This window comes from Rhododendron vialii, chromosome 11a, assembly GCF_030253575.1.
Source record: "Rhododendron vialii isolate Sample 1 chromosome 11a, ASM3025357v1".
Classification (NCBI taxonomy): domain Eukaryota; kingdom Viridiplantae; phylum Streptophyta; class Magnoliopsida; order Ericales; family Ericaceae; genus Rhododendron; species Rhododendron vialii.
The window spans coordinates 2,061,851-2,133,939 of NC_080567.1; the positions used below are offsets into that span (position 1 = coordinate 2,061,851).

The 72,089-nt window shown below is 43.4% G+C and overlaps 2 protein-coding genes and 1 long non-coding RNA gene across 3 annotated transcripts; all 3 read right to left on the bottom strand.

Annotated features, from left to right (window-relative positions):
• Nucleotides 1-14,316: 14,316 nt before the first annotated feature.
• Nucleotides 14,317-42,449, bottom strand: LOC131308115 (uncharacterized). The gene is made up of 9 exons (XR_009194315.1): nt 41,970-42,449; nt 18,903-18,981; nt 18,555-18,656; nt 18,220-18,344; nt 16,541-16,614; nt 16,365-16,465; nt 15,182-15,264; nt 14,703-14,932; nt 14,317-14,580 (listed from the first exon to the last, which is right to left on the bottom strand). It is a non-coding gene; the product is annotated as an uncharacterized LOC131308115 (long non-coding RNA).
• A 664-nt stretch (nt 42,450-43,113) lies between these two features.
• LOC131308533 (uncharacterized) lies at nt 43,114-43,923 on the bottom strand. The gene has a single exon (XM_058335470.1). The coding sequence runs from the start codon at nt 43,921-43,923 to the stop codon at nt 43,114-43,116; it is 810 nt and encodes a 269-aa protein (XP_058191453.1).
• Nucleotides 43,924-46,818: 2,895 nt separating this feature from the next.
• Nucleotides 46,819-47,713, bottom strand: LOC131308534 (uncharacterized). The gene is made up of 2 exons (XM_058335471.1): nt 46,887-47,713; nt 46,819-46,834 (listed from the first exon to the last, which is right to left on the bottom strand). Exons 1-2 carry the CDS (start codon nt 47,711-47,713, stop codon nt 46,819-46,821), a joined length of 843 nt encoding a protein of 280 aa, XP_058191454.1.
• Between the last annotated feature and the right edge of the window lie 24,376 nt (nt 47,714-72,089).

A 72,089-nucleotide genomic window follows, 5' to 3' on the forward strand; every position in this document is an offset into this window, starting at 1 on the left:
CCTGAAAGGAGTCTTGGCCGGCAAGAAGGTGACTGTCCGCGCGTCAGAGAACCCGTTCGACACTCACAAGGCCCATCTCCCAGATGCAGTGTACTTCTCGGAAATGGGTGAGGCAGCCTAAGCGATCACCATTAGGCCACGCGGAGTAAAGATACCAAAGTGGGAGGACATCAAGGAAGAGAAGCAGGAACCATTAGAAAGAAATCCTTCCGCGGTAGAGGCTGCCACCCCCAGAAAGATTACCAAGATGAAGGAAGGGGGCAAGACAGTATACTATTTATGACGGTCCACCGGGGCAGTGGGTGATCATGAAATTGCTGGCCCCGGCGGAACATGTGCCGCGTTGTCAGAGGAAGAGGAATTTATCAACAAACCTGAGCCCGCGCCGGAGTGTATGCATGACGAACCCAGGCCACAAAAGGAGGCGCTAGAAGAAATTGATTTAGGTGATGGCGCAGGTCCCCGCAGGCCGGTATTCATAAGCAAGGCGCTGAAAGGAGAATTTCGTGAGAAGTTGATTTCATTGCTGTGTGACAATTCAGATGTTTTTGCATGGCATTATGAGGAAGTGCCAGGCCTAGACCCAGTGCTGGTAGCACATCATCTGGGTGTTTTCCCCAATTCAAAGCCAGCCAAGCAGTAAAGGACGAAGTCGAAAAGTTGAGAAAAGTGGGCTTCATCTGCCCAATATAGTACCCTGAGTGGTTGTCAAACATTGTCCCGGTAAAGAAGAAGAATGGCCAAATCAGACTATGCATCGATTTCTGCGACCTTAAGAAAGCGTGCCCGGGAGACGAATTCCCATTGCCACATATTGATACATTGGTCGAAGCCACATCAGGCCACCAGATGTTCTCTTTTATGGACGGGTTCAGCAGATACAATTAGATAGAGATGGCACCAAAAGATGCAGAGAAGACAACATTTTGGACCCCGTTAGGTAATTTTTACTACATAGCGATGCCTTTTGGGCTAAAGAACGTGGGAGCAACTTACCAGCGGGTCATGACAGCAATTTTCCATGACTTGATGCACAAGATAATTGAAGATTACGTGGATGATCTGGTGGTAAAGTTAAAAGAGCAGAGGGACCATCTCGCGGACTTAGCCACCGTGTTCACCAGATGCAGGAAGTGCAATCTCAAGATGAACCCTCTCAAGTGCGCGTTCGGTGTGATAGCGAGAAAGTTTCTGGGGTTTCTTGTACATTGGAACGGGATTGACGCAGATGGGGCCAAGATCAAGTCGATCACAGAGATGCCTTTGTCCCACTCACAGAAGATGCTCAAACGCTTTTTGGGGAAAGTTTCCTATCTGCAATGCTTTATTCCCGCAATGGCAGAAATCATGGCACCTTTTGCAGACTTGCTAAAGGGCAACATGAAATTCAAATGGAAGAGCGAGCACCAAAAAGCTTTTGAAAGGATCAAGGTGGCTTTGAGCTCCCCTCAAACAATGATGGCTCCAGTCGCGGGAAAACCACTGATTCTTTATCTAACCTCCACCATGAGATCCATTGCGGCCCTACTGGTGCAAGAAATAGATGAGACGGAGCGCCCAGTCTATTACACTAGTAGGAAGGTCCAGGGAGCGGAAGAGAGATACATGGCCATCGAGCGGCACTGCTTAGCCCTCGTTTTCACCGCACCGAAGCTCAGACACTACTTTCTATCATTCCCCATACAGATAGTCACCAAATGTGATCCGGTGAGGTATGTTTTATCCCGCCCCGCCCTCATGGGTGGGGTCGCGCGATGGTTGCTAGCATTGGCAGAGTTCGAGATTTCTTGTGTCACCCCGAAAGCTATCAAGCGTTAAGCGCTCACGGACCTTTTAGCCCAATTTCCAAGTGGATAGTGCGAACCACTTGAAGAATCATTGCCTGGGGATGGTTTTGAAGCTCTCGCGGCCAGCATGAATGATACGCACTGGACGCTTAGCTTCGATGGGCCGCAGGAAGTGGATCAGGTGGCGCGGGAATAGTGTTACAGAATGATGAAGGAGAAAAGTGTCATCTAGCCTACAAGCTAAGCTTCCCCTCTTCTAATAATGAGGCGAAATATGAAGCGTTGATCCTGGGTTTGCTAGCGGCAAAAGAAAGAGGAATCAATCACTTAAGGATAGGAGGAGACTTAAAACTAATGGTTTTACATACAGAGGGAGTCTAAGCGCTGAAGGAGCCTACATTAACACCGTATCGAACGATGGATCAGAAGTTGATGAAATTCTTCAAGAACTTCAGCATTATTCATAGCAGAGGTCGAAAAATCGATTTTCAGATGCCCTCGCAGCGCTGGGGGCAAGGACAGAGTTTGAAGAAGACAAGACATACATTGAAATTGTAAAAATGTTTGAACCATTCGTGATAGAAGACTTCTCCGAGCCAATCGAAGACTGGCGCGAGACTCATGTCCACAACGGAACTTTCTTGTTTCATAATTTTGTGCAGAGAGCTATAGCACTGCATCCTTCAAGGATGGTTAGTGCGGTGTGTCGTTCCGAAGGAAGCAAGGGAAAGGCTGAACCAGATCCACGATGACAACTGCATAGAGAATGACAGAGCCCTGTATAGAAGGATCCAGAGGCAGGGGTACTATTGGCCTAACATGAAGAAGGATGCCGATTTGATTGCAAAGAACTTTACATGGTGCTCCCTTTACGCGGTCAGGCCGGAATGCTTGATGGTGTGTGCTGGTGATCAGGAGGTAAATTGGAGGCAGGTATACATTGACTACCAACGCGAAGGATCTTTACCTATGGAACGGACGGAGACCGCAAGGGTCATCCGGGGAGCACGGTGTTTCATTATTGAGAAAGGTTATTGATGAAGCAGTTTTTGGTCACCTCCGGAAGAGGGGTACCTCAACCGTCCATCTAGTCCTTCAGTGGATGAAACGGCTTCCTGCATGCTCGATTAACGACCTGCAATACAAAACAGAAAAGCTATGGGCACCGGCGTGGCTATCGCCATCATCCCTCCGATGCCTAAGTCAGTCGATCTACTTTAGAAGAGAGTATGGACTGAGTATGAGTTCTGTAGTTTTTGCATTGTGTACCTTTGTGAGGTGGAGATGTGATCTTTATATAGGCATTTTGGGAGGAATCCCTTGGGAGCGGGACTCTTAAGTCTCATCCGCTCGTGGCGGGTATAGATAGGTGTTGGAATGTCCTCCTTACCTTAGGAATCCCCTGATTCTTATCAGGTTTGAAGAGTCCCTTCACCTTTGGACTCTTATGCCTGCTTATCAGGTTAAGAGTCCTTACGGTGCTGGGACCTCTTGGGCTTATCCGCACATGACAGAAATAGGTTGGAGTGTCCTCCTTACCTAGGACTTCTTAGGTCTTTATCAGGATTGAGGAGTCCCTTCACCTTTGGACTCTTGTACCTGCTTATCAGGTTAAGAGTCCTTACGGTGTTGGGACCTCTTGGGCTTATCCGCACATGACGGAAATAGGTTGGAATGTCCTCCTTACCTAGGACTTCTTAGGTCCTTATCAGGTTTGAGGAGTCCCTTCACCTTTGGACTTTTGTACCTGCTTATCAGGTTAAGAGTCCTTACGGTGCTGGGACCTCTTGGGCTTATCCGCACATGACGGAAATAGGTTGGAGTGTCCTCCTTACCTAGGACTTCTTAGGTCCTTATCAGGTTTGAGAAGTCCCTTCACCTTTGGACTCTTGTACCTGCTTATCAGGTTAAGAGTCCTTACGGTGTTGGGACCTCTTGGGCTTATCCGCACATGACAGAAATAGGTTGGAGTGTCCTCCTTACCAAGGACTTCTTAGGTCCTTATCAGGTTTGAGGAGTCCCTTCACCTTTGGACTCTTGTGCCTGCTTATCAGGTTAGGAGTCCAATTGGTGGACGGATCTCTGTAGTTATCCTTTATGGACCGTGGCTTGACCTCTTCCGAGTCTTTTCGACTGTACGAACCTCTTGCATGGAGTGTCTCATAAGTCTGACTGCAGGTTTGTCATATTTTTCGAGCTCACCTGGTGAGCTGAGCTCGGTATCTTTCTATGAGCTGTGTTCGTGAGCTGGCCTCCGTCCTTGGACTGGTTTAATAGAGGCTAGCTATTATAGGCTAGATTCCATGTTCTTGGGACTCTAGCTCGAGCCCTTAAGGCTGTGCTCACGAGCTCTTTGGTTTGGGCTGACCTTGGGACGACCTTTGCCCTTAGGCTGGTCCACTGAGCTCAGTTCTTCAAGCTAAGCTCCATGTCACTAGGTCCCCTACATGGCTCTTCATGTTGTGCTAGGCTTTTTGGTCTGGGCTGACCTTGGGAGGTTATTTCCTACTTATCAGTTATTTATTCAGAAGGACCCTTGACGAGTCGCCACAGAGATGTGTAGACAAAGAAGCAGAGGAGGTACTAAGGAGAACGCACAGAACTGAACACCAAAGATGGCGAAAGCTCTACGAATAGTTAGTTAATCTGAGGTACTTTTGGCCCACCATGGAAGGTGACTCCAAGCGACATGTGCAGAGGTGCCAAGCATGCTAGAAGTTTGGAAACTTGGTTCACGCTCCTTCCGTAGAGCTATATTCAATCCGTGCCCCATACCCTTTTCATACATGGGCCATGGACTTGGTTGAACCAATCACCCTAGCCTCACGAAAGAACAGATGGATTCTAGTGGCCACGAAAATTTGTACCAAGTGGGTTGAAGCGGCTCCATTGAATAGGGCTACTATGGATGCGGTGTCACAATTCGTCAAAGAAAGTATCATTTGCAGATTCGGCGTGCCGAAGATGATTTTGTCAGACAACGGGACCCCGTTCATCAATCGTCATGTGGGAAGCCTCCTCGATGAATACGTGATTGACCACCGTACTTCTAGTACCTACTAACCATAGGGCAATGGGCAAGTAGAAGCAATAAACAAAACCCTCATACGAATCCTGAGCAAGCTATTGGACGAGCGCGGCGGCACCCAATTTGGGCCTATCGATCCTCAAAAAGAAAATCCACCTGTGCAAGTGCTTTCGGTTTGGTTTATGGAGCGGAGACAGTCCTGCTCGTGGAGCTAAGCGTACCTTCCACCACGAGTGGTCCTTGCAAAGGAAAGTTCTGCGGAGGGCAGAAGGGCAGATTTGGAGGCATTGAAAGAAAGAAGAGCCGCCGCGGTCCTTGCTTAGGAGAAGTACTAGGAGTCCGTGGCACGTTACTATAACAAGGGTGTGGTTCCCTGGAATTTCAGAGTTGGAGATTTGGTCTAGAAAGCGACCATGGAAGTTATGAGAGACCTGAAGACTTTGAAGTTCACGCTCAGATGGGAGGGGCCTTATGAAGTTATTAGTGCCTCCGAGAGAGGGTACTATCATCTAGCCCGCATGGAGGATGGGTTCAGGACAGGAGCGGTCAATTCTAAGTACATCAAGAAATTTTACCCATAGGAAGAGCAGTGGCAGTTTGTCCATTTTGAGATGTTTTTTGCTTATTTACTATCAATATTGTTTTCAAATTCAATGAAAAGAGGTTTATTCCGCTGTAAGACATTTTGAAATGATGTAGTACGAATCAGCGGGTTTGTTACCCAGAGGTGTTAATGACATGTCAAAACACTTTGTCTTTTACCTTGTCTATTTGATTACGCATTACTTCAAGAAACGGGTCGCGTGGAGAGAACATCTCGGCCATCCCCCTCATTTATTTTGCAAATTATTTAGTCTTGCTAAGAATACGAACTCTCGTGGAGAGTTGCCAAGCTCGCGATCAAAAATCGTAAATCTTCAAGTCAAGTCCTGACAGCTCTATACTCACATCAGAATAGTACTACTATATACACATAAGAACTGATCACCAAAAAGACTTCGGCTTGAGAGCAAAGCCAAGTCCAGCTATTGCTGCTAACCTGAAAGGTATGATTTTTGAAAAACTCCATAAGCTAAAGCTCGTGTGAAACATGGCATAACCAGTAGACACATTAAATCATGGACACAACTAACATCTCTATAAAAAGTGTAATCATACTCTTTAGTATCGAACATGTAAAATGTACTTCCTTCCAAAGATAATCAAATCTCAAGTCCGTAATAAAATGAATTCAAGTCTTTCAATAGACTTATGTTAAAAGCAATAATTCTCAATCATCAGTTCATCAGTTCATTCATAGAATGAAATCCAACTTTTCAGGATAAAGCAGAAAACCATCATGATATTAAAAATATCACATTTCATAATACTCATCAATTTCGCACATCTTTCATGAACAAGTTCCAACCAGAATCTAGAGGAGCGACCTCTAAAGTATAAAGGGAATGACGTCAAACCAACAGGATACTTGGTCAATATCCCTCAACCTTATAACTCCAAATTCACTCTGTCTGTTTAAAGTCCTCAAGCACGGACACTTGTTCAGATGCATCGACAGAAAATATACATTTCATCAAGTCATTTAGCAAGTTAATACATATCCATGATTCTACTTAGAAAAGATTTCCAAGATATTTCAACAGCAATGAAACATTTAAATAAAACAAGTAAACAAGATATGCATGTTTCATCTTGATCCTGAAGACGCAGCTAATCTCTACTCAAGTCTTCACGTATTTCATACTAACGATCACACAAACCTAGTTGATCTCGAAGTTTCTGGCAAGATTTGTGATTCTCCAGTGAAATTGCCGATCAACTTGGGTACTTAGGGCTGGACCAGAGCAAGAAAATGACTCTCTCATTCTCTCTCCCTCTCTCCTCTCTAATTGCTGACCTCTTCTCTTCTTTCCTTTCTCTTTTTTTCTTCTTCTTTTAATTACTCTATGTAGGCATGGAAGTTGAACTATTATGAGTATAATTACAAAAATAAAAATCTATTAGATTCCCCTAGAGTGCCACATGCCCACTTACTTGGCACATGATCAATTTAAAAGCATGCCAAGTGTTGGCTTGATCTCAATGACAAGCCATGCATGCATGGCTAGTTCCGGAGTGCAACTCGCGCGCGACTCAAAAAGCTGTACGGGTTCTGGACTCAGAAAAATATGAAACTCGCACAATACCCTAAATATATTATTCTAAGAATAACTCCATTCTTGAAATTTCAACGAAAAATCCAAAACACGGAGATTTGAAATGCCTGGCCGATTGACTTGTAAAATGTTTGTGACCCCGTCTGTGACCAATAATTACAGTTAGTGACAAATTATCATCTTACTAATATTATTTTTAACGTGAGGGCTCTCACATCCTTCCCCTCTCAAGAAATTTAGTCCTCCAAATTAACTTAACACGTACATACACAGAGAATGTAATCGGTAGCACACAAAGTACCTACAACGAACAACCTTGGGTAAAGTTTGTGCATGTCAACTTCCGAGGCTTCAAAATAGACTGGTTTCCCACCAAACTCACACAAGCGGAACTACATTTTTTTTTTCTTAACCGTTTCTCTTGCCGATTCAAGGCACAAGCAAGCCTCTCCTTGTAACTCAAATCCTCCTATAACTCTACTGGAGGTCGTCCCAACACGTGGGAGGGATCACTAATGCAACATCTTATCATGGAGAAGTGAAATACAACATGAACTTTTGCGAGTTCTAAGGTCAATGCTAAACGATAAGCAACTAGCCCAATTCTCTCTAGGATCTCAAAACGACCAACACAACATGGACTGAACTTTCTTGTCTTTCCAGATTTTAAAACTCCTTTTATAGGTGAAACCTTTAAGAAAAACACGTTCTATCTTATAAACATCCAAACATGGAATAAAAACAAATAATGATTAACTCAAGAATTCTGTACAAAACGATGTGCTACTTTCCAACCCATCTAAGAATTTTCCAATATCTGCCCATCATGATGAAATTCTTCACCATCCGCCATAGTGTGCATCAAAATGTGGTAACTGATGAATCGGCTTTGTCTCTAGCTCCGACCTGATCCTGCAAAACAAAGCAAGAGCTCAAGTCACCGGTGTGGTGGCGTGCCAACCACCCTCCAATGCCTAAGTCAGTAAAGAACTTGCTGTATGGTGAGCGAATTGAGATTCTTGGTTATAAGTTGCGTATGTGTGTGTACCTTTATGAGAGTTCTACCGTTATATTTATAGGCATCTTGATAGGAGGTTGAGTCCTCATAGGACTATATTCCGGAGATTTAGGATCGCTTTAATGGACTGCGTGGAGTCCTGCCTTAGTTGGAACTCCACGTCCACCTTGCTTTAGCATGGAATCCTTATCCATCATTAATTGTGTTTATCACTGGCATTTTATGCTTATCTTATCGACATCTTTCCTTTATCCCGTAGGATTTATGGTTTCTCAAAGTGGTATCTTTGATTGGAATAAGTATGTTCTGTGAATATTACTTATCCAGCCTTAGCTTTGTGTCAGAGCTGGTTTCTAGACCTTATGATAGCTCTGTCTGGTGGGCAGGGCTAGCATACCCTAACTTTGTTGCAAGTGATACTTTCCAGGGGTGCATAGGCGAAGCTGACTTTTACTGTCCAGGTCCGTATTTCTTGCAGTGCTGAGCTCTTTAGGTCTATCCTACTTATCAGGTACTCCCCTGTTTCCAAGCTACGGTTTTTCCCTGGAGGTAGGGAACATTGGTCAGACCTAAGTGGCGGTTACCGCTCTTTTTCCTTTTGCAGAGGGTTTTAAATATATGGGTCACTTCGTGGGACAGGTGTCGAGATCCTCACTATTCTGGTGTTTAGAGGTGGATGGTGAAGATCAAGGAGTATTCCTCGGGATTAATGCTTATCGTTTAAGCTTCTCCTTGCTTTGATTAAACCCTGTCAGAGGAGTATTTTGAATCGAATCCACTCAGGCAATTTTCTTCTTCGTCGTTCTCTTTTGTCGTCAAGTTTTAGAGCCCGTCCCCGTAGGTACGCTTCCTCTTTCTTTGCTGGTTTTTCCTCTCTTTTACGCTGGATTCTCCCTCTAGTGTAGAGATCACAGGCCCAACATGGGTCGCTCCGGGGGAGTTTATTTGCGCTAGGTTGGTTGGTTTTTCTTGTATCAATCTGCATTCCCCTATTATAGAGGATTTTGCACCTTACTCCCTTGTTCTTCAGAACAGGATTTTTCACGACCTATTTTATCTATCGGCTTCTTTGTACCCACGATTTTCTGTTGGAACCCTGATGTCGAAAGTTTTATTAACTTTTCCTCGATTCTCAACACTGAAAAGTCGACTGTGGAAGAGGAGGTCCCAATGCGTCGTAGCAGAGGTTTTAGGGCTTAGTCTGACTTGGGTCAGTTGAGTAGCTTTAGAGCATCCTCACCTCCGGTCAATCCCTCAAGGGGGTCCCATGGGCGCCCATCTTTTACAGCTTCAAATATTCCGTCGACAATTACGAACGAGGAACTAGCTGTCCTTCGAGTTTGGTATTCGATTCCCTCTTCTGTTACCCTTAGGAAGCCTTCTGAATCCGAGCGAGCCTGCTCTTTTGTTGAGAATGAAACGTGTCTCTACGTTGGGGCTCTAGAAGGAGGTCTTCGTCTGCCCTTCCCCGTCGTGGCTAGGGAAGTGTTAAGTTTTTTGGGTTTGGCACCAGGTCAGATTGTTCCCAATTCTTGGCATTTGTTGATTGGCTATGCAGCTCTTTAGGGAGCTATGTCAGATGGTCTTATTCCCCTATCCAAAGGTCCATTTCTCAATCAATTCTCCATAAAAGAAGCCCCTCGGGGAACCGGATGGTATTATTTTGCCAAGAGGCCTGGTGGAGAAGAGTGGATTACTGATCTCCCTAACGTCCATAAGAACTGGAAGGATAAATTCTTTTTTGTTAGGGGAGATGGATGGGAGCTCCCAAGCTGGGAGGTTGGATCCTATACGTAGTGTATTCCCGGTAGATGGGGGGCACCTATTGCCAGTTGTAAGCCGTAGCTTTTCTTTATCTTTTGAATATCATGGAATGTTCTTTATTCTCAAAGGTTTTATTTTTATTTTTCTGCAGCTCGTGCTCCATTCCCTTTAACCTCTACTACAGAGGCGAAGCTTAGATTGGCCCAGAGCTATGAGATTCATAGCTGGGGGTTGCTTGTAACACCAGAGTCTTTAGCTATTTATCTGTTGGGTCCAAAAATATCTCGTGAGGCCTTAGCCCTTCCAGAGGTATTTTATGCTTTTATTTTGGCGCCTTATTGTCTACTGACTTTCTCATTGTTTTCATTTCTTTTCTTTTCAGAAGAAGAAGGTGAAGGTAAAGAGATGGAACTAAAAATGGACAAAGCCTTGCTGGCCCAATTGAAAGCTGAGAGGACAAAGCAATCGTCTGGGGTTGTAGCTCCAAAAAGGAAGAGCTCTTGTCTCCTAAAAGAGCTAAATGTCGATAGCTTCCTGGACACTGATTTGTCTAATGTCCCTGCTCTTGACTTAGTGGTTGAGCAAATTGTTGAGAGAGATGCTGTGAAATCGAAGAGAACGGTGAAAGGTGCAGCCATGGAGTATACCCCTCTTGGAAAGAAGTTGAAAACTTCTGTCGGTCCTTCTGTTTTGGGCAATTGTCAGGAGGCTCTCGAGCATGCTTCTGGGCTGCTCTGCGCAGCTGATAAAGACTTGATGGCTGAGATGTCTCTTCAGGATGTAGGGGAGCAAATGTTGGTTGAGTTGGCCATGGTATGCTCCTCTTTTCTGTTTTGACAATTTATCATTTGTTATTTTCTTTGTTAGCTTCCTTCTCTCTTCTTGCAGGCTGCGGCTTGTGGTCGCCATCTCACCTCCCAAAGCCATAGCATGGGGAAGCAAGTGGTTACCCTTACTGAGGCCAACATGAGGCTCACAAGGCAAGGTGCCACCATAGTGGCAGAGCTCCAAAAAGTGACAAATGAGAGAGATGATGCCCTCAAATCGAAGAGAGGTTTGGAAGAGGAGAGAGACGTTGCCGTGGCTACTGCTCGAAGTTTAGAGCAAAAGATTTCTGAATGGGATGTGGAGATGGAGGAATATAAGACTATGAGCTTGGGGATGTTGGAGAAGGTGAAAAAGGCTCGCAGGGATGCCATTGCACTCTTCTTGCAGTCCCCTGAGTACCGTCAGGACATAACCCAGCAATATTTTGATGGGTTTGAAGCTATGAGGAGCCGGGCGGCCTTGGCTTTCCAAAATTTGGATTTTTCCAAGTTTGAGGTTGATGATGATGAGGGGCCCTCATGTCTTGATGGGGGACAAAAAGAGGAGGAAGAACGTGATGACGCAGTATCCAAAGACACAACCATCCCTAGCTCTTCGATTGCATCCCTTCTCCAAACTCCAGAAAAGGTCTCTCTTTCCCTTGTAACTCAAACTCCAGCGGCAACACCTACTGGCCCATCATCAGGTGATGGGCAGGTAACTGAAGTCCCAACCTCTGTGTCACACCTTCGATTTTAAACATAATGATAAAGGATTTTCATAAATAAAACCTCACAATTATCCATACGATACCCCAAAAGGATTTAACAAGTCCATTTCCATAAATTACACTTCAATGTCCAAATGTTTACAAAAGGTACATCATTGGCTCAATGACCCCAAAATCAACAAAAGTATCAAATGGAGTTACAAATACATCTTCCGAAAAGTGATTTACAAAGATGGCTACGTAACTTCTTCAATGTTAGCTTTCAAAAGAGTGTCCATGCTCAAGCACTCCAAGCACGCAACTACTGTCCAAGGTTAGTACCTGAAATATAATGTAAGGTTTGAGCTACACTAGCCCAATAGAAAGCTCTAATCTAACAATGTATGCAGATGAAATGCAGGAACGGTCACAGGATGAAAGATGGCTACCAAAACCAACAGAAAGGGCAACAACAGTAATCTGATTCCAACCTTTCATTTTCAAAACCAATCATGTGTCTTACAGAACAAACTTTGAAAACACCACATGTCAAACGTGTCTCGTACATGTGTCATGAGCCGAAGCTCTTACTAGGCCAATTAAAGGACCCCAACGTCCTCTGCCAGGCTCTTTACCCATTCCAGATGTCCTGAAGTATCAAATAGGAGCATAAAGCTCATACCGGGCCAATTAAAGGACCCCAATGTCCTCTGCCAGGCTCTTTACCCGTTCGGGATGTCCTGAAAGGTTCTCGCCGTGTCCGTAATGTTCAAAAATCATCTTTCCGTCACGTTTATACCATTCAATCCAACTTTGATTCCTAAAGCAATTTCGTGGAGTCATGTCCAAACGAGGATTAGAGTCATGGGAACGTACAATGAGTTCTTCGATTACAAGTAATCATGTTAAGGGATCATTCGAGAAGTGTTTGGGTAGGTTGGAAGTGACTAGAAACCAAAATGGTGAAAAATGAAGCAAAACAATGAAAACTGGAGATAAGCAACAGGTATCGATACCTAACACAAAGGTATTGATACCATTTGGTCAAAAATGGTTCCAGATGCAAGGGTATCGATAACAATGGCAAATGGTATTGATAACAAGTGATTTTCTGGGTTTTGGGACACAAAGGTATCGATAACAAAGGCTAAGGTATCGATAACAAAGGTTGTTCGAGCAGATTTTCTGCAGATTTTGATGGGTTTCTCAACAACGACAACATCAACAACAATAACCACAATCGATGGCACAAATCAAGCAATAGAAACAAGTCATAAACATATATTGAAAGTTAGAACTCCCTACCTCAAGATTGAAGAACGAATTTGAATGATTTTCCAAGCCCTAACTCCAAACTTTGAAAACGGAAGGATTACGCCTCCACCGAGCTCAAATCGGCGATATACGGACTGAAATACACGAAGGGGTGAAGGATTTGAGGTTGCTTTTGGGGGGGGGGGGGGTTTGGGTGATTTTGGTGGAGTTTGAGTGGGAGTGTGAGTGAGAGAGAGAGAGCTGAGAGGGAGGAGAGGGACGGGAGAGAGGGAGTGAGGAAAGGGAAATAAAATTCCCTGCCTCCCAACCCACACACATATATACACACATCACACATTCATCCCACCAATATAACACTTTAACATGTTAGCCCCAAATCTCAATATTCCAAACCAATTTCCTCCTTGTATTAATCTTATAAAACATTTAAATCAATTTTATAAATTTACGGGTCTTTACACTTTGGCCTTTGAATGGCAGAAGAAACATTCAATTTAATGGGTCTGTAACTAAACATGTTTTAATACTTTCGTACTATAACTGTGTTTGTTTGTTAGTGGCTTGTTTGTTGGTCTTGACTCCTTCCTGGCCGGGTGACTTTAAAACTTTTGTTGGATGAATGTTGAGGTCGATCTCAGTGACATTTTTTGGGCCTTTTGCAAGGCTTTGGTAAGGCTGTTTTGCTTTTGAAATCATAACAGGTGCAGGTTCGATGATGGCATGCTCTTTATTTTGAGTTGAGTTATGAAGCTAGAAATTCTTTTCTGAGCTCTTTTTGATTGTATAGCTGTGCTACGTCTTACTTCCCTAAGTGTGTAAATTGCTTTCGTCCAAATCAATTTTGAAACACTTATTTGATTTTCCCGTGGGATATATATTAGGTATAGATTGCATAGCTGTGCTACATCTGTGAGCTCGGAAATTTTTCCTAAGCTTCATTCTTAATGCATAGCTGTGCTACGTTTGTGAGAGAGTGGTAGTATTCCTACTCCCCTAAGTATATAAATTATTTGCGTCCAAACAATTAATATACTTATTGTAGTTTCCCGTAGGATATGCCTCAGGTCTGACAATTTATTTCCGTAGAATATTATTTTTGTTCAAAACATGAGAGGTTGGCCCTTGGGGTCCAATTCTTGTGCATTAAGTAAAAGTAGTCGTTTCAACTACCCAAGGTAATCGAATGTGCAACTTCCCATTACTCTAAGCAGTTGAGGTGGTGGTTTTAATTGCAATTTTGATTATGATCATGCTGACACTACAACAAATAAGACCTTTCATAGCGTGCCAAAAACGCTATAGAATGATAAACATAGCGTTCCGAAGAACGCCTTATTAGCCGATGCAATTAAAAGTCCTTTCTTTCAATAGCGTTCATTGTCCGCTATTGTTAACATATTCCACAGCGAGCAAAGCACACTATGGAATCATATAGACAACATTCGGAGGAACGCTATATTTGCCCATGCTATTAAAAAGTCCAAACTTTCCATAGCATTTTTTCGACTGCTGTTGTTGACATACCTTCCATAGCAGTCTTAGCACGCTATATTTGGCTTACTTTCCATAGCATTTTCGACATGATGTGTTCGATATATACTTTTAATAGTATTTTTTGCACGCTTTGTTTGAGACCATATCACCTGCTGCAATATATCCCGAATACTCTCAATAATAATGAATCATTGATATGATTCCAACTAAGCTCAAAGAAAAAGAACTGGATAATCTAATTAATACCCATTCAGTAGCAATACAGTCACAACATTCCATACAAAATCAAAAAGAAAATTGTACTTCATCAACATCAGGTACTATACATGTTAACTTAAAAATGAAGGAAATTCAGTTGACTTCAAGCCCACCCTTAAACATATATACCCCAAAAGTGGACTACAAGGCTTGACGGTGAGAAGCCAGTAAATGTGTCAAGGAAAAGGCTTGAGCAATGCCCGGCTGACACTGGCACATGATCATATCTCCATCTTGAGCGAAAGTCACAAAACACCAATCTTGTCTTTCAACCCAGAGTCGACCTACACGTACAAGATGAAAACGTTTCAATTTGAATGAACAAATTTCAAACTAATCAATTTTATAAACAGAGAAACCGAATGCATTCCTTCTCAATATGTGGATGTAATAAAAAATGAATTACCCTCATGTCGAGTCCATAATAACTTTGTCAGCCAAGCAACAATAGTTCCAACAGATTCTTCAACATAAACCATGTCATGTCACTCACTACTCCACAAAAATACTTCCGGTTTCTTTACAACATCCACCCAAACTACCATTGCGCTAGGATAGATAAGTACATGACCACGGGTATGTGCATCACTAAAAGACCAACGTCCACTTGTTGCATTTAGGGTTATTGTTAACGCTCTTTATCAACAAGGCACCACATACACACGCACATTATACCGGAAAAAAAAACAAGGCAACACACACACACACAAAAACAACGTAAGTGAAGTTGCATACTTTTTGGATCAGTGAAGAAAAATAGCATATCACATGGAGGCACACTTGGAACAAGAAATAACATATCAGGACAAGGCACACTTCGAACCAAAACCATTAAGAAAAAAAAAAAAAAAGGCAGATAAGTTACTTACACCAAAATGCACTTACCTTGAATTTTTCACTTGTCTTTTCCATCCCAAAATCTTCCTATCATGCAGTGATTTGATGGATTAAGGCTGTACTAAGTGTGCCTATACAGCAAACAACATCAGAAAGAGAAAAAAAACAGTAGAAACCAGCAGGACACAGCAGCATATACAACAAACAACAACAACAACAACAACAACAACAAGGACAGCTACAAAAATATCCGCAAAAACACCAAACCAAGCTGAACATAACATTCTTTAATCTTTGAAGAGAATGAAAGAATTTTCAGGAATAAAGAGGAGTGGGATGAACATGGTGCACATACTGAGTCTAAAGCACGAATATTATATATAGTATTCACAAACATAGAATACCAATTGCAGAAACCATCACTAAACCATTCTGAAGCATCACATAATGAGTCTAAAGCACCCTTTCAATCAGTAATGATCAGTAATGAGTAGTTAGGGAAGAGGACGAATTCCAAGGAAATAGATAAAGCTCTATATTAATGAAAAACAAGAGGTTAAAAAAAGTGTATGTTGTATCTTTAGCACCGTCATCCCTAGACAGATTTTGAAATTTTTTATCATTAAATCTTTCAGGAAATTTGAAATGATCAACTCACTTTTGCTTTTCAAGGGAATACCGGAATACAAAATCAGGTTACAGCCAACAAGCTTAATTGTTATGTCCGCATTGTTGTCTCACCTTGATAATAATTTTTTTACACAAAGTATAAATCCCGGTTACTCAGTATCAGGAGAACATGTCTTGAGCATTAGTAGTGGAAGCCACAATATTATGCAGCTTAAACTAATGAAAACCAAGAATAAACCTATTTAACTCCTGTACAATAATTACTATAGTGCTTACGCAATACAATTTCATATCATATTAGTATGTCACTGTTTTTCTCTTCCGAAATTTCAACTTTTCTTCTAACTCATGCAGGTGTCAAAACCATTTTAGTTTTATAGAGCAGATAGTTAAATACCTAGATAAGAAACGCATGAGTACCCAGCATACGAGTCTCAGTGAGCAAAATACAACTTTTGGAAGGCTATAAAACCAAAGATACAACATAGAGGTCAAAGAAAAATAAGAAAACAGCTCTGATAAATGACATTTGGTCAGCTTAGACGTTTGATGGAAATCTGTCATGATGGAATTGAAAGGTGTGTTCAAAAGTAGAACATACCTCTATAGGGGAGAGTAAAATTCAAGTTAAGCCTGCCATCCTTTGCAAGCTGTCACTGCACCCTCAAGCACATTCCAATCAAGCCCGCCATCCTCTGCAAGCTGAATCATAAGATGTGAGAAAAAGATTGGAAACAAAAATTCAGAAAAATAAAAACTGCTACAAAGAAAACTTACCAGGTGACATGATCTCCCGAGGAGATATTCAAAGCTGAAACAACAGCACCAGATGTCACATTGATCCCATATATCTGATTGACAAAAGCAAAGGAAATTGAAGGACAACTATTCAAAGTTGAAATTGATAATTCAACATATCTAAAAACTGCTGCTGGGATTTACAAGAAGAAAATAAGTAACATTACATGTAAATATCCATCGGTGAATTTTTGGATGTATTAATGTGCTTAGTACTGAAAGTTGAAATGAAAGCTATAGACAACCAGATGACCCTTTCACTTTCAAACATGTTTCCTTACACCTTTCGTACAGATAAATCAAGCACTCTGCAATAGAGTGAACCATTAAATTGTGTTGCATGCCATCTTATTGAAAACCATATATTTTGAAAGGAAAGTGAAAGTGGTGGATAATTGTTTGCTCTCACGACATCCATAAAAAGCTAGTTGCTAATGAAATATAAGGAGAAAGGACTATATTTTGAAGCTCATCAACTGATCAAAGAGACAAAGTCCCTTTTTTTCACCTAATCAAAGTGAACTGAAGTATAATCATACTAAATCCTTCCAAAATTGGGAATAGTGTGGAATTTAGGATAATCACTTATGATTCTAATGTTCAAGATTGGTAAAGGACGAAATAATAGGACTGAGGCAAAAGATATATTCCTTATTGTAAGGTTTTTTAGGACTGAAATTCGTTAGTATCTTAATCAATACAACTCAAAAAGATAGACATCAACAAGATAAGACTAATGGGCTAACATTGTTCAGGTTTGTTTTTTGCAAGTACAAGTTTGCATCTCACCATGAGTCCATGAGAAGGTGGAAAATGAGATGGAAATTATGCTATGAAGGGTCCTCAATCCAACAGGAAAACCTTCAAGCTTTGCAATATTTTTGTTTCAAAAGTATGCCTAATTAACCAAGAAATACAACAACGATTAACCACTACAAGACATTTATGAGCAATCATACTAATCTTTTCCTTCATCAGTTCATCACTAGATAGTTAAACAAGTACTCTAGAGCTTGATATTAAATAACACAGTACATACCTATCTCAAATTTGAAAACACAGTACATACACATACAAAAAAAAAATCCATCAAACACATATATCTATTACTACATAGCCAAATAGAAAATTTGATCAAACAAAAGAAACATAAGAAGCCAAGTCTCTACAACTAAGAGTACCACACTTTCAACATATTAACTAGGCAACAAATTCTTATAGCAATCAGTTCTTTCCGAACTATCATCCACCTCTTTAACTTCAAACTGCGATATCACAGTTTCATAGTTTACTAAAATGTCTATTTGGGCAGCCAATTCTAGCTTCAAAACAGGACCCACATCGTCAACAACACAATTGGGGTTGGCTACATAAATATGTTTCCTCTTCTGAGCTCTTTCAAGAAAATCGTGCCCTGTAACAGCCAACAAACCTAAATCCTTTTGAACTACCACCTTTACATTCAATTTTGGTCTACCTTTCCCCTTGATCCTACCCTCTACCATCACCACATCACCCCTCTTAAGACATGTCCGAACCACCTCTGTTGTCTCTCATCTTATCTTCTATTGGTGCTATTCCTACCATCCCGTGAAGGTTTACATGGGCATAACATATTTGCACAAATAAACAATTGATCTAGAGTTTGGCGTACATACACATCAGACTTAAGACGAAGTTGTTTCTGGGGCAGAATAACCTGGACTGAGTGAGCATCATGGGTGTGAGGGATGGGATGACTCATAATGCATATAGCACGAGCTACTTCCCCAACCTTCTTTACCTGTCACAGTAAACAGTAGGTCCCTTGAAGATTAATTGAAACCATTCAAATTCAACATTCTCATGCTACTATAATAATTCCAAAGGGTTGGCCTGGTGGTCATGGCCTTGGATTTTGGAGTTTGCTCCTTCCTAAGGTCTTAAGTTTGAAAGGTGTTCACAAAAAAACATTCTCCTGCTACTGATTCAAGGTTCCTTGACGATTAATCACCTTGCTAGGCAAATTTGAAGGATCACAAACTACTTTTTTGCATTTTGCAGTTTCTCCTTCCGATGTCACTCCAAAGGCTTTTCCATTAGAATCAAATTCCACCTGTCATGGGCGACATCAGACATCAGCGAACTCGATGTTGAAAAACTGTGGAATAACTTGATTAGCTTATTCAACCAAAAAACAAAACTTAATTAGCTTAACTACAATGCAATAATAGTTTTAGTCCTTCTATATTGGTTCTATTAACTTACGCATAAAAGATATATGTGTGGGATCGGTGGTCTTCCCGTTCATAGACGTACTACATGTATGTACAGAAACCCCAAGGGTTGATCAATTAGTTACCTGATGAGGCCATCTATGTCCATTGTTGTGAACCAATTGACTGCCATTGTCTAAATGTTCAACTATAACTCCTTCCAAACTTTGAAATCAAGAACAAAAACAAAGAAAAATGAGTCCATGTTTTATGTGAGAAAACCATGAATAAGAAGAATCAATGCATAATGGAAACCTTGCTTCCCTTGCCAAACAACAATAAGCTAACCAACAATGTTTTTGCACTTATGTTCAACAATGTTTGTGCTAACCAAAGTCAAAACTAAACTATTACTCCAATAAGCTAGGTGTCATTTATCTAAAGTTCAAACTTCTGATTTTAAAAGTGCACATATTCTAGCTGATTATTTTCCCCAATCACTAGTAAACTTCTTGTTTGCTGGCCATTGAAGTGGGCATTTATACAAAGGGTTGTTAAAAGGCCTAACTTATATTCTGAGAATTAGGACTCTCTAATATCTACCTAACCTTTATGGCTCAATAGGTAGGGCAATCAACCTATGGGGAAAGAAAAAATAGGAATCTGAAGCAATTTTTTTCCCTATACAAAACTATGCTAGATGGTCATTTTTCAAATAATTCACCAATTTGTTATAGCATGAGAAAATCAATTATGAATTGATAAGAAAAAGCATGAAATTAGGAACCAATAAGAAAAAGCCCCAATTACTTATCGAAAATAGAAACGTAAAGGCCCAATTATCACAACCATTCACTGTCTCGCCACCACTCAATTACCACTGGTTCCCTCCTCCCTACAAGGAGCAACATTCTTGTATTTGAACACATGTAGGAGGATGAAAACAATTGATGCTTTCTGATCAACTGGTTTGCAACGGCTTTCTCGTGCCTCTTCACTGGAACCCTAATTCGTCGTCGGAACCCTAATCTGCAAAATAGACAGGGGGTGAGCGCACCTCTGCCTCTCGTGGCAAAGGCCCTCCGATGCCAAAGTTAGTATCACGTACTAGCAGTTAAAACCCTAATTATCAGTAGGAAAGCAAGAATGCCAAGTATTGCGTACCTTTTACCTCTAGGTTTACCTCTTATTTATAGATTTGCGTATGCTTGCTGGCCAAGCATCCGTGTTGCCCTAGGATTCCTAACTCGTATAGGAATCCCAGGATATCAAGGATTCTCGTTTCCTTTATCAGTTCATTACCTTAATCCTTGTAGGACTCTTTTCCATAACAAGCCGAACATCTCATACTCGTTGGGTATCTTTATCAGATCCTATATTCTCGGGATCTTATTCCTTAACGGAATACTATTGTTTCTAGACTCTTCCAGAATGTTCGTTATGCTCCAATACTTGACTGAAGTTCTTTCTTTTGTTCGGCCATCTTGTTGCCGAACAGACGGCTTGGACCATTGACTTCTCATGTCACTGGTCCATCTTGCCGAACATTTGTTTAGCATGATGACTATCCTGCCTATATTCAAACTATGGTCCCACATACCATTTGCATTGCTTTTTAACCCGTGATCCCTCATATCACGTGCTTGGTTCTTTGCTTCATCTGTTCGGCTGTTTATAACCGAACAGTCTGCTTTGGACCATCTATTTCACATGTAACTTGGCCCTTAGTTTGCCGAACAGACAGCATGGATCAATGACTTCTCATATCATTGGTCCATATTGTTGTTCACTATATTGCCCGGCGGTAAGTCCTGTCATACTTACCACGTGCTCCCGAATATCACGTGTTCGGCAACTAAATGTATGGGTTCGGGAATACCTCCCTACAATTGCTCCCCGGCTTCATCTATTTACCACTGTTCGGGGGCAATATATGATGCTTAGAAACAGAATTTTATTTAGACCAGACTCTTCTGATCCCGTGCAGTCATAATTTCAATATGTCATTGATGCCTTTTGGCGCCTCTGTCATTATACCATTTCGGGGTAATGACTCCACGTGGCACGTATCGTATGCCTATCATTAATTTCGAACTGACGTTCTATGAAACAGTGTCAGAACGAACTCTGCTTTCCGTTACTTTATCCTGTAACGGCGTAAGAGGAGACGCTTCGTCTCTGTTTCTTACCCTTAAACCCCAGAAAAGGGCTTATTTTGGGTTTCTCACCCAAAACTTCAAACTCGCTCCTTCTCTCTCTAGAAACCAGGTAAAAACATCCCGCCATCCGCCATCGCCGCCGTCTGCAAATTTGATTGCACTCTAGGGAATCGTTACATTATTCTTGTAAGATTCTCGTTCTCACTCCATTTCGTCTGCTTAGGTTTCCCTCTGAGATCTCACTCTCAGATTCGTGGGCTGTTTTTAGGGTTTCTATTCGTTCCCATTTCCAGTTTTTTTCTTCTTTATAGAATATACTCATGGCTGATGATAATGATCACCCTCCTAGACCCAGTAAATTTAGGAAACTCTGTGAAACCTCAACTGCCATGGCGGCATTTAGGTCTGAGTATAGCATCCCTGATAATGTGGGGCTCGAACTTGCCCCTTTAGGAGTAGATAGGGATGGTGGCTCCTGGGATAGAATGTGCATCCCTATCGTGGCCATCGTCGAAGGTGGAGTCCGATTTCCCCTTCACCCACTACTCCGCCAGATCCTAAACTGGTATCGTCTCACCCTCATGCAAGTATCAACAAACGTCTTTAGGCTAATAATGGGTGTAATAGCTTTGAATAGGATTCTGGGGACCCAGTTAGGAATTTGGGACATTCAGTGGTGGTACAGTATTGTACTAAACCCTGAATATAATACCTACTATTTCAAAGTTAGAAGGGCAGAAAAGCGTCTCGTGCTCAACCTGCCAGACTCCGCTCGGGATCACGAGATTGATTTCCTTTATGTCACTGGAGCCTTTGAGCCACTAGGAGAGGATGGCCAAGTGCTAGGGCTCCATTGCCCCCACATATGTGGTTATCCACGTATGCTCTTGCTTTTTATCTTTTGCAATTTCTTCATTTACTGATTTCTCGTAGCTTTCTATGTGCCTAATTTTGGTTTTATAACTCCAATCTTGCAGCTGAGAACGTTAACAAACGTCCTAGACGTGAGCCGAGCTACGTCCGAACAGAGGACATAAACAGGATCCTAAAATACACAGGAGAACCAGGTACCCGAACAGCTGGTCGGGGTCGAGACGCTGATATACTGCTGGGATACGATCCTTCGTACAGAGGGGTCATCGACAGAAGACTTGCCCACCCCAGCACTTGTGCTGCGTCTACATCTACTGCTCCCCAACCACACAACTCAAGGCTTCAAGCTGGTGTCACTCTTGCCGGTCAGTCAGGCGAAATTGCTATTCCTGACGGTATACCTCAAACACGTGTGGTACTCAGAAGATCTGGTCGTAGGCAAGTCATTGCCGAACAACAACCCGTTCCTCTCCAAATTACCAGTCAGTCGTCCTCATCCGGATATTCTTGACCATCTCCAACCCCAGGTACGATGACGCACCAACCCATTAACCTCAGTTCTTTACTCACTGTCTCCTCATGGGGACGTGGCGCTACCAATAGGGTAGCATCAACTGGCGCCCCTCCCCCACGTTCACGTCGCAATAGGGGGGGATCCGCAAGATCGTCATCGTCTCCTCGGGAACAAGATAGCCCTATTGAGGCTACTGATGCTCATTGGGACAAACGTCCCAGGAGCGAAGAAACTGGAGACGCCCTTACCCAAACCACTACTTTAGTCCAACAACCCCCTTCTTCGAGTACTCCAGTGCTTCCTGAAAGCTGGACCCCCAATCTTATTAGGGGCGATCGGCCTGTTCACATTGGGGACAGTGCCAGCTCTTCGAAAACAACACTCGCCCTTGCCCAAGGTCTACTGCTTCCTGTAGACATGCAGAAGGAATCTGAGGCTGCGCCTGATCGGCTTGTCTCCACTGGACTCGTCAGTGGTATCAAGGTAATGTGACTTAATCTTTTCATATAAGTCTTTATGTATATTTCATATACCACATATCATATATTGCTACACCCGTCACTTACCACTCGATGGTTTTGCCAGTTTATTCAAAAAATGGTCACACTGGGCCAGAAGTTCCAGGATGCAGATAACGAAAGGATCTCGCTACTGAACAACAACACAAGACTGCTTCGGACAGTTGCTCGTTTGGAAAGAGAGAGGGACAAAGCCAAAGCTGACTTTGAAGGAGCTAAAGGCAAGCTGGAGATTGCTGAGGAGGGCCTGAATCAGGCATTGTTGGAGATCGATAACACCAAAAAAGCCTCCTATGAAGAAGGGTACATGAAGGGTTTTGACGCCACAACAACAAGCTACGTCGAACAGATGCCAGCTATACATGTAACGCCCCGAATTTTGGGTACGTTAAAAGGACATTTTATTGATAACATCAAATGGAGTCTGACTCTTATTACAACAAAACTCCTACAAGAGTTCAATATTTACAAAAAATGAAGGGGGTTCTACGGTTCCGAACTACAGCTCTTCAACTCCTCCATTCTTGCCAGCTCCTCAGCTCCAAAAGCCTCCACGGTGAACTGCTTATCCTGATTATCTACAAAATCTGACACATTATACCAGCGTCACCACCGATATAATATGTTAGGGTCACCAAAAAGGCAACACCGTGAGCTACAAAGCTCAGAAGAGTAATCCCATACCCGCTAACCCATAACTTACAAACAAAGCTATAATACAACATCAATTTCCACATGATAAGTATATACACAGTTAATCAATGACACATCCACATTCATTAATCAACTATCGTTGATGTCCAAGAGTTTCGTGTTTCTCCTACGTGACTCATCGTAGACCGTGTCAACATTTTCATTTACAAAACAATATTTCAAAAACCATTTGTTTAACACAAAACATTTGCATTGGCTCCGTACTGCGGATAACCAAGCTACACACCCAACCTCGGTTCCGCCGTTCTGGACTCCCGAGTATCCTCACAATGGTTCCGCCGTCCCGGGTTCCCATTGGCACACAAAAATATTTGCATTGGCTCCGTACCGCGGATAACCAAGCTACACACCCAACCTCGGTTCCGCCGTTCTGGACTCCCGAGTATCCTCACAATGGTTCCGCCGTCCCGGGTTCCCATTGGCACACAAAAATATTTGCATTGGCTCCGTACCGCAGATAACCAAGCTACACACCCAACCTCGGTTCCGCCGTTCCGGACTCCCGAGTATCCTCACAATGGTTCCGCCGTCCCGGGTTCCCATTGGCACACAAAAATATTTGCATTGGCTCCGTACCGCGGATAACCAAGCTATACCTCACCATGGTTCCGCTGCTCCGGATTCCCATGGGAACGCACACAACCTCACAATGGTTCCGTTTTTCCCGGATTTCCATTGGAACACACACCACACAATGGGCAAGTCCGGCCACATTGCGGTTTTCAAAACATTTCAAAAATAGTTCATTTAACTCACCCAACCTCGGTTCCGCCGTTCCGGACTCCCGAGTATCCTCACAATGGTTCCGCCGTTCCGGACTCCCGAGTATCCTCACAATGGTTCCGCCGTTCCGGGTTCCCATTGGCACACAACACACACACACATAATGCCCCACAAAACTGGTCATTATGTAGTTTCAAAAATATTTTCTTCCTCGAAAAATATTTCCTTTCATTACTCACACCCTAGGTGTCATATTTCTACTTTCTCGATTCTAATGTCTCGTTACATGCATAGACTCCGCGGTAGGACAAACGTAAGCATGAAACATACTAACAAGATCATCCAATTCTATATTACTTATCACGCTCAATTACTACTTATAGCATAACGCCACATATACGGACGCCTTTGGAGTGTATCACTTATGCTTTATTCAAAGCACAACGCCACATGTACGGACGTCTTTAGAGTGAAATCACTTATGCTTTATCACACCACAAGTAATACAAGCAACTTATATATACATACTCATAATCATCTTAAAGATTAAAATACAAATACTTCTAAACAAACGATAAGTACGTAAATAAAGATAACCTACTTTATACTTGAGTAAGTAAATAAATAGGAAGTAAGTAAGGATTTCCTTACTTTCTAACATACGGTTCTATACGTAGAGTTAGGGAACAAGGGGTTCTACTTTATACGTAGGGAAGTGAGTAGAGGTATTCTACTTATACGTTCCAACATACGGTTCTACGTTATACGTTGAGTTAGTGGACGAAGGACTCTACTTATACGTAGGGAAGTTAGTAGAGGTATTCTACCTTACTTCTTGGAGGTAGGGCGGCTACGGAAGGTTAGTCGGCGGTCGGAAAGTACATCGGTGGTCGGGCGGAGTAACTTCCTACGGTGGTCTCCGGTAGCTTCGAAAGAGAATGGTTTCTCTCGAAACTTCTACTTGACTATTACTACTACTACTTTTGGATCGAAGGGGTGGTCGAGTGGCCGTTTAGTGGCGGCTTTGGATGAGTTTCTTGAAGAACACAAGAAGAACTCAAGAACAAAGGAAGAACAAAAGAAAGAACAAGAATTTCTAGAGATAAGTTGGAGCAATGAGAAGGTGTGAGTTGAATGGCAAACATGGGGTGCTATTTATAGGCAAAATTCTTGGCTCTTCCTCTCTCTCTATGGCCGGCCCTCTCTCTCTCTATATCTCCCATGGATTTTGCTCCATTAAGTCATCAAATCACCTCACATGACAAGCCATGCCTTGTCCAATCCAAATCTTAGGTGTAAGGCTATGTAATCAACTAAGATCTTAGGCTTTTTAGGTGAATCTAGGTAATTATAATCTAGGTTTAGCTTGTAGTCAAGGTCTAAGGCTAATAAAGGCTAGGATTGTGTCATAATAGTCCATCATAGGTTGTCATTAGGCATAAAAAGACTAAGGCCTAATAAGGTAGCTTGCAAGGCTAGGTTTAGTCCTTGGATTGGACTATGGGAGATTTGTTGCAAGGAAAGGAGACAAGGGGTACAAGATTTGGGTACTAAACAAATCATAAGTACAATGGAGAGTTATGTTTGGTTAGGAGAAAGATTCTCCAAGGATGAACAAAGATCAAGGAAAGATCAAGCATGGTACAACCAACCTTCCTTTCTCCTTCCTCCTCTCTCTCTCTCTCTCTCTCTCTCTAGTACACACACACACACATAAATACATATATATATATATATATAAATATATGCAAGAAAGAATAAAAAAGGTACAAAGTACAAGATTAAAGAAATCCAATTTTAGGCACATGTTGATTTAAACAAATAAACTAGTGTACTCTAGGAAGATCAACTCCCCAATAAATAAATTCAATTGGGTACAAAACCCCAATACAAAATAATAAAAAGGTACTTAGGAGAATATTAGGCCTTAAAGGCTACTAAGGGTAATAAGTACTTTAATAACAAAATATGGGTACTTCATCACATGGGCAATAAGGAAAAAATGATTAGTTTAATAAGCCCATGTACTTGGTGAAAGAATAACTCTATTACCCAATGGATAATAAATACCCTAACTTTTATTATCCAATGGACAATAATAACTAGGGAACTTTTATAGTAAAATAATCAAGGAGTACTTTTAAGCATGTGACAAAAGCCCTATATTAAATATAGGTGTGGTACCAAGTACCCCAATTAAATAAAAAGACTAGGATTCTTTCCATTAAAATAATAATAAAGTACAAGTCAAATCAACTTTATTGGAAGGTTCCCTAGTCACATCGGTACTTTATTTGGTCAAAAGACTCTATTATCCAAGGGTCACTAACTTCCCTAACGGTTATTACCCAATGGTTAATAATTTCCCTTGCGGTTAATAACCATTGGACAAAAGAGTACAAGTACCTTTTATTTTAAAATATGAATTTTGAAAGACTACATGTACTTTCATAATAAAAAATTTATTATCCAATGGACAAAAATTACCCTTGTGGTTATTATCCAATGGATAATGGAGGGGTGGGAGAATCCCCAATAAACAAAGAATAAATGTACTTTGCACACCATTAAAATACTATATCCTTGTACTTATCAAAATATTTTAAAAGAAAGCCTATTGTCCAATGGATAAAAATTACCCTAACCATTATGGACCAATGGGTAAAAGCAAAAGGTTCAAAAGTTTCAAAAGGTCCAAAAGGTTCATCTAGTAACTAGGTAAGTCAGTTGCTTGGTTCCTCCAAGTAGTCGGTTGGAAACTAACTAAATTGGTCACGTAGGGTTTCTAGTCGAGAGTTTAACCAATGACCAAAAAAATCTAACTACGATGGAAATTAATAAGCAATCGTATAGCCACACAAGAGAAAAATAAGTAATTTAAATAAAATTCAAATATTTAACAAAATTTTTATTCACCAAAAATCAGGGTCGTTACAATCTATCCCCCTGAAAACAATTTCGTCCCCGAAATTGGCGCGCGACTACAGATTAGACTAGGTTGCTAAACCGATCTTGGAGTCATCGATTATCCCCCTTAAAATTAGAAGTAGGTCACCATCAATCGAATTATGCCTCTTCACTTGCTTAACGAGATGGGGTTGAAGTTGCTTCTGCCGTCGAACAGCTTGCCTCGTCGTACGCCTTTGATAAGGTCTCCACTGTAAACACTAACGCCAAAAGCAGAACTTCTACCAAATCATCATGCGGACTTGTATCCTACAGGCGTTCCTAGTACATCCTTGTTGAATCAGCTTGCTTCCTCAGTCTGTAGTGCGAAGATACGCCCTCCAGTGCCTTGCTGGATTCCCATGGGCTGTTTTCCCTTGTTTTGCCCATTCTGCTGCTGCGACGGGCCTCCAGGGTTTTGCTTCACAAAACTGGCCTGTCCAGGTTGTTGGACTTCCTGATTTCCAAAGTTCTCATTCCTTTGAAGTTAGGGGCAGTCGCACTTATAGTGACCCATAGCCTGGCAGTTGAAACACTAAACTGTCGCTATGTCTGTACCACCTCTCTTTGGTTCGTCACCTCCAGGGTTAGCAGTTCTCCAGGGTCGATTGTTCTGAGATGGGGTAAAGGGTTTGGTGGAGTAGGGTCCACGGTTATCGCTGAGGGTTTGGGTGCGGATTGGTCCACCGGCGTTGCCTGTCGCCTTCCTCCATCGAGTTTTGAAGTCAGCCTCCTCGCTTTCCAGGCGGAGAGCACGCTGAACCACACCATTATAGGTGGTAAAGGCTTGTGCCACTACGGCCCTTCGAGCGGTAGTCAGTCCCCACTCGAATCTTCTTGCCTTCTTGTCTTCAGTTGCCACAGCGGTTGGAGCGTAACGGGATAGCTCTTCAAATTTGGCCGCGTACTGGGTCACGGTCATCGTCCCTTGTTTCAGGTTCATAAATTCCTGCTCCTTGGCTAGGCGAAGGGGTGTGGGGAAGTATTTGTCGAGAAATAGCGTCTCGAACTCAGCAAAGGACATGGTGGCTACGGTATGGGTTGCCTCCATTAGATCCCACCAATGGCGGGCTTCTCCCTTCAGCTGGTAAGTGGCTAAGGCCACACGGTCTCCTTTTCGGGTGATCTCCAAGGTGTCCAGGATCACCTTGGTTTCTTTCAGCCAGGCTTCGGCCACGATAGGGTTGGTATCTCCATTGAAAGTCGGGGGTCGACATTTGCAAAACTCGTTCATCGCCCGGGTTCGGGTCGCGGGTCCATCATCGTGGTTTTGGTTTCGGCGGTTGGTGTTCAAAGCGGTTACAAGTGCTTGCACGATCTGGGCTAGGTCGGGGTTCACGTTTAGAGGGTTCTCCATTATCGTTTCCTAATCCACGGCACGTATTAACAATCTACGAGGGAAAATCGAAAGGGGGTTTTTGTTTACTAAAACAAATTTTCTTTTTGCAAATGGTCTAACTTTCAAAAGCAAAAAGTAGTTTAACAAATAGTATGCAACGGTACTCTTTAAAATAAAGTAGGTTTTTCATAGATAAGAACATCACACAACATAAGCATAGAATTACAAACATAAACATAGAGTTCTACTATAAAACAAGTAGACTTAAAACAAGATTCCTAATACAAGTTGAACATGATCCTAATCCTTAGCATCCTACATCCTGAAGGATTACAACGACTACTAGTTTTATTCTATGCACGCCTAAGCAATCTCCTTGGCTTTCACAGATCTTCTAGGGCCTCGTCCTCCTTGAGATTCTCTTCACCTAACAGATTTTCCTCCTCGGTCACCTCATTGGCGTCCTTATCACCATTAACTTCTTCCTCCTTAACTTCAACCTCAAAGTTCTCCATCGGGGGTAAAACACCAAAATATTCATGGAAAGCAGACAGGATCGGAAACATTCCCGAAAACCAGGGGTCTTCCAACTTTTGGGATGTCAGGATTTCTATGGTATTTCTGGGTTGATAGGCTTCGGCTAAAAGATCAACTAGATGTTTCATCTACAAGAAAAAGTGTCAACCTCAATTAGGAAAGTTTTAGGATAGGGTTTTGCTAATACTAAGAAAACTTTCGAGTTTCTAAGTTCCACATTCGACTCTTGATTTAAGTAATCATCCAATTGTTCGGGAATTCCCAGCTCAGCTGTACTGCCAATTTCCGTGCCTTGCTTCAATCCGAAGATTGTTTTGACAGAATTCCACCCAATTTGAGACGGTAAACTTAAACTCAATTCACGATCGTGCAACGGTCAACTTATCTCGTGGTTCTACCCATTCTACCCATGGCCGAGGTTTTGAACCTAAAGCTCTGATACCAAGTTGTAACGCCCCGAATTTTGGGTACGTTAAAAGGACATTTTATTGATAACATCAAATGGAGTCTGACTCTTATTACAACAAAACTCCTACAAGAGTTCAATATTTACAAAAAATGAAGGGGGTTCTACGGTTCCTAACTATAGCTCTTCAGCTCCTCCATTCTTGCCAGCTCCTCAGCTCTAAAAGCCTCCACGGTGAACTGCTTATCCTGATTATCTACAAAATCTGACACATTATACCAGCGTCACCACCGATATAATATGTCAGGGTCACCAAAAAGGCAACACCGTGAGCTACAAAGCTCAGCAGAGTAATCCCATACCCGCTAACCCATAACTTACAAACAAAGCTATAATACAACATCAATTTCCACATGATAAGTATATACACAGTTAATCAATGACACATCCACATTCATTAATCAACTATCGTTGGTGTCCAAGAGTTTCGTGTTTCTCCTACGCGACTCATCGTAGACCGTGTCAACATTTTCATTTACAAAACAATATTTCAAAAACCATTTGTTTAACACAAAACATTTGCATTGGCTCCGTACCGCGGATAACCAAGCTACACACCCAACCTCGGTTCCGCCGTTCCGGACTCCCGAGTATCCTCACAATGGTTCCGCCGTCCCGAGTTCCCATTGGCACACAAAAATATTTGCATTGGCTCCGTACCGCGGATAACCAAGCTACACACCCAACCTCGGTTCCGCCGTTCCGGACTCCCGAGTATCCTCACAATGGTTCCGCCGTCCCGGGTTCCCATTGGCACACAAAAATATTTGCATTGGCTCCGTACCGCGGATAACCAAGCTACACACCCAACCTCGGTTCCGCCGTTCCGGACTCCCGAGTATCCTCACAATGGTTCTGCCGTCCCGGGTTCCCATTGGCACACAAAAATATTGCATTGGCTCCGTACCACGGATAACCAAGCTACACACCCAACCTCGGTTCCGCCGTTCCGGACTCCCGAGTATCCTCACAATGGTTCCGCCGTCCCGGGTTCCCATTGGCACACAAAAATATTTGCATTGGCTCCGTACCGCGGATAACCAAGCTACACACCCAACCTCGGTTCCGCCGTTCCGGACTCCCGAGTATCCTCACAATGGTTCCGCCGTCCCGGGTTCCCATTGGCACACAAAAATATTTGCATTGGCTCCGTACCGCGGATAACCAAGCTATACCTCACCATGGTTCCGCTGCTCCGGATTCCCATGGGAACGCACACAACCTCACAATGGTTCCGTTTTTCGCGGATTTCCATTGGAACACACACCACACAATGGGCAAGTCCGGCCACATTGCGATTTTCAAAACATTTCAAAAATAGTTCATTTAACTCACCCAACCTCGGTTTCGCCGTTCCGGACTCCCGAGTATCCTCACAATGGTTCCGCCGTTCCGGGTTCCCATTGGCACACAACACACACACACATAATGCCCCACAAAACTGGTCATTATGTAGTTTCAAAAATATTTTCTTCCTCGAAAAATATTTCCTTTCATTACTCACACCCTAGGTGTCATATTTCTACTTTCTCGATTCTCGTGTCTCGTTACATGCATAGACTCCGCGGTAGGACAAACGTAAGCATGAAACATACTAACAAGATCATCCAATTCTATATTACTTATCACGCTCAATTACTACTTATAGCATAACGCCACATATACGGACGCCTTTGGAGTGTATCACTTATGCTTTATTCAAAGCACAACGCCACATGTACGGACGTCTTTGGAGTGAAATCACTTATGCTTTATCACACCACAAGTAATACAAGCAACTTATATATACATACTCATAATCATCTTAAAGATCAAAATACAAATACTTCTAAACAAACGATAAGTACGTAAATAAAGATAACCTACTTTATACTTGAGTAAGTAAATAAATAGGAAGTAAGTAAGGATTTCCTTACTTTCTAACATACGGTTCTATACGTAGAGTTAGGGAACAAGGGGTTCTACTTTATACGTAGGGAAGTGAGTAGAGGTATTCTACTTATACGTTCCAACATACGGTTCTACGTTATACGTTGAGTTAGTGGACGAGGGACTCTACTTATACGTAGGGAAGTGAGTAGAGGTATTCGACCTTACTTCTTGGCGGTAGGGCGGCTACGGAAGGTTAGTCGGCGGTCGGAAAGTACGTCGGTGGTCGGGCGGAGTAACTTCCTACGGTGGTCTCCGGTAGCTTCGAAAGAGAATGGTTTCTCTCGAAACTTCTACTTGACTATTACTACTACTACTTTTGGATCGAAGGGGTGGTCGAGTGGCCGTTTAGTGGCGGCTTTGGATGAGTTTCTTGAAGAACACAAGAAGAACTCAAGAACAAAGGAAGAACAAAAGAAAGAACAAGAATTTCTAGAGATAAGTTGGAGCAATGAGAAGGTGTGAGTTGAATGGCAAACATGGGGTGCTATTTATAGGCAAAATTCTTGGCTCTTCCTCTCTCTCTATGGCCGGCCCTCTCTCTCTCTATATCTCCCATGGATTTTGCTCCATTAAGTCATCAAATCACCTCACATGACAAGCCATGCCTTGTCCAATCCAAATCTTAGGTGTAAGGCTATGTAATCAACTAAGATCTTAGGCTTTTTAGGTGAATCTAGGTAATTATAATCTAGGTTTAGCTTGTAGTCAAGGTCTAAGGCTAATAAAGGCTAGGATTGTGTCATAATAGTCCATCATAGGTTGTCATTAGGCATAAAAAGACTAAGGCCTAATAAGGTAGCTTGCAAGGCTAGGTTTAGTCCTTGGATTGGACTATGGGAGATTTGTTGCAAGGAAAGGAGACAAGGGGTACAAGATTTGGGTACTAAACAAATCATAAGTACAATGGAGAGTTATGTTTGGTTAGGAGAAAGATTCTCCAAGGATGAACAAAGATCAAGGAAAGATCAAGCATGGTACAACCAACCTTCCTTTCTCCTTCCTCCTCTCTCTCTCTCTCTCTCTCTCTCTCTCTCTCTCTCTCTCTCTCTCTCTCTAGTACACACACACACATAAATACATATATATATATAAATATATAAATATATGCAAGAAAGAATAAAAAAGGTACAAAGTACAAGATTAAAGAAATCCAATTTTAGGCACATGTTGATTTAAACAAATAAACTAGTGTACTCTAGGAAGATCAACTCCCCAATAAATAAATTCAATTGGGTACAAAACCCCAATACAAAATAATAAAAAGGTACTTAGGAGAATATTAGGCCTTAAAGGCTACTAAGGCTAATAAGTACTTTAATAACAAAATATGGGTACTTCATCACATGGGCAATAAGGAAAAAATGACTAGTTTAATAAGCCCATGTACTTGGTGAAAGAATAACTCTATTACCCAATGGATAATAAATACCCTAACTTTTATTATCCAATGGACAATAATAACTAGGGAACTTTTATAGTAAAATAATCAAGGAGTACTTTTAAGCATGTGACAAAAGCCCTATATTAAATATAGGTGTGGTACCAAGTACCCCAATTAAATAAAAAGACTAGGATTCTTTCTATTAAAATAATAATAAAGTACAAGTCAAATCAACTTTATTGGAAGGTTCCCTAGTCATATCGGTACTTTATTTGGTCAAAAGACTCTATTATCCAAGGGTCACTAACTTCCCTAACGGTTATTACCCAATGGTTAATAATTTCCCTTGCGGTTAATAACCATTGGACAAAAGAGTACAAGTACCTTTTATTTTAAAATATGAATTTTGAAAGACTACATGTACTTTCATAATAAAAAATTTATTATCCAATGGACAAAAATTACCCTTGTGGTTATTATCCAATGGATAATGGAGGGGTGGGAGAATCCCCAATAAACAAAGAATAAATGTACTTTGCACACCATTAAAATACTATATCCTTGTACTTATCAAAATATTTTAAAAGAAAGCCTATTGTCCAATGGATAAAAATTACCCTAACCATTATGGACCAATGGGTAAAAGCAAAAGGTTCAAAAGTTTCAAAAGGTCCAAAAGGTTCATCTAGTAACTAGGTAAGTCAGTTGCTTGGTTCCTCCAAGTAGTCGGTTGGAAACTAACTAAATTGGTCACGTAGGGTTTCTAGTCGAGAGTTTAACCAATGACCAAAAAAATCTAACTACGATGGAAATTAATAAGCAATCGTATAGCCACACAAGAGAAAAATAAGTAATTTAAATAAAATTCAAATATTTAACGAAATTTTTATTCACCAAAAATCAGGGTCGTTACAATACAGGACCAGATCTGGACTGCATGCTGGGAGGCATGTCTGACCAAGGTAGGGGTTGCTGAGGATTCACCCCTCTGGGTTGACAATGATCTGCCGAGCACCCTTTCTCAGAACATTCAAGAACCAGCAGGACATCCGGAGGACGACATCGAACAGCAAATTGAGGAATTTGCTAATGCTGAAGAAGACACACCCACAGGCGTGCACCCTGCTCAATCTCCTGCTCGGGCTTTGACCCTTGACCCCATAAACTTGGAAGAGAGTGTAGTTGAAGATGGTGCTGATACTGAGATCAACACTAACACTCCAGAGGTCCAGAATGTGGACTAAGCTGGTAAGTATATAAACTGTTGCCGGTCCTGCGTGACCATAAGCATATCTTGGCCCTGTGAGGCATCGGTACAATCAAATACTTTGTTTAACACAGGTACTCGGCCCTTCGTGGCATAACCTTATGTTTTGTTTCGGCTATCCTTGTGTTTGCATCTGTTCGGATGCAAATAGTTTTAATCTTTAAGTATTTCATACTTTGATCATTTAATCATATATATTGCCTGTTTGCATAAGTATTTCATACTTTTAGCAAATCTTACAAACATGATTATTTGTACTGAATCTAAGTTTCTCGTACTCAGATTCATTCTCTTCTCAGTGTCTCGTACTGTTTGTCCATACAAGTGTTTTCATACTTGAATTAAGTTTCACGTACTTTAAACAAGGCATACAAGTGTGCTCATACTTGTTTACGTACTTAGAAAATCACACAAGTGTTTCATACTTGTGTTTAGGTGTCACGTACTTAACTGTTTGAAAATCACACAAGTGTTTCATACTTGTGTTCGTTGTTAAGTTTCACGTACTTAGAACATCACACAAGTGTTTCGTACTTGCGTTCTCACAAGTGTTTCGTGCGTTGTGTATTAAGTTTCATGTACTTTTAAATGTATACCCTGCTCCCCAATATGAATGAGGGAAACTAATCTCGTAGTTCGTATTTAAAACAAATACCAAGATTCCAACAGTTATACTAAAAAAGTGACTTCATTCATAATCTGTAAAACTCAAGAGGGCGTATACGTACCCCGTGCAACGAGAACAACAAAACTTAGAACAAGAGAGTTTTATTCGTAACCCTCACACAATCACGATGTGCATAAAGAAAAATTTATTCATATAAAAAACTTTCTCAGATTATGGACATTCCAAGGTCTTGGCACTGGGTTCCCATCCAAGTCTGCCAATCTATAGGCCCCTATACCAACAACCTCGGTAACTCGATAGGGGCCTTCCCAATTGACCCCCAACTTGCCTTCATTGGCCACCTTGGTGTTGCCAAGCACTTTTCGTAGTACGAGGTCCCCAACACCAAACTCTCGAGGGTGAACATGCTTGTTATAGCTCTTCATCAGCTGCTCTTGGTAGGAAGCCAGATGGACCAATGCCCTTTCTCTCCTCTCCTCGGCGAGATCAAGCTCAATTTCAAGAGCCTTGTCATTACCTCCACTATCTACCAACGCGGTCCTATTGGTCGGCAGACCAACTTTCAGAGGTATAACAGCCTCTGTTCCATAGGCCAATGAATAGGGGGTCTCTCCCGTAAACCTCCTAGGCGTTGTTCGGTGAGCCCACAACACTAAGGGTAACTCGTCTGGCCACTTCCCTTTGGCTTTATCCAACCTCTTCTTGATCCCATCAAGGATAGTTTTATTAGACGCCTCCGCTTGCCCATTACTCTGAGGGTAGGCTGGGGTGGAATAATAATTTCGTATTCCATATTGAGCACAAAAAGCCTTGAATTTCTTCTGAAATTGGGATCCATTGTCTGTGATCAATGAGTAAGGGACCCCAAAGCGAGTGATGATGCTTTTCCACACGAACCTTTCTATCATAGGTTCAGTAATTTTGGCCAGTGGTTCTGCCTCAATCCACTTAGTAAAATAGTCAGTTGCCACAACCAGGAATTTTCGATTCCCAGTTGCTTTGTGTAGTGGACCCACGATGTCCATCCCCCATTGGGCAAACGGCCAGGGACTTGTCAAAGGCACCAGATCCTCAGCGGGTGTCCGAATCATTGGTGAGAATTTTTGACATTTCTCACAAATCTTCACATACACCTTTGCATCTTCTTGCATGTGTGGCCACCAGTAGCCTTGAGTAATTGCTCGGTGGGCAATGGATCTCCCTCCAGCATGGCTCCCACATGTTCCCTCGTGGATTTCATGGAGAAACTTTTGCACCATCTCGGGATGTACACATAGTAAATATGGGCCTGTAAAGGATTTCCTGTACAACTTACCCTCTGGAGATAGCCAAAACCTGGCAGATTTGACCCTTATCTTGTGGGCCTCCTTTTTGTCAGAAGGGAGTATCTCGTCTCGTAAGAACTCCATGATTGGATCCATCCAACTTGGTCCTTGGTTCACGTCCAAGACTAAGTCTTCACTCCTCCCAATGCTCGGCTTATTCAGATATTCGACTGACACCTTTCTTTTGAACTCGGTTGGTATAGCTGTAGCCAACCAAGCTAAAGAATCTGCATGAGCATTCTGTCCAGAACTAATCTGCTCAATATATACCCTCTCGAAGGTATCAAGCAAGTCCTTGGCTACCTGTACGTAAGCCAACATCTTTTCATTTCGAGTTTCATACTCGCCGGACAGCTGATTCACCACAAGCTGGGAATCACAATATACCCTAACCCGTTCTGCTTTAAGGGTTTTTGCACTCCTCAATCCAGCCAGGAGTGCCTCATATTCAGCTACATTATTCATTGCACTGAATTCAAGTCGAACAGATCGTTCAATCAGAATTCCTTGAAGAGGAAACAGGACTACCCCAATTCCAGAACCAGTATTACATGCTGATCCATCAACGAATAGCTTCCACTCCGTGGGATCCTGTTCGGCTGAAGGTTGATCTTTCATGAATGATGTCTTAGTCACCTGTTCCTTTCTCGTAGGAGGTAGGGGAGCCACAGTGGGTGAAAATTCTGCCACAAAATCAGCCAACACTTGGCCTTTGATTGCTGTGCGTGGCTGATATTCGAGATCATACTGGCTTAACTCCACGGACCAAGTTGAGATCCTTCCCGAAAAGTCTGCCTTTCGTAGCAACGATTTTAATGGAAACTCAATATAAACCACAACCTTATGGCTTTGGAAGTAGTGTGGCAATTTCCTTGTGGCTGTCCTAAGTGCCAGGACAAGTTTTTCTAAAGGCAAATATCTCGTCTCTGCATCCAACAATGTCTTGCTAACATAATAAATAGGGATTTGTTCGGTCCCTAAATCCCTCAACAGGACTGCACTTACTGCATGCTCGGAAACAGCTAAGTACAGAATTAAAGACTCACCTGGCTGTGGAGTTGACAACAGTGGGGGCTCGGCCAGGTACTTCTTCAGGTCCTGGAAAGCTTGCTCACATTCTACTCCCCATTCAAATCCCTTGCTCTTTTTCAATAGCTGAAAAAAGGGTCTGCACTTGTCGCTTGACCTGCTGATGAATCTGTTAAGTGCCGCTACCATTCCAGTCAGCCTCTGGACTTCCTTGGTAGTTTTGGGACTCTGTAGTCTCTGCAAGGCATCAATCTGATCGGGATTTGCCTCTATCCCTCTCATGGTTACCAAATGGCCCAGGAACTTTCCTGAACCAACTTCAAACGCACACTTCGAGGCGTTGAGTTTTAGTTTATACTTCCTTAGGATTTCGAATACTTCTTTTAAATCAGTAATATGCCCTCCTTTTTTTCGACTCTTTACCACCATATCATCTATGTAAACTTCCAAAGTTTTCCCAATGAGCTTTTTGAACATAATGGTTGCAAGTCTTTGGTATGTAGCCCCAGCATTCTTCAGCCCAAACGGCATGACACTGTAGTAGTATAACCCTCGTGGTGTGATGAACGAAGTCTTCTCTTGATCAGGTTCAAACATAGCAATCTGATGATATCCTCGATATGCATCGAGAAAACTCATTCACTCGTAACCAGAGGTTGCATCAACCAATTGGTCAATCCTGGGCAAAGGAAAACTATCCTTAGGGCACGCTTTGTTTAGGTCTGTGAAGTCCACACAGACACGCCACTTCCCATTCTTCTTCTTTACCATGACAGTGTTGGATAACCACTCTGGGTAATAGACTTCTCGTATTGCTTTGGCCTCCAGTAAACGATCGACCTCCTCAATCACTGCATCTACATGCTGCACGGCTGCTCTTCGTTTTTTCTGAATGATTGGCTTGTGCTGAGGGTCAATGTTTAAATGATGACAGATCACATCTGCACCCACCCTGGGCATTTCCTCTGGCACCCATGCAAAAACATCAATATACTCCTTTAGAAATCTTATCGATTCAGCCTTTTCGTCTGCTGGTAGTGATTCCCCAATTAAAAAATATCTTTCAGGATCAGTCTCATTGATCTGAATCTTCTCCAGGCCTTCAACCATTTTTTCAGCCGGCCTTCTTCCAACATCCTCGATGGTTGGTTGATCAGGTATTTCTAATGTATGAACAGGGTGGACCTTTGGGGCAGTTTTGATAATGGAAATCAAACACTATTGTGCCACCTTCTGGTTGCCTTTAAGTATCTCAATCCCATTTGAACCTGGGAATTTCACCATCTGGTGATAAGTCGAGGAGACTGCTCTCATCTTGTGCAACCATGTCCTCCCTATAATCGCGTTATAGGAAGAAGGAACATCGAACACTAGGAAATCTGTTCTCAACACCATTGACCCAGCCCGAACAGGTAACGTTACCTTCCCTAGGGGCCAAACTGCTCCTGCACCGAACCCAATGAGAGGTGTTGTAGACTGTTCTAAGTCTGTTTGGGCCAGCCCCAGCTTCTTGAATGCATCATAGTACAATACCTCTGTACAACTCCCCGAGTCCACTAGAATTCTCTCGATGTCATACTCTCCAACTCGTAGGGTTACGACCAATGCATCGTTGTGGGGTATTTGGACCTCCCCCAAGTCATCGTCAGTGAATGCTATTCTCTCGTTGCACACATCATTCTCTCGTCCTCTCTTATTTCCCAAACGCATCACATGCTGATCGTGTCTGACTTGCCTTTGCAACAGCCTCACCTCATTCCTCGTATAAGGTGTAGCCAACCCATGTATCATATGGATCACACCTTTAGGGTTTTGTTCGTAACCCAGTTCCATAGCTTTCCCTTTTTCCTTTGGATCCTCTTGGATAAATTCCTTGAGATAGCCCCGAGAGACCAAATCATCAAGGTGCCTTTTGTACATTTCACAATCCTCGGTCATGTGGCCCCAATCTTTGTGGTAACTACAGTGCTGATTCGTAGCACGTTTTGCATCCTTGTCTCTGCCTAGACTTGGGGGCCACTTGAAATATGGCTGATTCTTTATTCGATAAAGAATCCTGTATATTGGTTCCTTCCAAACCGTAATGATAGAAAAGAAAGCTTTTGGGTCAGGAGCTTGCTTATCTTTGTACGGCTCTTCTTAGCCTGCCCATATTCCCTTCTCTCTCTATAAGTCTTGGGCTCTGGCTTATCCACCTTTTTGGCAGGTGCTGTTGGCTGTTCGGCAACCGTTCTGCCATCCTCACGGAGTATGTCATCCTCCATTCTGGCATGTTGCTCAATCCGTTCCATTAATTTAGCCAAGGTGGCTACCGGATGTTTATTCAATGAGCGGCGCAGCTCTCCCCGAACAGGCAAACCAGTCTTGAAGGTTACAATTGCGTACTCCTCACTGCAACTTTCAATCTCGTTGAAAGTCTCCCAGTACTTCTTTGCATAATCCCTGATCTGCTCGTTCTCCTCCTGTTTCATGGTGGAAAGACTCTCAAAGGTCTTAGGGGCCTTTCTGCTAGTTAGGAACCGAGCAGTGAATTCCTCGGCCAACTGCCTCCATCCTCGTATGGATCGCGGGCCTAGTTTATGAAACCAGGATAAAGCCACCTTGCCAAGACTGGAGGGAAACATCTTGCACAAGATGGAATCATCCCCTTCATGCATAAACATAGCCTGTTGATAATGCTGTATGTGAGCCACGGGATCCATATTTGTCTCGTAAAGTACGAACGCACCATGCTTCACTCTGCTCGGCAACCTCGCTTCTTGTAGCCTCTTTGTAAAGGGGGAGGCAGCAATATTACTCAGGGCCTTGCGTGCTCCTTCTCGTGCAGTCACTGTCCCATCCTCTTGCTCTTTTGACTTGTGGGCCGAAGCTTTGACCCAATCAGCATCAGGTCTCTCGTACCTATCTCGATGATGTTTTCTTGTTTCCTCTTCCTCGGGAGTAGAACTTCGGTCTCTGCTCCTCCTTTTTCGTGAAGAAGCCCTTCTCTCAGGTGTTCGGCTTCTACTTCTTCTTCCCCTTTTTCGTGGAGAAGCCTCGTGATGCCCTATAACAGGACTTCTGCTCCTTCTTCTACGTGAATGAGTCTGCTTATGAACCACCAGAGCCCGTCCGTCTCTCTGGGAATTCCTTCGAGAGAGTCCAGAATCTTCTGGGTGCTCTCGTACCTGCTGCAGCTCCGTATCTCGTACTCTCGTTTTCTAATTAAACAAGCATACTCCTCGATTTCTCTTCTCTTTTTATCAAGGACATCATCATCATTGTGTATACTCTTCGAACGAGTAATTGACTCCTCTCTTCGATGAGACCTACTCCTTCTTGTGGAGCCAGTAGCTGTTTTGTCTCCTTTTTCTTTGGAGTTATCTCTATCATGTCTTCCAGTGGGCTTTCTCGGAGCGCCTGGTGGGGATTTATCCTTTCCCCCACCCAACTGGTCCTTTGGACTAAACAGAGTGACTGGATTTTCTTCCGTCATGATTACTTTTTCAGAAAAGTTTGTTCTTTCCCACAGACGGCGCCAATTGTAGGGGGATGAAAACAATTGATGCTTTTTGATCAACTGGTTTGCAACGGCTTTCTCGTGCCTCTTCACCGGAACCCTAATTCGTCGTCGAAACCCTAATCTGCAAAATAGACAGGGGGTGAGCGCACCTCTGCCTCTCGTGGCAAAAGCCCTCCGATGCCAAAGTTAGTATCACGTACTAGCAGTTAAACCCTAATTATCAGTAGGAAAGCAAGAATGCAAAGTATTGCGTACCTTTTACCTCTAGGTTTACCTCTTATTTATAGATTTGCGTATGCTTGCTGGCCAAGCATCCGTGTTGCCCTAGGATTCCTAACTCATATAGGAATCCCAGGATATCAAGGATTCTCGTTTCCTTTATTAGTTCATTACCTTAATCCTTGTAGGACTCTTTTCCATAACAAGCCGAACATCCCATACTCATTGGGTATCTTTATCAGATCCTATATTCTCGGGATCTTATTCCTTAACGGAATACTATTGTTTCTGGACTCTTCCAGAATGTTCCTTATGCTCCAATACTTGACTGAAGTTCTTTCTTTTGTTCGGCCATCTCGTTGCCGAACAGACGGCTTGGACCATTGACTTCTCATGTCACTGGTCCATCTTGCCGAACATTTGTTTAGCATGATGATTGTCCTGCCTATATTCAAACTATGGTCCCACATACCATTTGCATTGCTTTTTAACCCGTGATCCCTCATATCACGTGCTTGGTTCTTTGCTTCATCTGTTCGGCTGTTTATAACCGAACAGTCTGCTTTGGACCATCTATTTCACATGTAACTTGGCCCTTAGTTTGCCGAACAGACTGCATGGATCAATGACTTCTCATATCATTGGTCCATATTGCTGTTCACTATATTGCCCGGCGGTAAGTCCTGTCATACTTACCACGTGCTCCCGAATATCACGTGTTCGGCAACTAAATGTATGGGTTCGGGAATACCTCCCTACAACACACAAGTGCATAATCCTAGAATCATGCATGCTATTGATTAAAATGTTAAGCCCCAATAAGGATTATTAAACCATATTAGTGCATGATAAGTGCAAAACCTGAAATTATATCACATGCTAATGAATGAATATTGCCCTAGCTTTGAATTTAGCCAAGAATTAAGAAAACTATTGAATCAATCCTGGTTAGGGCTTCTTCGAATATGGCTTCATTCTTGTCCGAGTAGGGAGTAGAAAAACGAAGTCATTAATAAGGATCAAGGAGTACCCAATAGCTATTAGGAAAAATAGAGAAAAATGACACATAGAAAACGATTGAGAAGAGACAGGTGCATAGAAAAAGAATTTAGAGAGATACGATTGAGAAAAATGAACTAACCTGAAATGAACAAAAGTCTAGAATCACAACAGATCCATCCAAACCAGTTCGCACAACAATGATTGAGAAAATTTCAAAGGCGTTTGTGAGGATCCAAGGTTTTTCGCCCAATATTTCAGAAAACGAATGACTTCATCAGCTAAGTCTGTCGATCCCTGGTCTTCAAGCCCTCCGCCAGTGACGAAAACCTCAACGGCACAAGTGGCTTCGGAGGATTCGTCGAGAAGGTCGGTTCCAGCATTCAAAACTCGAGAATCGGAAGCCCCATCCCCTGGTGGAGGGTTCGAAAATTTCAGAGGTGTCCAAGGGTTTCCGCCCAATATATTTAGGTCGAAACGCTGTAGTCTGTAGACGAGGTTTAAATGAAAATGCTATAAATTCCTTCCGTGTTTTTGAAACGCTGTTGTTGGTCCTTGTAGTTTAAGGAATGCTATTGTTGGTCCTTTATTATAGCATTCTTAAAAGAACGCTATTGAATTATGCTATTAAAAGTGATATGTGTTGTAGTGTGATTGGTTTGGCAAACGGTTAGTGAACTGTCTAAGTTGTGCTATAAAAACCAGCAGTCGTGATGATTTATTCTTCATTCCATAATCAGTTTTCAAATTGTGATGGCGAACAACGAGCAAATTTCAGAGTTGTGCCAGGAGCTGCAAAGCCTAAAGGCGGCCATTGATAGGCTGTCTTCAAAAATGGAGACCATGGCGGAATCAATTTCTGTCATGGAGAATACGGTCCGCATGGTGCTGATAGCCAACTGGGACCAGTTGGAGGCTTTTCGAGGGCAACCGGCTTCGCCAATTCCTTCCCTTCCGAGGGAGGGAGGTAGTAGTTAGGTTGCAACTTTGTAGGTTTTACCCACAAAGTTTTTATGTAAAAATTTATCCATACCCCTTGGGGTGTGGATTTATTAATAAAATTTTGAATAATTTTATTCTTCTGCTTGCTTTTTTCAATATCATGCGTATAGGAAAATTGAACAATCGTCCCTCGTGGGGAGTTTTATTGGCCACATGGGCTAACAAAGAGAACACATGGTCCTAATGAAAACAACTTTGTTGCTAAAGTTTTATTGAAAACAAAAAGTCTCCTAAAAACAGGTATAAATTTCCTAAAAACAGAAATAAACTTCCATTGCAAGTACCTACTTGTAATACTTCTTGAGATGCTCAGTGTTCCATGAATTTGGCAGCTCTTTTCCCCTTAAGATTGCAAGCCTGTATGCACCAGCCTTGACATGATGCAAGACCTGATAGGGTCCTTCCCAATTTGGGCCAAGCTTGCCCACCTTCTTTCCAGTTGGGTTAACTTTCCTTAGGACTAGGTCACCAGTTTGAAAATCTCTTGGCCTAACCTGGGCTTCATGGTACTTGACCATTCTTTGCTGGTACACGGCTATTTTGGCAATTGCTATTTCTCTTGTTTCTTCCAAGAGATCTAGCTCAGCCCTGAGATCTTCCTGGTTTTCTTGGTGATCTGTGCTTGCGGTCCTGTAATTGAGGAGTTCAATTTCAATGGAAACTACTGCTTCAGCCCCAAATGCAAGGGAGTATGGAGTTTTTCCAGTTGCAGTTCGAGGTGTTATCCGATATGCCCATAGCACATTATAAAGCTCATCTGGCCAAGCTCCTTTGGCCTCTCGCAGCCTCTTCTTAATCCCCTTTTTGATGGTTCGATTCGTGACTTCCACTTGCCCATTAGCTTTCGGGTGAGCTTTAGACGCATAATGTACATGTATTCCCTTGGAAATACAGTATGCTTTGAACTGAGCATTGTCAAATTGCTTTCCTCGGTCTGTGACTATAACTCGTGGTAATCCAAATCGGCTAATAATTAACTTCCATAAGAAGTCAATTGTAAACACTGCTGTGATTGTGGCCAGTGCCTTAGCTTCGACCCACTTCGTAAAGTAATCTACAGCTATAATGGCATGCTGGACCTGGCTTGCTGCCATAGGAAGTGGGCCAATCAAGTCTACTTCCCATTGGGTGAATGGCCAAGGTCCTTTCATTGGAGTTAAGACCGTGGGTGATCCATGAATGATATTTGCAAAGCGTTGGCACTACTCACATTTTTGGACCATAGAGTTGCATTCCTTTTGCATGCTTGGCCAGTAGTATCCTAATCTAAGGAGTTTGTAGGCTAGCATGTGGGAACTTCTTCCATAGCCCGTCCAGATTCTGCCATGGTCAGACGTCCAAGATATGGTAATGAGAAGCTCCTTCTGTATAGCACATCTCCCATCATCAAGTATTTTGTAGCTCTGATCTTGAGCTGCCTAGCTTTGACCTTATCGTCTGGTAGTGTCTCGTTTGTTTTGTAGTCAACTATGTGACCTATCCATGAGTTGCTGTAGTCAATAGCTTGTACCTGCACGTCCGGGGCAAAGATACTTGGTAACTCCAAATATCATACCGGTGTATTCCGTGGAATAGCGTCTTCTTTGGCCGTGGCTAGCTTCGCCAAATGATCAGCTTCAATGTTCTCCTCCCTTGGGATTCTGACAATGTTAAATCTTTGCAGCTTTGCAACTTGAGTCTTCACTTTATCCAAGTACTTTTGCATTACCTCTTCTTTCACAGTATATTCTCCTAGGACTTGTCGTACTACCAACTGTGAATCACTTTTGGCTAACACGTGGTTAGCACCAATGGCCTTGGCTAGCTCCAATCCAACCACAAGAGCTTCGTATTCAGCCTCGTTGTTGGTTGCTTTGAACTCTAATCTAAGCGTGTAGCTCAGGCATTGTCCTTTTGGAGATGTTAAAATTAATCTAGCTCCTCTTGTTTCTCTGGTTGTCTATCCATCAACTTGAAAGATCGAAGGTTTAGGTTCTTCTTTAGGGAGCTCTTCTGGTTCTGGATATGTGTATTCTACGAGAAAATCTGCAAGCACGTGCGCTTTGATGGCAATCCGAGGTTTGTACTCTATATCGAACTCACCAAGCTCTATTGACCATTGAATTAACCGGCCTGATGTCTCTGGGCAATGGAGAATTCTTCGAAGTGGTTGCTCTGTCAGTACTTTGATAGAGTGAGCCTGAAAATATGGCCGTAGCCTCTTGGCTGCTATCACCATTGCAATGGCTATCTTTTTAGCTCTGGGATACCTCAGCTCGGCTCCTCGCAACGCTCTGCTAGTTTAGTACACCAAGAGCTGCTTCCCTTGCTCCTCCCTTATCAAAACTGCGCTAACAGCATGGGGGGAGACAATAAGGTACAAGAATAGGTCTTTTCCATCTTGGGTTCTGCTAAGTAATGGTGGGGATGTCAAATACCCCTTCAGTTGATTGAAAGCTATTTCCTCTGTGGTAGTCCACTCAAACGCCTTTTTCAAAACCTTCAAGGATGTTTGACACTTATTAGTCGCTCGTGAGATAAATATGCTTAATGCTGCGACGCGCCCCATTAGCTTCTGGACCTCTTTGATGTTTCGAGGTGAGCACATGGTGAGGATGGCCTGGATCTTTTTAGGGTTTGCTTCAATGCCCCTTTGGGACACCATGAAGCCTAAAAACTTCCCTGATCTCCTTTGTGCATTTGGATTTGATTATATCCTAAAAATACATCCATGAAGCTGAGGAGCTCGTGCCCAGTAGTAGAGATACCAAGGAGTCAATCCTTGGCAAAGGAAAGCTATCCTTTGGACATGCTTTATTGAGGTCAATGAAGTCTACACACATCCTCCACTTGCCATTGGATTTTTTTACCATAACCACGTTGGCTAGCCAATCGGGGTAGAGAACTTCGCGGATGGATCTTGCTTGTACGAGTTTGTCTACCTCGTTGGCTGCAACTTCATTTCGTTCTGGAGCAAAGGTCTTCTTCTTTTGCTTAACTGGGCGCATTGTGGGATCCACGTTCAGTTTGTGGGAGGTCTATCCCTGGGATATCGTCGTGGGACCATGCAAAGACATCTTTGTTCTTTCTTAGGAATTATAGTAGCTCTGTTCTTGCTACCGTGCTCAATCCTATTCCCATCCTTACTATCTTGCCCGGCTGCCCTGGTTCTAGGAGCTCTTCCATGAGCTCTTCCACGGGCTCTCCATGTTGGAGCTTCTCCTCATCTCATGTGTTGAGGCTCTCTACATTCATGGTGATGTTAGCTCCTCTGAGTGAGGTGACGTAACACTCTCGTGCTGCTTTTTGATCTCCTCTGACGCAAGGAACTCCCTCTGGTGTTGGGAACTTGATCAACAAATGATATGTGGAGATTATTGCCCCGATCTTATTCAGAGTTGCTCTCCCCAGTATTGCATTGTATGCTGAGGGACAGTCGACTACTATGAAGTCTATTATTTGTGTGATCTGACTTCCCTCTCCTCTTATAGTAATTGGTAGGGCTATTTGACAAGCTGGATAAACGAGCGTACCTGCAAATCCAACTAATGGTGATGTCATAGGCCTTAACCTTTCTCGTCCAATTTTTAGTTGGTCATATGCATGGAGGTAGAGGATGTCAGCTGAGCTTCCACTATCTATTAATACCTTTCTCGTAAGGTAGTTTGCCACGACAATGGTGATAATGAGAGAGTCATCATGAGGGATTTGAACTCCCTTGATGTCCTCTTCTGAGAAAATAATGGGTATTTCCTCCTTTTTTTGGAATTTGCTTGGGCGGCCAACCGTGTTGACCTCCAAATGTTCTTCTGTTCTCAGTTTCCTTAGGTGAGCTTTTCTGGCATTGCTAGACTCTACACCTCCAACAAATCCTCCGTGAATGACCTTGATCTCTCCAACGGGACCTGACTGGGGCATCGTGCCATCTCTACCTTGTTTGCTTGTATCTTCCCTCCTGGATTGTTTCTGATACTTCTTCGTTACAAAACGTTGAAGTCTCTCTCTTTGGATCAAATCCTCGATCTGCTGCTTTAGGTCAATGCATTCATCTGTGTTATGACCATGGTCTTTGTGGAACCGATAGTATTTATCCTTAGCTCTCCTATTAGGATCAGTCCTTAACTTTTCGAGCCACTTGAGGTCTGGATCATCCTGTAGGTTGCTAAGGATTTGCTCTGCCACATCTATGAGTAGAGTGAACTGCTTGTATCGGCCTTGGGGCGGTCCTCCTGCTCCTCCCCGCTTTGGGGATGATCTTGAATCCACCTTTTTTTTCTTTGGTTCACCTCTCATCTTACGGGTTGATTCTCTTCTCTTCTTATCAGGTGGAGGAAATTTGCCAACCTGTGATGGTCCTGCTTGGGGATCAAAGCCATCACGTGTACCTCTTGCGTAGACAACTTCCTCTGCATTCATGTGTTTCTGAGCTTTGAGCATAAGCTCTGCCAGAGTTTTGGGTGGTTCTTGAGACAAGAGGTATAGAAACTGTCCAAAGTACAGTCCGGCTATATATGCAGTTATGCTTACACTATCGTCGGCTTCATCTATCTGAACCACCTCTTTGTTGAACCTGGTGGTGTATTCTCTTAGTGACTCCCATCTCTCTTGTTTTACTGGTAGGAGATGTGTTGCTAGTTTGCTGTAGCGTTGGCCAGCAATGAAGTAGCTTACAAAGCTTGTGCTAAGCTCTTTGAAGCTACGTATACTCCCAGGAGGGAGTTTATTAAACCACGCTCGGGCACTCCCCTTGAGAGTTACTGGGAATGCCCTGCACATGACTTCGTCTAGTATTGCTTGCAAATGCATCAGAGATTTGTACGTTTCCAAATGATCCAATCGGTCCGTGGAGCCATTGAACGTTTCCAACTGGGGCATTTTAAATTTCCTTGGAAGAGGAAGCCCCATGACTTCAGGTGTAAAAGGTGAATCTGTATTATGCACCAACTCTAGGCGAATCTAACTTTTACTCCCCAGGTCCGTATTTTTTGTAGTGCTGAGCTCTTTAGGTCTATCCTACTTATCAATAACCATTGTGATAATATTTCGACAGTAAATACTGCCCCTAATTTCTTTCACAATCCATCAACCATACTCAATATATTTCTTAGTGTCTAGATTGTCCCTTATAAAGAAGTTCACATCAGAAAAATAATGTCTCAAAGGTATAAAGTCAACAAACAAGTATCAGTCTTTAACTTTGATATCACGTGTCTATCGGTATTCAATTCCATTGAAATATAACAATCTATTTCCCATATCTTGTATAAGAGTTTCTATTTCGGATATTCGACGTGAAGTTGCGGTGGCTAGTCACCCTTCCAACCGAATATCCAAAGGTAGATTGTCAAAGTTTAATAAAAACATGTTTCATTTATGTCATATACATTCATCTTTACTGCTCAATACTTCACTCGAAATAAAATTTCCACATGCATCATGAATTAGAGCTTAACAATTCACTTAGAACATTACGTGTTCATCTCTATGTAATAATTTTTCATATTTCCCATTCTCATACCAAATGCCCTCAAGGTATGTCACCAATTAAATCAACATGTTAAAGAGATCAAGTAATATATCTACGAGCTTAGTAGAAAAACTGTAACGCCCCGAATTTTGAGAACGTTAGATAAATATTTTTATTGAAAACTTAAATAGAGTCTGGCTCATTATTACAACATAATTCTCACAAGAGTACATTTATTCAACAAAGGGAGGGAAACTAGGGTTCCTATCTACTGCTCTACCTGCTCCTCTTTCCTAGCCAGCTCCTTGGCTCCGAAAGCCTCCAAGGTATAGAGCTCACCAAGCTCATCTGCAAAGTCTGACACATTATACCGGTGTTGCCCCCAGTATAATATGTCAAGGTTACAATAGTAACACCGTGAGCTACAAAAGCTCATAAGAAGAATCCCACACCCGGTAACCCATAATTTCTAATAACAGGACATAGTAGCAGCATACTATAGCAGGTAAATAATCCGCGTTAACATGTCAATAACACATGTGCATTCAACAATTTCCAATTCAGAGATTAACAATAACACATGCACATTCACAATTTAACTGGCGTCAGTGTCCGGGTAATCAGAGTTTCTACTACGCAACATTTTTGTAGACCGTGTCATCATTTTCGCTTTTCATTTTCCAAATCAACATTTCCAAAATCGTTTTTACACACCCAATCTCGACTCGGCCGTTCCGGGCTCCCGAGTATTCTCACAATGGTTTCGTCGTCCCGGGTTCCCATTGGCAAACAATTTGCATTGTCTTCTCTCCGCGGATAACCAAGCCACACACCCAACCTCGGTTCCTTCATTCCAGGCTCCCGAGTATCCTCACAATGGTTCTACCGACCCGGGTTCCCATAGGCGTGCACACACACACACACAATGGGCTACTAAGTCTGGCCACATTGTTGTTTAAAAAATATTTCCTTTTTAAAACACTTGTTTTCATTATCAACACCAAAATCGTTTTTACACACACAACCTTGGTTCCGCCATTCCGGGCTTCCGAGTATGCTCACTATGGTTCCGCTGTCCCGGGTTCCCATTGGTGCACACGCACACACACACAATGGGGCCAAAATCGTTTTTACACACCCAACCTCGGTTCTGCTATTCCGGTCTCCCGAGTATCCTCACAATGGTTCCGCTGTTCCGGGTTCCCATTGGGACACAATTTGCATTGGCTCCTCTCCGCGGATAACCAAGTCACGCACCCAAACTCGGTTCCGCCGTTTCGGGCTACTGAGTATCCCCACAATGGTTCTGCCGTCCCGGGTTCCCATAGGCACGCATGCATACACACACACACACAATGGGCTACTAAGTCTGGCTACATTGTTGTTTAAAAAACATTTCCTTTTTAAAACACTTCCTTTCACTGTCAACACCAAAATCGTTTTTACACATCCAACCTTGGTTCCGCCATTCCAGGCTTTCGAGTATCCTCACAATGGTTCCGCCATCCCGAGTTTCAGTTGGCACATACACACAATGGGGCCAAAATCATTTTTACACACCCAACCTCGGTTCTGCCGTTCCGGTCTCCTGAGTATCCTAACAATGGTTCCGCAGTCCCGGGTTCCCATTGACACACAATTTGCAATGGCTCCTCTCCTTGGATAACCAAGTCACGCACCCAACCTTGGTTCCGCCGTCCCGAGTTCCCATAGGCGCGCGCACGCGCACACACACACAATGGGCTACTAAGTCTTGCCACATTGTGGTTTAAAAAACATTTCCTTTTTAAAACACTTCCCTTCATTATCAACACCAAAATCGTTTTTACACATCCAACCTTGGTTCCGCCGTTCCGGTCTTTCGAGTATCCACACAATGGTTCCGCCATCTCGGGTTCCCATTGGCACATACACACAATGGGGCCAAAATCATTTTTACACACCCAACCTTGGTTCCGCCGTTTTGGTCTCCTGAGTATCCTCACAATGGTTCCGCCGTCCCGGGTTCCCATTGGCACGCGCACACACACACACAATGGGCTACTAAGTCTGGCCACATTGTTGTTTAAAAAACATTTCCTTTTTAAAACACGTCTTTTCATTATCAACACCAAAATTGTTTTTACACACCCAAGCTTGGTTCCGTCTTTCCGGGCTTCTGAGTATCCTCACAGTGGTTCCGCCGTCCCGGGTTCCCATTGGCGCGCGCGCACACACACACTATGGGGCCAAAATCGTTTTTACACACCCAACCTCGGTTCCGCCATTCCGGTCTCCCGAGTATCCTCACAATGTTTCCGCTGTTTCGGGTTCCCATTGGCACACAATTTGCATTGGCTCCTCTCCGCAGATAACCAAGTCACGCACCCAACCTCGGTTCAGCCGTTTTGGGCTCCTGAGTATCCTCACAATGGTTCTGCTGTCCCGGGTTCCCATAGGGGCGCGCGCATACACACACACACACAATGGGCTACTAAGTCTGGCCACATTGTGGTTTAAAAAACATTTCCTTTTTAAAACACTTCCTTTCATTGTCAACACCAAAATCGTTTTCACACATCCAACGTTGGCTCCGCCATTCTGGGCTTTCGAGTATCCACACAATGGTTCCGCCATCTCGGGTTCCCATTGGCACATACACTTAATGGGGCCCAAATCATTTTCACACACCCAACCTCGGTTCCGCCGTTCTGGTCTCCTGAGTATCCTCACAATGGTTCCGTCGTCCCGGGTTCCCATAGGTGCACACACACAAACACACAATGGGCTACTAAGTCTGGCCACATTGTTGTTTAAAAAACATTTCCTTTTTAAAACACGTCTTTTCATTATCAACACCAAAATTGTTTTTACACACCCAACCTTGGTTCCGTCTTTCAGGGCTTCCGAGTATCCTCACAGTGGTTCCGCCGTCCCGGGTTACCATTGGCGCGCACACACACACACACACAATGGGGCCAAAATCGTTTTTACACACCCAACCTCGGTTTCGCCATTCCGGACTCCCGAGTATCCTCACAATGGTTCCGCTTTTTCGGGTTCCCATTGGCACACAATTTGCATTGGCTCCTCTCCGCAGATAACCAAGTCACGCACCCAACCTCGGTTCTGCTGTTTTGGGCTCCTGAGTATCCTCACAATGGTTCTGCTGTCCCGGGTTCCCATAGGCGCGCGCGCATACACACACACACACAATGGGCTACTAAGTCTTGCCACATTGTGGTTTAAAAAACATTTCCTTTTTAAAACACTTCCTTTCATTGTCAACACCAAAATCGTTTTTACACATCCAACCTTGGTTCCGCCATTCCGAGCTTTCGCGTATCCACACAATGGTTCCGCCATCTCGAGTTCCCATTGGGACATACACACAATGGGGCCAAAATCATTTTTACACACCCAACCTCGGTTCCGCCGTTTTGGTCTCCTGAGTATCCTAACAATGGTTCCGCCGTCCCGGGTTCCCATTGGCACACAATTTGCATTGTCTTCTCTCTGCGGTTAACCAAGCCACACACCCAAACTCGGTTCCTTGCTTCCGGGCTCCCGAGTATCCTCACAATGGTTCTGTCGTCCCGGGTTACCATAAGCGCGCGCACACACACACATAATGGGCTACTAAGTCTGGCCACATTGTTGTTTAAAAAACAATTCCTTTTTAAAACACTTCCTTTCATTGTCAACACCAAAATCGTTTTTACACATCCAACTTTGGTTCCGCCATTCCGGGCTTTCGAGTATCCACACAATGGTTCCGCCATCTCGGGTTCCCATTGGCACATACACACAATGGGGCAAAAATCGTTTTTACACACCCAACCTCGATTCGGCCGTTCTGGTCTCCTGAGTATCCTCACAATGGTTCCGCCGTCCCTGGTTCCCATAGGCGTGCACACACACACACACAATGGGCTACTAAGTCTGGCAACATGTTGTTTAAAAAACATTTCCTTTTTAAAACACGTCTTTTCATTATCAACCCCAAAATTGTTTTTACACACCCAACCTTGGTTCCGTCATTCCGTGCTTCCGAGTATCCTCACAATGGTTTCGCCGTTCCAGGTTCCCATTGGCGCGCACACACACACACACAATGGGGCCAAAATCATTTTTACACACCCAACCTCGGTTCCGCCATTCCGGCCTCCCGAGTATCCTCACAATGGTTCTGCTGTTCCGGGTTCCCATTGGCACACAATTTGCATTGGTTCCTCTCCGCGGATAACCAAGTCACGCACCCAACCTCGGTTCTGCCGTTTTGGGCTCCTGAGTATCCTCACAATGGTTATGCTGTCCCAGGTTCCCATAGGCGCACGCGCACGTGCATACACACACACACACAATGGGCTACTAAGTCTGGCAACATTGTGGTTTAAAAAACATTTCCTTTTTAAAACACTTCCTTTCATTGTCAACACCAAACTCGTTTTTACACATCCAACCTTGGTTCCGCCATTCCGGACTTTCGAGTGTCCTCACAATGGTTCCGCCATCCCGGGTTTCCATTGGCACATACACACAATGGGGCCAAAATCGTTTTTACACACCCAACCTCGGTTCCGGCGTTCCGGTCTCCTGAGTATCCTCACAATGGTTCCGCAGTCCCGAGTTCCCATTGACACACAATTTGCAATGGCTCCTCTCCTTGGATAACCAAGTCACGCACCCAACCTTGGTTCCGCCATCTCGAGTTCCCATAGGTGCGTGCGCGCACACACACACACAATGGGCTACTAAGTCTGGCCACATTGTGGTTCAAAAAACATTTCCTTTTCAAACACTTCCTTTCATTGTCAACACCAAAATCGTTTTTACACATCCAACCTTGGTTCCGCCATTCCGGGCTTTTGAGTGTCCTCACAATCGTTCCGCCATCCCGGGTTTCCATTGGCACATACACACAATGGGGCCAAAATCGTTTTTACACTCCCAACCTTGGTTCCGCCATTCCGGTCTCCTGAGTATCCTCACAATGGTTCCGCAGTCCCAGGTTCCCATTGTCACACAATTTTCAATGGCTCCTCTCCTTGGATAACCAAGTCACGCACCCAACCTTGGTTCCGCCATCTCGAGTTCCCATAGGTGCGTGCGCGCACACACACACACAATGGGCTACTAAGTCTGGCCACATTGTGGTTCAAAAAACATTTCCTTTTCAAACACTTCCTTTCATTGTCAACACCAAAATCGTTTTTACACATCCAACCTTGGTTCCGCCATTCCGGGCTTTTGAGTGTCCTCACAATCGTTCCGCCATCCCGGGTTTCCATTGGCACATACACACAATGGGGCCAAAATCGTTTTTACACTCCCAACCTTGGTTCCGCCATTCCGGTCTCCTGAGTATCCTCACAATGGTTCCGCAGTCCCAGGTTCCCATTGTCACACAATTTGCAATGGCTCCTCTCCTTGGATAACCAAGTCACGCACCCAACCTTGGTTACGCCGTCCCGAGTTCCCATAGACGCGCGCGCGCACATACACACACAATAGGCTACTAAGTCTGGCCACATTGTTGTTTAAAAAACATTTCCTTTTTAAAACACTTCCTGTCATTGTCAACACCAAAATCATTTTCACCCATCCAACCTTGGTTCCGCCATTCCGGGCTTTCGAGTATACTCACAATGGTTCTGCCATCCCGTGTTCCCATTGGCACATACACACAATGGGGCCAAAATCATTTTTACACACCCAACCTCGGTTTCGCCGTTCCGGTCTCCTTAGTATCCTCACAATGGTTCCGCTGTCCCGGGTTCCCATTGGCACACAATTTGCATTGGCTCCTCTCCTTGGATAACCAAGTCACGCACCCAACCTTGGTTCCGTTGTTCTGGGCTCCCGAGTATCCTCACAATGGTTTCGTCGTTCCGAGTTCCCATAGGCGGGCGCGCGCACACACACACACACAATGGGCTACTAAGTCTGGCCACATTGTGGTTTAAAAAACATTTCCTTGTTAAAACACATCTTTTCATTATCAACACCAAAATCATTTTTACACACCCAACCTCGGTTCTGCCGTTCCAGTCTCCCGAGTATCCTCACAATGGTTCCGTCGTCCCGGGTTCCCATTCGCACACAATTTGCATTGGCTCCTCTCCGCGAATAACCAAGTCACACACCCTACCTCGGTTCCGCCGTTATGGGCACCCGAGTATCCCCACAATGGTTCCGCCGTCCCGGGTTCCCATAGGCGCACACACACACACACACAATGGGCTACTAAGTTCGGCCACATTGTGGTTTCAAAAACTTTTTCTTTTTAAAACACGTCTTTTCATTATCAACACCAAAATCGTTTTTACACACTGAACCTCGGTTCCGCCATTCCGGGCTCCCGAGTACCCTCACTATGGCTCCGCCATCCTGGGTTCCCATTGGCGTGCGCGCGCGCACACACACACAATGGATTACAACGTCTGGCCACAATGTGGTTTCAAAAATATTTCCTTTTTAAAACATGTCTTTTTATTACCGACACCTTACGCGTCATGTTTCTAGACTTCCTTGATTTTCATGTCTCGTTTTCATGCAAGGACTCCGAAGTCAGACATTTCAAATAAGAACACTATATACAATGTCTCGTAAACATGCATCATTAATTGTAATCTTGAAACTAAACTAGAATAATTAAAATAACAAGATGCTCCAACTCTATGGTATTTTTTCATGCTTAATCCATCGACTAGTCTATAAATTCAACAAGCTATGCACATAACTCAAAACCACATATACTTTCTGGAATAAAGTCGAGATATTCATCATGATCATATTTCATTTTGAAATTTTAGTAAAAAAAGTTTGCTAGCTATTTGTAGTACTTTAACTTAACATGCATTTTTAAACACACAAAAAAATATAACTAAAATTTTTACTAGAGAAAGTAGTAGAAATATTCTACATGATCATATTTCATTTCAATATTTTAGTAAAACAAGTTTGCTAGCTATTTTTTTAGTACTTTAATTTAATATGCATTTTTAAACAAAAAAAAAATTAACTAAAATTTTTACTAGAGAAAGTGAGTAGAAATATTCTACCGTTCTTCTTGGCGGATGGTATGGCTATGGAAAAGAAAATACGTCGGCTTACGGAAGGTGAATGTGGCTATCGAACGAAGTAACTTCTTACGGTAAGCTTATGGTAGCTTCGAAAGAGTAAAGAAAAGACTTTCTTTTCTCTCGAAACTAAATCTTGACTAAACTACCAAACTTTTTGGATCGAGAGGGTGATTGAGAGGTGGTTTAGTGGCAGCTTTGGTTGAGTTTCTTGAAGAACTCAAGAACAAGGAAATAACTCTAAGAACTACTTCAAGAACACTACAAGAACACTAAAATTTTCTAGAGAGAAGTTTGAGGAATGGAAGGTGTGAGTTCAAGGCAATGGTGGGGTGCTATTTATAGCAAAAATTGAGCTCCCCCTCCCTTTCATCTAGCCAGCCCTCTCTCTCTCTTTCTCTTTCTCTCTCTCTCTCTCTCTCTCTCTCTCTCTCTCTCTCACACGCACACACATTTACTTTGGTCTATTGTTTTGTCAAATCTTGGCTTTAAACATGCCATAGCCTTCCCTCACTTGTCATTTCTATTTTTAGGTCAAAATCTAGATTATCATGAAGGGTTTTGGCCTTGTCTTGTCTAGGAGGGTTTGCTTGCAAGAAAGAAGAAAATAAATGGCTAGGATTATGTTTAAAGTAGCCTAAAATGGTTTACTTGTCTTACACTCAAATGTGTAAGACAATGATCATCCCTCTCCCTCTGTCCTAGCCGAAATTTCCCTCTCTCTTTCCCCCCCCCCCCCCCCCCCCCCCCCCCCCCCCCCCGCCTTTTTTTTTTGTTTTGTTCTAGGTCTAAGTTTAGGTTTGCATGCATGAACACCTACAATAATCTAGGGAAGGCTAATTCTAGTCTTGCATACATGTACACTAATAAGGAATCTAGGAAAGTTATTCTTGAAGAGTAATTAGGTTCAAGTCTAATATTTCTAGGTTTGCATGCATTATGTAACAACTCCGATTTTTAGTAAATAAAAATCTCTTTTAATTATTTGAAACTTCCTTATAAATTCTTGGATTTGCTTTATAACTTTCTTTTTAAGCTTTAATAATCCGTCATAATTAAATTTGAGACTTATAAAATTATATCTTTTCACACCAAACAATCTAGTCCTTTTCTAAAGACAAGTATGCTTATAGAAGCACTTGTATATTTTCCTAGTGAGTGAAATAAAATATTTAAATTGTATTTCTTGGCTAGAAATCCTACTTGGCAAGTAGAATTGGCTTCCAACCGATTAGTTAGAGAAACCTAACTACCATTTCACCTAGTTACATTCTCCTAACCCTAGATGAACCTTTTTAACCATCGTTGAGCCTTATGAACCCTCCAAACCCTAATTGAACCACTAGACCATAGGAAGTAATCATAATGCTTCCAAAAGTGGTATACTTAGGCTTACCATGCATGCAAACCTAAGGATTTTAGCCCTAAACCTAATCACCCTCCAAAGATCACTTTCCTAGATTCTCTCTCTCTCTCTCTCTCTCTCTCTCTCTCTCTCTCTCTATATATATATATATATATACACACTTTATATCCAATGAGGGATCCCGCATGGGCTTACCGTGCGGGACTCCCCTTTCTCGATCGAATTGCGACGATCCGAGCCGCTCAATGTGTTCAGAACGTGATTTTAAGGGTACCAGCGAGAAATAAAAAAAAAATGATCGGGAAGGGCTTGATCCGAGCAGTTTTTTACTGAACCGTTCAATAAAAAACTGTTCGGATCAAGCCCTTCCCGATCATTTTTTTGCTGATTTCTCGCGGGTACCCTTAAAATCACGTTCTGATCACTTTGAGCGGCTCGGATCGTCGCAATTTGATTGGAAAAGGGGAGTCCCGCACGGTAAGCCCGTGCGGGATCCCTTAGGGGAACCGGACTCTATATATATATATACACACACACACACACGCATAATAGCCTACTATAATCATGCCTATATATACATAGATATACTTTCTAGGAAAAGTCTTACCCATTGGACAATATATTGCACTTGAAAACCTGGCCTTTAATCATCCTAGAAATTGGCTTTCAACCTAGCTTAGGATTGACTAAACATGGAAGGCTATTCTTTAGCCTAATTAACCATATCTATAGACTTGTAAGACTTGCTTAGCTAGGGTATAATTACCTAGGATTTTCCCTATAAAGCCTTAAGATCCTACTTGATTATATAGCTTTGTGCCTAAAAAATAGAAGTGACAATGCTTTGGCATGCTCAAATGGCTTGATTGGACAATACAATGGAGCAAAAAGATGGGAGAAAGAGAGAGAGAGAGAGGGCCGGCCAAGGAGGGGAGAGAGGGAGCCAAATTTTTGCTATAAATAGCACCCCACTTTTGCCATTCAACTCACACCTTCAAACCTTCCAACTTCTCTCTCTAGAAATCCTTGTGTTTGTTCTTTGTTCTTTCTTGTCCTTGGTGTTCTTGAGTTCTTCAAGAGACTCATCCAAGGCTGCCACTAAACCATCACTCGACCACCCTTTCGATCCAAAAATTTTAGTAGTCTAGTCAAGAACTAGTTTAGAGAGAAAGAAAGTCTTGTCTTTTCTCTTTCGAAACTACCGTAAGCTTACCGTAGGAAGTCACTCCGTTCGATAGCCGACGTACTTTTTTCATAGCCGTACCTACCGCCAAGTGTGGGCACACACCCCTGAAATTTTATTTAATGTATAAAATCAGGTGCGCCCTTTTTTGAAAAAGCACGGCAAAATGCTACAATTCAGAGTCGCCACTCGGGTTTTAGCGGTGAAGCACCCAAGCAACCGAACATGAAATGTTTGCTACGTCATTTGATTTTGAAAAGGCATAGACTGGTCCGTCGTCACCTTCGATATCTGAGGTTCGGGAGCCAGGTTACAAGAGGGGATGGGTTTTATGGCACCCCTCTCGCCCAATTCGGAGATCGGTCTCTACTCGGGCATTTTGTAAAACATTTGCATTTTTCTCTCATTAATCATTTTTTTAGCCAATTAGAGCGGGGGAACAGTTAAAGGGGATCAAAACTGTAACAAGTTGCATTTATGTGGCAAAATATGATAGATGATTTGCTTTATTGAAACAAGTAAAATAGATTGAGAACAATCACCTGTGAGTGTTTTAAACAAACTGAAACACGCTGATCCAAAATGACGTACACAAGAGGAAACCTGCATGCACTGGCGATGCCATTGCATGCAGAAATGACATGCGTACTCCATTCCTAGACTGGCGTGCGTCGGTAAGTCCAAACCCACAGCTTCTATTCTCAACCCTCTGGGCTCTGGAAAGGACCAGTGCACACCCAAGACAAACCACGCAGTTTATATAACAAGATATATACATATACAGACAACAGGAATGAATCTGAGGAAACAAAATGAAAAGAACACCCCATAAACAATGTGGGGAAATAGATATAGGCCATGGCCTAAATGCCATGCAAGGGCCAGCCACTGGGCTAGATATGACTACCGTATGCCAATCATAAGGCCCCGTATGCCAGTTATACCCCTTTGTCCAGTGCTTGGTTTTGCATCTTCTGGACTCTGGAACATGACCAGAAAGATCCTAGAGGCATTTCAAAGCAGATATAAACAAATATTGAATGCTACAACTACACAGTTCTAAAATACAGAAAGCTGTAAATTGGTTTTTAGCATGCAATAAGGTGATGAAAATAGAAAGAAAATAGAAAATAGCTTACCAGTGATCCCCACGCCAGTGCTGCACGGACAACCATGACTGGCATACGGCTTAGCCTTACTGGCGTGTGCCATTGATAGCCTTGCACGATCTTTGAAACCTTGCCAACTTTAGGACCAGGACTGGTATTGATTACCAGCCTTGATCCTGCCAGCCCCCCTCAGGGGTCAGAACAAATTATAGAATAAAAGGTGGTATACCTTTGGATTGAGTTTGATGGAATGTTTGAGCTTGAGCTTGGGGTTTGATGGATGGATGGTGAGTGAAAAAGGGTGTTGTGGTATGTGGAAAAAGGTCCATTGCTTACTCTTTTAATGGATGAAAGAAGAGGAAGCAAAGAACTAAGGAAGTGAGAGAGAGAAAGGCTTAAGAGCTCTTAATGAGTGTAACCCCCTTGCATATAAATGCAAGGGGGGGGGGGGGGGGGGGGGGGGGGGGGGCTGTATATATAGGCAATGAGGGCTGGTAAGAGGGTAGTAACCAGGCTGGTTTAGGGCTGGTTGGGTTAGGGAGATAAGTCTCCATGCATTAAATGCATGGGACTTGCATGAAAAGGTTTGTAGGAGAGGGGGGAACATCCTGGTATGTTCATAATTATCAGGAGACTGTTCAGCATACTGGGGTGGCCGCAAAAGTCTTGTGCACGTGGTTGAATAGTGACTTTTGGCTGATTTTGACTGGCGTATGCCAGCCTTGTACCTGCGTGCGCCAGTGGAAACTGAGTCAACGGTCGATGACTGACACGTGGCAATTTACCAGCGCTCGCCAGTACAGTACCAGCGTATGCAAGTAGGGTTTTGCTGAGGCCATTCGGTTTTGGCTCAAAGGATTTTATAGGGGTTCGAAAGGGTTTGAATGAGTTTCGGAACGCTCAAAGCTCAAACACATTAACAACCTCGGGATGTTCTTGACTTTAATCATCATTGGGGAATCGAAGACCATAAGTAAACTAATCTGGACAATCCAGAATATGGTGTCTACAGTAGCCCCCCTTTGGCGGCACTTGGAGCACCATTGACTTGGTACAAGTAACGTTAAAGGCTTTCTAGACACCCTTCCAGGTTTTCCAGAATAGAACGTCCGAGTCAAAGTAGACACAAAACTTGAAGAACCTGATTGGTTGAGCGGTTGCTGCTGCTGGGGGTAATGTGGGCTGGATCGATTGTCGCTTGATTGATTTTAAAGGACAGAACAGGCTGTCACAGAAAGTGGACTCTCCTAGGGAATAATCCATTTGTAAGCAAGTCGGTATTGCTTGCTTGATTTGAAAGAACAAGGACAGTATAGGCTATCGTTGATTTGAAATTGGACAGACCGTCATGGATTTGAAATTGGACAGGCGGACCGTCGTTGATTTGAGATTGGATGGGTTCTGCTTGGGAAATAATTAACAACATAGATCGGGGCTATATGAGCTAGTATTGAGAATGGGTTTTTATACTGAAGATGATTTGGGCCTCAGGCCTAGATACTACAGGCGTATGGCATCCCACTACAGGCGTACGCCAGAAAAATTGATAGGTGCGAGCCCAGGTCTAGCCCAGACCCGGCCCAACACTACTCCTTTGACTTATAAACTTCTGCAGGAGTACGAAACCGCCGGCATACTTTGGTTTCAAAACTCCCAAACACTCTCAAACTCTCTCAAACCTCCTAATCTCTCCCTCATTCTTCCATTCCACTCCCAAAAACCACTTACCCACACTCATCCATGGCCAAAACCGGTGGTGGCAGTGGCGATGAAGGCGACGGTGATGATGGTGATAATGGCGGCGAGAGGAGTCGGCCAAACGTTAGAGGTGAGACTCCGGAGCCTCAAATCAATGATCAACCGATGGAGGAGGCCTCATTAGGTATCGGTGTAGGGGTTTCAAGCAGCACATGCGGCAGTGATGGCCATGCAACGTAGTTCGGTGGTGACGGCGATTGGCGTACGCCGATTGATTTAGGGTGTATGCTAGTGACGGTGGGACCAGATGGCCCTCGGGTTCGACGACTGGACTACTGGAGTGATGTGGAAGGCTTGGTGGTCGCCAGAGTAGGTTCGGCGGCTAGGGCTGGAAGTAGAGGCAGTGGAGGTGACGACGGTAATGGCCGATTGGGGTCACCGAAAAGGGATCTGGCAAGGGGAAAAGATCCGGTGATTGTGAAAGAGGTTTTCGGAGAGGTACCAGTAGAGGCAGCTGAGTTTAGACCAGCAGCGGGGTCCTCAGCGCATGTTCCCATTACGCACGGAGACTTCGTGGAGTTTATGACGGAGGAGGAGCTTGGCTGGTTGCTTCGAGAGAATCCGGCAGTGGTCGCGGCAGTGATAGCGGCCCGAGAGGATAGACAGAGGCAAGTTAAGAGAGCTCAGAAGGAGGAGCGTTTGAGAGCCGAGGCCAAGAGGGCTAGGGCTGAGGAGGAGGCCTTTGTAAGAGAGACCGAGACAGCTGAGAAGGCCCAGGAGGAGGGGGTATGGGCGCATGAGTGTGCGGTGACACTGGCCGAGTCCCTACGGCAGGCACCCCATGCCAAATTTGTGGTGGAGACATACACCCCACCAGAGCCACACTTGTTCGTACCGTCTGGGGTCGAGAGCTATGTGCCCCGACAGGATAGCTACGATGCAGAGCTCATACTGAGGGACCCCAAGAGACACTTGTCTATGACCTGGGCACAGGTATATTTTTGAACTTGCTTCAGCTTCCATTTTGTACTGCTGTATCTGCATGTGTTTGAAATTATACTGCATAGTTTTCAATGCATGTGACTTGAACTTGGACTCGACTTGTCGACTAGAATTCAACAGCATGCCTCGACCAACAACATAGCTTAGGACTTGATTCGACTTGATAGAACATCTGTTATAGCTGAATTTGATTATAAAGCCCCTAGAACGTACTTTGATAGAAATTTCTAATAGTGAACTTGAATCGACCATAGACTACCTCGACTGATAATGTAACTTTAGAACTTGAATTCGGATTAGTAGAATGCCATGATCACTTGATTCGACTGAATAGTACTCCTTGAAACAATAATCGACCGAATAGAATGTCTTGATAGCTTGATTAGTCTGATAACATGCCTTGAAACAATAATCGACTGATACTGTAACTGGGAAACTTGAATCGACCATGAGATGCAGTTATATATCTGAACTCGACCATAGAACACCTGTAACTTGATTCCACTGATGATGTGCCTTTAAAGTACTCATTGAACTTGGATTGCTCATATTGATAAAATTCCTTTTGTTTTGGCTGTTGTGGTGTGCAGAGAGGAGCAGCAAACACGCGGAGACCTGTAACTTGATTCGCTCGAGCTGTATAGGGGGTTGCCTGAGTGAGTAAGGGCTTTGGTAGATGCTGTAGGATTCGATCCGTTTATCCTCACTCTGATTGCGGTGAAGAGTGACCACGCCCTACTGACTGCATTGGCGGAGAGGTGGTGGGATACGTCCAATACCTTCCACTTTCTGATCGGGAAGATGACATTGTTCCCGTCAGACTTCGCAGCCCTTACTGGCCTGAGGGTAGGTGGAGAGCCCATCCTGTTTGACTCAGGGATTCATAGAGATACAACGGCACTGGAGTGGTTCTTGGGACAGGTTCCAGAGGGCGGTGTAGAGACGGCCCATCACGACCAGTTCAGGAGGTACTTGCAGGGGAGAGTACCGACTACAAAGCAAGAGGAGGGGCAGATGGCGAGAGCCTATCTGCTGTACTTGTTTGGGGCCACACTATAACCGAATATGCGGGCCACAGTGCACTTGTCTTACTTGCCGGCCCTCCGTGACCTACGCACAGTTTTTTGGTACAACTGGGGAGGAGCAGCTTTGGGAGCATGCTACGGTTTTATGGGGGAGTTCTCGCAAGGGAAGAAGGCGACTGCCGGGTATTGGAGAGTATAGGAGGTAATAAACAAAACCTGTAGCTTGATTTCATTTTATACTCGCACTTTTCCTTGAATCATATATGCTGCATTTCTAATACTTTGATTATTTGAAAACCTTGCAACTGTGGGCCTACGAGGTGCTGAAGATATACCCTCCGGAGAACAAATGTCCGGACCTGAGGATGCTTCCACATGCCATGATCTGGGGGCCTTTGCATAGAGGCAAGAAGAAATTGAGAAGGAACCTCCTAGCCTTCAGAGCGTACCTTGACGAGCTATCGGGTACTCAGGTAAACAAAACTTTCATCGGTTATCTTTGCCTTTCAATTGTTTTAATGTTGTCGCTGATGCTTGTTTGGTTTTGGCTTTTGACTGTTTTGCAGGTGGAGTGGGACCCGCGGAGCAATGCAGAGCCTAAGCTTGAGTACCTGGCGAGGAGTAGGGTGGTGACTACGAGCCGACTACTGCTGGAGTCGGCCTTCTGGTGGCCGTGGTATTTGGGTGACCGAGTGACACGACAATCGCTTGGCTTGCTTAAGTTCCAAGCCCTCGGGCCACTTCCGCCTCGTGCTTCACACACAGGCCAGTATACCCTTGCTGAGCTACAACGTTTCGCCATTTCGGAGGATCTTGTTCCTTTCTTGAGGCCCGAGCGTGACTATGCTGTCTACTAAACGCAATATCTGGCGAGGCCACTTGGAGTGATGGAGCACATAGCTGTGGAGAGCGAGGCTCTAGAGGCTGGCGAGGAGAGACAGAGCCAGAGGGGCAGGACAGCCTGCTTGAGGGAGAGGAGTGACTATGCTGCAGCGACTGGACTTCCTCGACTTTCGTGGACACTAGCAATGCATGACGCACAGGGAGAGGCTACTACGGTTAGGTTTGAGCCTGCTAGTACAGAGCCAACGGAGATCACAGGACCGGTATGATGTACTTTCAGTTTTGTATGTTTCCTTTGTACCGTATTTGAACTGTATCCGAACCATATCCCGATTTTGATTCCAAAATGTACTACAGATGCCAATTGAATGGGTGCGAGAGGCTGTCCGTTTGATGCTGGCTATGGAGAAAGAATTCCACAAGATAGCGAGCGGTACTCCTCTGCAGCTGCACTACCCACCGGCGGCTCCGGCTCCTACTATACAACCTCAGGTAGAATCTCAAAAACCTGTTCCATTCTTGTTTCGATACTTAGATAGACTTGCTTTCAATATGATGTATGCTTGACAGAACTGCTCTTGATATTTCTTATTTTCAGCATTTCAATATATACCATATGTACGATGAATGCTAAATGACTGAATGAAATGACCATGCAGGGATAGGCTAGGGCGGCTCTTAGGAGAAAGAGTGTGCGGCCAACTCCTTAGAAGAAAACGACACCGAGTGCCTCTGCTACTCTTGCTGCAGCACAAAGACAGGCAAGCGCTTCATGACCAACAACGAGCGTGTAGAGAGGAGTAGAGATAATCTCTACTAGCGACGAGCCACAGTTCCGTCAAGAACTGAGGAAGAGGCTGGCACAAAAGAGGCTAGCACAGAAGAAGAGGACGGGAGGCACGACCTCTCGAACTGCGGAAAGCGAGGAGGATGAGGAGAAAGAATAGGAAGAGGAGCGCTTGTCTTTCTGCAATGGCTCCAACGACTCTGCCGACGACCCTAGGTACAAGAGAGACCCAAAAGAGAGAGAGGACGACGACAATGACGAGGACCTTTTCGACGACTGAGGGCTATCACTGAGCCTCATTTACTTTATTGCCTGTTGACTTTTGATACTTGATACTTTGGTCATGGGACGGGGCCTGCGTGCCTCTTGACTTTCGGGCGGATGTGCCCAGTACTTATTGCTTTTGCTCGGGCCATTGTGCCGCTTTCATACATTTCCACCTTTTGCTTGCGGATATTGATCTGCTAGTATATAACAGCTGCATTTTCCGTTTATTAATCTCCTTTTGATGAGAATTGGCAAAGGAAAAGAATAAATCATTCACTAATATCCAACATGCGTTGATGAATGATCTGAATTGACAAATAGACACTTGCATACGTATACAACTAACTTAGCTCGAAAGAAAAGGGTGGAAAAGCCCCAGGATACGACACCTATCTTTAGACACACGGAAAATAATGAAAATTTGGGCATTAATGAGCCAAAATTCAAAATTCTCCTACACAAGGGGAATCGACATTTTTGTAAGACCATATAGATGTACAATGACCTATACGAATCGATGAAACTGGTGTAAACATCCCGAGATGAGAAATAAACCGAAAATGCTAAAAATGTCACAAAAACGGACATAACTTGCAAAATAGGCCTCGAAATCAAAGACGGCGTGGCGGAGGCAATAGCTGCTGCAAAACCTATTTCTGGTGCATCTGACTGGCGTGCGCCAGTAGTTTGATGCCGTACGGCAGTAGGAAGGGGACACGTTCACGCTAGTAGGTACCTGGCACACGCCAGTAAAGTCTGATGCAAATCCACTTGTCTGACCAACTATCCTTTTTCAGAGAGCATTTTGTCCTCACCCCCACACAGTTTCTGAGTTGCAGAAGGCAGAGTCCTTTCTTACGATGGTTGTTTGGCCTTTAATACTTAGCTTTGAATTTGACACGGGAAATGAGGTGTATCTTTGGCCCATAAATGGAAGGTGTGTGCTTTGTTGCACTTACATTCTCATTTCAACTCCCCCTATTCAGCATTCTCTGGCATTTCCCATGGAACCTTGATCAGGCCTTGGTTAGTGCAATTTCTGGCTATTGATTGGTTGAACTTCCAATCGCACGGCCTTGCCTCTTTTTGTTACCTTCGACATGTAACACTCCACCCTGCTGTCCTAAGAGCTGCTCTCAGGTTATGGGATCCCGATGTCCATGTTTTTCGCTTTGGCGGCGATGAGATGTGCCCGACTGTTAAAGATTTCCAAGCATACCTTAGGAGCTTTGCTTCCCCTACACTCGTTGTTCTGCCTTACCAAGTAAGCATGCTGGGGCTGTTGACAACTTCACTCAACATTTCCCAGGGTTTGGCCAACACTCTGCTTGAAGGTGGTCAAGTCAACATCATGCGCTTGATTGAGATGTACAGTCCAGATGGTGATTTGGACGACCATGCCGTGCAGGCTCAGCGCCGCTTTGCCTTGGTGATCTGTTTGCTTGCTGCTTATCTGCTCATTCCCGCTGATGGAAGAGTCAGTTCCCTGCTTGTGAGCGTGGCTGCTCAAATGGTGGCGTGAAGGAACGTGGTGCCCCTTGTTCTGACGGAGACTCTCTTAGGTTTGGATTTGGTGTACACTGGCCAAACGAACACGTTCAGTGGAAGTCCATTTTTGCTTCAGGTAAACTCACTCAGCTCACCTTTTTCTGGCTTTTCGCACTTTCTCATTTTACCTCGACAGTCAGCTTAGGCTGATTCCTAGCTCTTTATTTGTTTTTCCACTCAGGCTTTATCTGGCTTCTTACTTATCTTTTCACTCCTGCAGCTATGGCTATAGGATAAACTTGGGCTACTGCACCCATCGGTGGCAGGTTGGAACCTCTTCCCAAAAAGGATTCACCAAAGAGAGATGAGGTATCCTAACATGGATCTGGAAGGCTGGTATGAGTTCCTGCGGCAGATGCAGCCTGACGAGATTGTCTGGAGGTGCCCCTGGCTGGACCTCCCTGACATGGCTACTCACTCTGCTGGGTTTGATAGGATGGTGATTGCAGGATTGACAAGGTTCACCTTCTTTATTCTAAGCCGCATTCTTCGCTAGCTAGGCATTCGCCAAGAGAACAACTGTGTTAGCACTGGGAACTTTCGTCTTCGAAACTTCAATGCTCAAATACTCGGTGGATATCAAAGGCGCTCGGGCTTGAGAGGTATCCAAGCAGGGGACACAAAGTTCACCCCAAGGCTAAAGAATCGCTATAAACAGTGGCTACGAGCAAAAGTAAATGCAAGAGAGAATATTGACCGACTCCGGACCACTTTGCTGTACTTAGAATAAGCTGTGAGCCGTTAGGCTTCTCAAGCATTTTGTTATGTTTTTCATGCTTCAAATGTTTTAAGGCTTTTATGCTCATCTTTTGTATTAGAAGTAGTAATTTTCAATAAAGTTGAAAGACGAAGGGTTTGCCCCTTTTGATCTCCAATGCAGCTTGACTTGTTCTCGACCTTCTCAACCTTTGATATGTGCCAAAATGTGTCAACCATGGATCGACTTGAAAGATTGCGACCGAATCTCGAGGTGAGATTGCCTATGTATCCCTTTTCAAGGAATCAGGTCAGCACGTAGTTCAGGCCAAGGTTCTTTCGTGTATTTTACCTCTCCTTTTGTGCTCTAACTTTTGCCTAATAGCGCCTTTTCAAGTTTTCAGCCTAGCGAGCTTTCGAATTTTTGCCTATTTATTTTTGCCTAGACCGCCTCCTTTGGTTTTCGGTCTAGCAGGCTGCTCTAACTTTTGCTTGGAACCGCCCACCCTTGTGGCTTTCGGTGCAACGAGCATCTCTCAGGGATAGTAACGCTTGAGTTGATCAAGGTTGACCAGGGTGTTGAATTCGTTGCTATCGAGATCAATGAGCTTAGCAGTACCCCCAGATAGGATGGTCTTGATAATGTAAGGCCCAGAATGCTTCAGACAGAACTTCCCGCGGGGATCAAACACCGGAGCACGGATTTCTTTTGTGACCATGTCCCCTTCGACCAAACCCCTAGACTTCACTTTCTTATTGAACGCGCGAGCAATTCGACGCTGATATCCCTGAATATGATACAAAGCACGAAGCCTTCTCTTATCAAATAGCATCAGCTCGACGAACCTCCCTCTCAGCCAATCAGATTCCTCGAGACCACTTTCAGCCATGATCCTCAAAGACGGAACCTCAAGCTCAATGGGGAGTACTGCCTCCATTCCATAAACTAGGGAAAATGGAGTTGCACCAGTTGAAGTGCGGATCAATGTTCGGTACCCCCAAAGCGCTATAGGTAGTTGCTCGTGCCAATCCCTTGCAGACTCAGCAATCTTCTTGATGATCATCTCAACATTCTTGTTTGTGGCTTCTACTGCTCCATTAGTTTGTGGACGATAGGTCGTGGAATGATGGATCTCAATTTTGAACTCCTTCAAGAGTTCCAAAACCTTGCCCTTGAAATGACTTCTATTGTCCGACACAAATGGCTGAGGAACACCGTATCGATAGATGATGTTCTTTCGAATGAATTGAGCAACTTGAACCGTTGTCAGGGTTTTGTAGGACTCAGCTTCAACCCACTTAGTGAAATAGTCAATCGCCATCAGTATGAACTTATGGCCATTTGAAGCAGATGGTCTAATCATGCCGATTACATCAATGCCCCATACAAAGAAAGGCCAAGGTGAAGTCATGCCATACAGTTTAGACAGAGGAACATGCTGCAGATTGGCATGGATTTGACACTTGTAGCAGCGCCGCATGTAATCAATACACTGAGATTCCATTGTAGACCAGTAGTAGCCCTGCCTTAGGAGCTTCCTGGCAAGCATAACACCACTCATGTGAGGACTGCAGACTCCTTCGTGAATCTCCTCCATTATCCTTGTTGCCTTGGTGCCATTAACACACAACTTGTGCATCCCATAGTGAGATCTTCGATACAGTTTCCTTCCACAAATGATGTACTGAGCAGCCAGCCTTTGCAAAGCGATCCGATCCTTCTTGGTGGCCTCGGCAGGGAACTCCCCATGTTCCACAAAGTTCCAAATGTCATGGTACCAGGGCAGCCCATTATCAACATCATCGATGGCGTTGACGTATTCATAAGCGAGCAAGTCCCTATGTTCGATCACGATCAGCCGCAACTTAACTCCTATTGGAAGTTCGATCATTGAACCCAAAGTCGCCAAAGCATTGGCAAACTGATTCTTCAAGTGTGGAATATGGGTGAAAGTCACCTTATTGAAACGAGGAATCAGTTCTTCCAAATCTTGGTGATAAGGCTTCAGCTTTTCCTCACGAACCTTCCAACCTCCATTCACTTGAGAGACCACCAGGTTTGAATCTCCAACTACTTCGAGCTTCTCGACTCCCAAGGCAATATTAGCCTCCATTCCAATGATGCAGGCCTCATACTCAGCTTGATTGTTAGTGACATCGAAGTTTAGCTTGAAGGCAAGCAGAATATGAGCACCAGCAGGCGTGATCAGCAACACTCCGATCCCAAATCCTTTCTGATTAGTAGCCCCATCAAAGTAGAGCGTCCAAACTTCCTCAACTATCATTAGCACATCCTCTTTAGGGAAAGTGAAATCCATATCCTTCGGACCATCAATTGGGTGATCAGCCAAGAATTCTGCCACAACACGGCCCTTCACAAATTTCCTCGTGACATATTGGAGATCAAACTTAGCCAGCAGAAGCAACCAACGTGCTAGCTTATGGGTGAACGCAGGCTTCTCAAATAGATACTCGATAGGATCCATTCGAGAAATCAGTCTCACTGAATAGGCTAGCATATAGTGTCTAAGCTTTTTGGTAGCCCAAACCAGCGCCCAAAAATGTCTTTTCCAGAGAGGTATAGCGCTCCTCACATCCTACCATCTTCTTGCTCAAATAGTAGATTGGTTTCTCGACTCCATTATCTCCTTCTTGTGCCAGCTGACATCCCATGGCTGTTGAAGTGACCGACAAGTATAAAATCAATGGTCAACCCGGCGTAGGTGGCATTAGTACTTGTGGGTTCTACAAGTACCTTTGAATAGACTCGAAAGCGGCTTGGCACCTGTCTGTCCACTCAAATGGGACATCCTTTTTGAGCAAACGAAACAGTGGTTCGCAAGTCAAGGTTAGCTTGGCAATGAATCTGCTGATAAACTGGACCTTCCCTAGAAAACTTCGCACACCTTTCTCAGACCATGGTGGCTCAATCTCGAGAATTGCCTTGATTTTGGACAGATCTACCTCGATCCCTCTTGCGGTGATTAGGAATCCCAACATCTTACCTGTTGTGACCCCAAATGTGCATTTCTGCAGGTTGAGACGTACTTTGTATTTGTAGAGTCTTTCGAGAAACTGCCTGAGTGAGGGAATGTAGTCCTTTTGTTCTTTTGCTTTCACAATCATGTCTTCGACGTAGACCTCCACCATCTTGTGGATGAAGTCATGAAACAGGGTCGTTTGGGCCCTTTGAAAAGTGCAACCAACGTTCTTTAGCCCGAACGGCATCATCACATAGCAATTGGTATCCCATTCAGTGACGAACATTGTTTTCTCTTGGTCCTCAGGTGCCAGAAAAATCTGGTTATATCCTGCGAATCCATCGACAAAAGAGAGCAAGGCATGTCTTGTTGTGTTGTCTACAAGCACATCGATGTGTGGCAAAGGAAAAGTGTCTTTGGGGCTTGCTTTGTTCAAGTCCCTAAAATCGACGCAGACTCGGATTCTCCCATCTTTCTTGGGAACAGGCACGATGTTGGCGACCCATTTAGGATATTCTGCAACCCTCAAGAATCCTACATCAATCTGCTTGGTGACTTCCTTTTTGATCTTCTGAACCCAGTACGACCTTATTCTGCAGAGCTTCTGTTTGACAGGTGTAGCCCCAGGCGCCAACGGAATTCGGTGTTGCACTATTTCGGGATCAATGCCAGGCATATCCTTATGAGACCATGCAAAGACTTTGAAGAATTCCTTGAGCAATTCGATTGTCGCAGCGCGGTCCTCCGGGGACAGGTTTGAACCAATTTGCATCATATGGGGGGTCATCCTCTTCTTTCAAGTTTACAGAAATTACTTCTTCTTTTAGAGGATGAGCATGCCTTTCGCCTTCCCTTTCGATGAGGGAACGCAACTCAGCCGAGATGTTCTTGTCGAAGTCTGTTCCTTCATCGTCGGGGTCGACGCAGTTTATGTACAAGCTAGCAAAGTAGTCGAAAGTAGGATCATGCATTTCATAAAACCCTGTAGGGTTACCAAGTACAGATGACTCGAACTCAAAATGAAAGCTATGACATGGAGGGCCAAGAGGCACAAACTCTGACTTTGAGCTAGACCTAGACTTGACAGACTCTATGTCAGTTTCAGATGTATCATCAATGCATGTCAGACGTGGAGTGAAAATGCAGTTATTAATACTACCCTTTGCAGAGAGGTGGGATCCTAAGAGTATCGGGAGAGTCGAGCTGTCGCACCTGTCCCGGATATTTGGTATTTTAATTCACGTATTTAATTAAATTATACGTCTCGGGGTTAAATTGCATACATTAGAAGTGTGGGGGCTTGTGTGTGATTTGTGGATTGGAGCATGATTGCATGTAGTCTTGTTTGTACACAATAATTCTTCTTAGAGTTTATTAAACTGGAGTACGTGTTCTATTTCCTTTTCTTTGTTTATACACGTAGAGAGAGAGAGAGAGAGAGAGAGAGAGAGAGAGAGAGAGAAGAATGGCAAGAAGGAGGAAGACAAGGAGAATAAGGAAAAACCTAGGGATTTAATCTCTTTGCTTAATTGAGGTTTGGTTTTGATAATTCTTGTATTCATGCACTGGATTTCATGCCTTTGTCTTGAATTCCATGTTCTAGGGCTTATATCTCATGTTTTGGAGGTGAATTGATATGGCTTTATTTGATTTGATGTCCTGTGAATTCTGGAAAATCTGGACAGCTTTCAGAGCTGTGTTTTTCATTCAATTCATTATAGTTAAACAGGCTAATTGGTTATGGGTCCTTATGAGTCTTAAAGATTATTGAGTTGGTGATGTTTTGGCGCAAGAATCATCGAAAAATATTAAGTGTACGATTTTTAGTGATCTTTCGATCACAGACAGTTCTGCTGAATTTCGTATTTTCTGCATCGACACATCTTGGAAAAATAGCCATATCTTTTAGCACGTGTATCGGATTTGCGAACCGGTTTTTGATTTGGAAACTAGACTCTTATACTTTCAAAACATGTAGGGTTTGTACCTTGAAATTTCGTAGGTAAATACAGCTTTTGGTTCGAACTTGACTGATCTGCAGAAACTGTAGATTTGTGTTTCTAATCGTGCATCTTCGGACGGTCATAACTTTGTCATCCGAAATCTATTTGGGACAAACTTTATATCGATATTGGTGTACTGGAAGTCTACTTTCAAATGGTGGTAGTTTCATGATCCAACTCTGATCCTTTAAAATACTACAGTCATTTAAAGACAGGCTCGTTGTAGGATGTCTTGTCATTTTGGG

Bases quoted from the DNA above. Each gene is read 5' to 3' on its own strand.
- LOC131308534 (XM_058335471.1), bottom strand. From the start codon at position 47,713: ATGGGGCTTCCTCTTCCAAGGAAATTTAAAATGCCCCAGTTGGAAACG.
- LOC131308533 (XM_058335470.1), bottom strand. From the start codon at position 43,923: ATGGCAGCAAGCCAGGTCCAGCATGCCATTATAGCTGTAGATTACTTT.